General features: G+C 38.8%; 1 protein-coding gene across 2 annotated transcripts; it reads left to right on the top strand.

Annotated features, from left to right (window-relative positions):
* Window positions 1-38258: 38258 nt before the first annotated feature.
* Window positions 38259-48219, top strand: oser1 (oxidative stress responsive serine-rich 1). Of its 2 annotated transcripts, XM_079841633.1 has the most exons (5): window positions 38262-38589; window positions 39468-39573; window positions 39667-39777; window positions 47089-47782; window positions 47909-48219. In XM_079841633.1, exons 2-4 carry the CDS (start codon window positions 39488-39490, stop codon window positions 47774-47776), a joined length of 885 nt encoding a protein of 294 aa, XP_079697759.1. In that variant the 5' UTR covers window positions 38262-38589; window positions 39468-39487; the 3' UTR covers window positions 47777-47782; window positions 47909-48219. The 2 variants fall into 2 exon arrangements, with proteins under 2 accessions (XP_079697758.1, XP_079697759.1); XM_079841632.1 differs by having other exon boundaries at window positions 38259-38589; window positions 47089-48219.
* Window positions 48220-60207: the final 11988 nt, after the last annotated feature.

Here is a 60207-nt window from a genome sequence, read left to right as displayed (position 1 = left end):
ATGCGCGAGAATATGACGCAGATCCGGCGTTCGGACAGATGACCCAGAAGTGATTTGTTTACGAGCAGAGGAAGACGCGCGTATTTCAGCTGTTGGATTCTACATTGATCGTGCTTTAGGTCTCGGCGTAGTTCTCAAAATGGAGCTTAAGTGTGCATTTCATGGATTCCCGAACGCTGGCGCTACGTCATATTCTCGCGCATGCGTCGTGGAGGCACACGCGGAAGGCAATAACAAGCTGGATAAAGGTGTTATTTTGATTTTTTTTTGCGCACAAAAACTATTGTCGTCGCATCGTAAGATTATTGTAGAGTCACTGTGGTGAGATGGACTTTGTAATGACATTTTAAGTGCCGTTTATCGGTCTTGGGAGTATAAGTGTACTGAATGCCAATGGAGGTCTAACTGAAGCCTTTCTCCGCATCAGATTTCAACTAAAATATCTTCATTTGTGTTCCGAATATGAACGGAGGTCTGACGGGTCTCGAACGACATAAGGGTGAGTAATTAATGACAGAATTTTCATTTTTGGGTGAACTAACCCTTTAAGGAGTTTATTACACAATAGTGTGTGCTGTATGAAGAAAGCTGTACGCTGGGTATATTATTGTGTCTTCTAAAATAATCTGACTGTTATTTTTATAAAATGACTCCCTTTTATTATTATGAACTTGTAAAATACTGTTCAAACATTTGGGGTCCTGTACTGACGTCTTTCCGCAGTTGAAACAACATTTATTTTAGTGTTCATTCATGTTTATTTCGTGCTTATCAGTCAACTAGAAGGAAGAGATGATCGGTTCACCAGCAGCTTTAACTGAGGCGCTACAGCGATCACGACACAAAGCGGTATTTATTTTTAAAATTTCTTAAAAAAATCACAATTTCAAAGTTGAGACTTTGTTTCATATCAAAAGTAACCTGCTCTGTCCTGTCTGTCGGCGTGTTGTCAGTGTCCTCTTTACTCCGCGATGTATTTTCTCTACGTGAGAATGTGTGTGTGGTGTGAGAGCGCCATGGCTTGTCGGACATAGCAACAGTAACTAAAGGGGGCGGGTCTTTGTAAACGGTCAATGATACTCTAATGTTGAAGGTCTATCATTAAAGGGTTAGTTCACCCAAAAATGAAAATTCTGTCATTAATTACTCACCCTCATGTCGTTCGACAGCCGTCAGACCTCCGTTCATCTTCAGACACAAATGAAGATATTTTAGTGTAAATCTGATGGCTCTGAAAGGCCTCATTGGCTCAATGCACGGTTCACTATCAAGACCCTTAAAAGGTACTAAAGACGTCGTTACAAAGTCCATCTCACTACAGTGGTTCTACAATAACTTTATGAATCGGCGAGAATAGTTTTTGTGCGCAAAAAAACCCCTAAATAACGACTTATATAGTAATGACGATTTCAAAACACGGCCTCATGAAGCTTCGAAGCGTTATGAATCAGTGAGTCGATTCAGAAGTTTGACACGCGATCCGAATCATGAATCAACTCACTGATTCATAACGCTTCGAAGCTTCATGAGACCGTGTTTTGAAATCGTCATCACTATATAAGTCGTTATTTAGGGGTTTTTTGCGCACAAAAACTATTCTCGCCGATTTATAAAGTTATTGTAGAACCACTGTAGTGAGATGGACTTTGTAACGACGTCTTTAGTGTCTTTTAAGGGTCTTGAGAGTGAACCGTGCCATTGTGCCAATGAGGCCTTTCAGAGCCATCAGATTTCAACTAAAATATCTTCATTTGTGTCTGAAGATGAACAGAGGTCTGACGGGTGTCGAACGACATGAGGGTAAGTCATTAATAACAGAATTTTCATTTTTGGGTGAACTAACCCTTTAATGTTTCAGTGATACTGGCCTTCATTCATAAATATGTCATTACAACAAATATGTAAAATATACGTCTTTAAGTTGTTTCTACATTAATTTGGAGATTAACTGTGAAATTATTACAATATAAAAAACATGAAAAACTCCTTTTTAATGTTTTAATTGCGATTAATTAATTAGTTACATTTTTTGACAGCACTAATATTTTCATAATACAGGACATATAGGCCTAGAAATTGTAACAATATTACTGTTTTACTGTTTGTTTGATCAAATACAAGCAGCTTTAGTGAGCAGAAGAGACGTCTTTCAAAAACATCTTACCGACCCAAACTTTGTGACAATAAATGTAATTTGCCCCACTTGATTTGTGGCATGATACCGAAAAATTATGCAGATTTTAGTATCCATTTGTCCATTGTTTATTTCTAAACAAACACGACAATGTATAAAATGCTCCATTACCTTGTATCTGACACATTACCTTGCTTAGTTGGGGACACTTAATATTCAACAATATTATTGATCTGCCTGCATTGACACTATTGGATGAGAATTGAACTGAGCTGGACGAACACTGCTTTCTCCAGAGCTACTTTATAGTTAAAATGAACTCTTTTTATAATTGATGAACATTACACAGTTAATGAACTCCCTGTAAAGCTGCTTTGAAACAGACTTTACTGTATAAAGCGTTATATTTTTAACGGTGACTTGACTTTTGCAAAATGAAATTATTTAGTGTTAAAGAGAGTGAAAGAGAGTTTTTGTGTGTGAAAGAGAATGATGTTTTTCTTTTAATAATATACAGTAAATATAATTATTTTGTGGTTTAAAAAATTACAGTGTATTTGTTTATTGTTAATACATGTTTATATTAAAGTGTATTTGTTAATTTATAATAAAAAATCCTTAAAGCTACACTGTGTAACTTTTTTAGTTTATTCTTAGCTAAAAACACTTAGTTCTTTCAAAAATATATGTGCGCATTAATGTATATTTCTTTCTTTCAAGTAATAAAGTATTCTCGTAAGTTTATAATATGCCATTGAAAATACATACGGGTGAGGTTTCGAATGCGGGTCGCCATGTTGCCCCTCCATCTTGAAAGTACATTAGCCAAAGAGGGACATACCCGTAAACACTCGATGGCACCGTGTCCAATGTGGACGAGGCCGAACTGGAAGCCATGTTAATCTTGGACTAAATCGGCCACCGTAGGAGTTAAAACGAAAACAGAGAGGAACAGAAACTAATATTCACTGGATGGTCATATACCTTTTAACCGCTAGATGGGGGAAAATATCACACAGTGGTAGCTTTAATGTTTTTAAATGGTTGAATTTGTGTTTCACTGCCAGTTTCTGACCTGGGCCACATTAAACAATACATGTCGTTTTACAGTGTGTGGGCCAGTTTTGGGCCGGGGACCCAGCCAGAACTGGGCCAGAACTGAAGCAAGGGTGAGGCCCAGAGCTGGGCCAGACACATTTTGCCATGTGGGGTCTCTACCAGATTCGGTGATTCAGATTTCATTACATCACCGGACTAATTTGCCTAATCTTCGCGGTACTTCAGACCGCAGTGGAAACGCAGACAGTAGCAGATCTGGTGGAAAAAAAGTTCCTGTTAAAAAAGTTCCTGGTACAAATTGTTCGGGGTAATCTCGGTGGAAACAGGACTTCAGATCAGTGTTAATTTTGACAGCATATTTTGATTTAGTTTTAGTCATAGTCTTTTGACTAAAATGCCATTTAGTTTTAGTCATATTTTAGTCACCTGAATTGTTTTTAGTTTTAGTCTAGTTTTAGTCAACTAAATATCGACTAAATCTACAGTAGTTTTAGTCTCCTAAAATCTAATGAGTTTAGTTAAATTGTAATACATTAAGTATTTAAGCATTACATAACCTGTCACTTGAACTGACATTGACATCATTTTGTTTATTACATTAAAAATACACGAAAGAGCTCAATTCACTTTTTAAAAAAAACATCTATTTAGTTTTTATAACTTTGTATTTCTGTTTTAGTTAGTATATCATGTTAAGCTAAAGCTTCAAATAATTATTTATTTTTTTAATGTCAGTTAACATTTATTTAATTTCAAGTAACAGATTTTTTTTAATGGTTTTAGTTAACTATTATAACCCTGATACTACTACTGAATACGCGTCAAATACTGGTATTTCCTCCTGACTATGGATTAAATGGGAATGAAATTAAATAAAGTTTATTGTGTAAGCAAAAACGAACATATAATGTGTGACTTTTAATTATAAACCAGCTGGAAATACACCGGGACTCTTATTTTGAAATCTCGCCTTACTATTGCAGTTGCAGGAGCTCATTCAAAGTTCAGATGAGGGAGATAAAATATGCGTTGTTACAACCGTCTAAAACATATTACTATATAAACATCATAAAGTAAACATTGTCATTATTTATCAGCATTATAAACAATTGCCTGGCATAAATGTGTGTTATTGATAGATTGAGCCGCTCTGGAGCTGGATTGGGTGTGTGTGAGCCTGTAGGCCGTGTGTTTTCCAGCGGTTAGATCAGTTCAGATCAAATGTGCGCATCTGTTACACAGGACATCAGTTCTGACCCGATCTCTTCCCTAATCGACCCTCCCTAACATTTTCGTCTCGTTTTTATTTGTTGACGAAAATGACAGTTGATTTTCGTTATAGTTTTTGTCATCCAACTCTAGTTTTTATTTAGTTATCGTCTCGTTTTCATCAGTGAAAAAAGGTCGTTGACGAAAATTATGACGAAAATTATTCGTCAACGAAATTAACACTGCTTCAGATGCATGTGCACGGGCGAGAAAGCAATCACCTAGCAACAACCCACAATGCCCTAACAACCTCCCAGCAACACCATAGCAACCACCAAGACACACCCTAGCAACCACACAAAACGTCACTCATGTGTTCTTCAAAACAAAAGAAATAGTGTTGCAGTGCTTTGAAGCATCAGACACATTGAGTTCAATGAGGGATTTAAATTGTACATATGCATGTGTGTGTTTCAGGGTGTGGAGTTTGGATGAATAGAGTCATACTACTCCAAATTTTACTGGAAGATTATCCGCAACTTGCCTTTGTTAGGCAAAACCTCTGACATGGATCATTTTACCGTTCCAGAGTGTTTATATGCCCAGGAGACAATATAGACACTTAACACGTCTCTCTGCTGTTTCACCTGCCCGCCGCGTTTCTGCCCTCGGCCAGGTGTGACATTTCAATCTACAATGAGCGTTTCTATTTTACAAGCCACATGATGCTGATGAGGACACAATACAATTCTCTGTGTACGCTCCATTATTACAACGAATCTGGGTTTTTTTGGCATAAGGTCAGCACGTAACCGAGTCTGTTTCTCTTCTGCTTTTTGGTACTGAGCAGGTGCTCTCTGTGGTCTCATGATGCTGTGCTCTATTTATATTTCTCTATCGCTAATATAGTTTCTTGCTTTCGTTAATGTTCCCGTTTAACTCATAATCGAATGCTTGTGCTGCAGATATATGAAATACCTCATGTGTTCATATTTTAGAAATGTTGCTTTGGCAGCTAACTGAAATAAAATAAGTTTAAAGTCCCCATGATATCACAATTAAACCAACACACTTGTTTGAATATGTGAGCCTTACTGTTATCTATAAGCAAAACAATGACAAAATTCTCATTTGGAAGATTTAAGGGCTCAGAATTTCTCACTTCCGCTGATGTTCTCACTCTGCACAGTCTCATCAGGTTTTCTGTCCAATCAAATGCTCTCTAGAATCTGAAGCCCCGCCCCCTAAAATATAAATACACACTGAAGCTGCGGCTGAAATCAGACACTTCTTCAAACATTCACTGTTTTCTACATGGTGAATGGCACATAGTGCACTATAAAGGGGATAGGGAACAATCAGACAGTGCACTATATAGGGGATAGGGGATGATCAGACAGTGCACTATATGGGGATAGGGGATTATCAGACAGTGCACTATATAGGGGATAGGGGATGATCAGACAGTGCACTATATGGGGATAGGGGATGATCAGACAGTGCACTATATAGGGGAAAGGGGATGATCAGACAGTGCACTATATAGGGGATAGGGGATGATCAGACAGTGCACTATATGGGGATAGGGGATGATCAGACGGTGCACTATATGGGGATAGGGGATGATCAGACGGTGCACTATATGGGGATAGGGGATTATCAGACAGTGCACTATATAGGGGATAGGGGATGATCAGACAGTGCACTATATGGGGATAGGGGATGATCAGACAGTGCACTATATGGGGATAGGGGATTATCAGACAGTGCACTATATAGGGGATAGGGGATGATCAGACAGTGCACTATATAGGGGAAAGGGGATGATCAGACAGTGCACTATATAGGGGATAGGGGATGATCAGACAGTGCACTATATGGGGATAGGGGATGATCAGACGGTGCACTATATGGGGATAGGGGATTATCAGACGGTGCACTATATGGGGATAGGGGATTATCAGACAGTGCACTATATAGGGGATAGGGGATGATCAGACAGTGCACTATATGGGGATAGGGGATGATCAGACAGTGCACTATATGGGGATAGGGGATTATCAGACAGTGCACTATATAGGGGATAGGGGATGATCAGACAGTGCACTATATGGGGATAGGGGATGATCAGACAGTGCACTATATGGGGATAGGGGATGATCAGACAGTGCACTATATGGGGATAGGGGATTATCAGACAGTGCACTATATAGGGGATAGGGGATTATCAGACAGTGCACTATATGGGGATAGGGGATGATCAGACAGTGCACTATATGGGGGATAGGGGATTATCAGACAGTGCACTATATAGGGGATAGGGGATTATCAGACAGTGCACTATATGGGGATAGGGGATTATCATACAGTGCACTATTTAGGGATAGGGGATGATCAGACAGTGCACTATATGGGGATAGGGGATGATCAGACAGTGCACTATATGGGGATAGGGGATGATCAGACAGTGCACTATATAGGGGATAGGGGATGATCAGACAGTGCACTATATAGGGGATAGGGGATGATCAGACTGCACTATATAGGGGATAGGGGATGATCAGACAGTGCACTATATGGGGATAGGGGATGATCAGACAGTGCACTATATGGGGATAGGGGATGATCAGACTGCACTATATAGGGGATAGGGGATGATCAGACTGCACTATATGGGGATAGGGGATGATCAGACAGTGCACTATATGGGGATAGGGGATGATCAGACAGTGCACTATATGGGGATAGGGGATGATCAGACAGTGCACTATATGGGGATAGGGGACGATCAGACAGTGCACTATATAGGGGATAGGGGATGATCAGACTGCACTATATAGGGGATAGGGAACGATCAGACAGTGCACTATATAGGGGATAGGGAACGATCAGACAGTGCACTATATAGGGTATAGGGGATGATCAGACAGTGCACTATATAGGGGATAGGGGATGATCAGACTGCACTATATAGGGGATAGGGGATGATCAAACAGTGCACTATATGGGGATAGGGGATGATCAGACAGTGCACTATATGGGGATAGGGGATGATCAGACAGTGCACTATATAGGGGATAGGGGATGATCAGACAGTTCACTATATGGGGATAGGGGATGATCAGACAGTGCACTATATAGGGGATAGGGGATGATCAGACGGTGCACTATATGGGGATAGGGGATGATCAGACAGTGCACTATATGGGGATAGGGGATTATCAGACTGTGCACTATATAGGGGATAGGGGATTATCAGACAGTGCACTATATGGGGATAGGGGATTATCAGACAGTGCACTATATGGGGATAGGGGATTATCAGACAGTGCACTATATGGGGATAAGGGATGATCAGACAGTGCACTATATGGGGATAGGGGATTACCAGACAGTGCACTATATAGGGGATAGGGGATTATCAGACAGTGCACTATATGGGGATAGGGGATTATCAGACAGTGCACTATATGGGGATAGGGGATTATCAGACAGTGCACTATATGGGGATAGGGGATGATCAGACAGTGCACTATATGGGGATAGGGGATTATCAGACAGTGCACTATATGGGGATAGGGGATGATCAGACAGTGCACTATATGGGGATAGGGGATTACCAGACAGTGCACTATATAGGGGATAGGGGATTATCAGACAGTGCACTATATGGGGATAGGGGATGATCAGACAGTGCACTATATGGGGATAGGGGATTATCAGACAGTGCACTATATGGGGATAGGGGATGATCAGACAGTGCACTATATGGGGATAGGGGATTACCAGACAGTGCACTATATAGGGGATAGGGGATTATCAGACAGTGCACTATATGGGGATAGGGGATTATCAGACAGTGCACTATATGGGGATAGGGGATTATCAGACAGTGCACTATATGGGGATAGGGGATGATCAGACAGTGCACTATATGGGGATAGGGGATTATCAGACAGTGCACTATATGGGGATAGGGGATGATCAGACAGTGCACTATATGGGGATAGGGGATGATCAGACAGTGCACTATATGGGGATAGGGGATGATCAGACAGTGCACTCTATGGGGATAGGGGATGATCAGACAGTGCACTATATGGGGATAGGGGATGATCAGACAGTGCACTATATGGGGATAGGGGATTATCAGACAGTGCACTATATAGGGGATAGGGGATTATCAGACAGTGCACTATATGGGGATAGGGGATGATCAGACAGTGCACTATATGGGGATAGGGGATGATCAGACAGTGCACTATATAGGGGCTAGGGGATGATCAGACAGTGCACTATATAGGGGATAGGGGATGATCAGACTGCACTATATAGGGGATAGGGGATGATCAGACAGTGCACTATATAGGGGATAGGGAACGATCAGACAGTGCACTATATAGGGTATAGGGGATGATCAGACAGTGCACTATATAGGGGATAGGGGATGATCAGACTACACTATATGGGGATAGGGGACGATCAGACAGTGAACTATATGGGGATAGGGGATGATCAGACTGCACTATATAGGGGATAGGGTATGATGAGACAGTGCACTATATAGGGGATAGGGGATGATCAGACTGCACTATATAGGGGATAGGGCATGATCAGACAGTGCACTATATAGGGGATAGGGAACGATCAGACAGTGCACTATAGGGGATAGAGAACGATCAGACAGTGCACTATATGGGGATAGGGGATGATCAGACAGTGCACTATATGGGGATAGGGGATGATCAGACAGTGCACTATATGGGGATAGGGGACGATCAGACAGTGCACTATATAGGGGATAGGGGATGATCAGACTGCACTATATAGGGGATAGGGAACGATCAGACAGTGCACTATATAGGGGATAGGGAACGATCAGACAGTGCACTATATAGGGTATAGGGGATGATCAGACAGTGCACTATATAGGGGATAGGGGATGATCAGACTGCACTATATAGGGGATAGGGGATGATCAAACAGTGCACTATATGGGGATAGGGGATGATCAGACAGTGCACTATATGGGGATAGGGGATGATCAGACAGTGCACTATATAGGGGATAGGGGATGATCAGACAGTTCACTATATGGGGATAGGGGATGATCAGACAGTGCACTATATAGGGGATAGGGGATGATCAGACGGTGCACTATATGGGGATAGGGGATGATCAGACAGTGCACTATATGGGGATAGGGGATTATCAGACTGTGCACTATATAGGGGATAGGGGATTATCAGACAGTGCACTATATGGGGATAGGGGATTATCAGACAGTGCACTATATGGGGATAGGGGATTATCAGACAGTGCACTATATGGGGATAAGGGATGATCAGACAGTGCACTATATGGGGATAGGGGATTACCAGACAGTGCACTATATAGGGGATAGGGGATTATCAGACAGTGCACTATATGGGGATAGGGGATTATCAGACAGTGCACTATATGGGGATAGGGGATTATCAGACAGTGCACTATATGGGGATAGGGGATGATCAGACAGTGCACTATATGGGGATAGGGGATTATCAGACAGTGCACTATATGGGGATAGGGGATGATCAGACAGTGCACTATATGGGGATAGGGGATTACCAGACAGTGCACTATATAGGGGATAGGGGATTATCAGACAGTGCACTATATGGGGATAGGGGATGATCAGACAGTGCACTATATGGGGATAGGGGATTATCAGACAGTGCACTATATGGGGATAGGGGATGATCAGACAGTGCACTATATGGGGATAGGGGATTACCAGACAGTGCACTATATAGGGGATAGGGGATTATCAGACAGTGCACTATATGGGGATAGGGGATTATCAGACAGTGCACTATATGGGGATAGGGGATTATCAGACAGTGCACTATATGGGGATAGGGGATGATCAGACAGTGCACTATATAGGGGATAGGGGATTACCAGACAGTGCACTATATAGGGGATAGGGGATGATCAGACAGTGCACTATATGGGGATAGGGGATTATCAGACAGTGCACTATATGGGGATAGGGGATGATCAGACAGTGCACTATATGGGGATAGGGGATGATCAGACAGTGCACTATATGGGGATAGGGGATGATCAGACAGTGCACTCTATGGGGATAGGGGATGATCAGACAGTGCACTATATGGGGATAGGGGATGATCAGACAGTGCACTATATGGGGATAGGGGATTATCAGACAGTGCACTATATAGGGGATAGGGGATTATCAGACAGTGCACTATATGGGGATAGGGGATGATCAGACAGTGCACTATATGGGGATAGGGGATGATCAGACAGTGCACTATATAGGGGCTAGGGGATGATCAGACAGTGCACTATATAGGGGATAGGGGATGATCAGACTGCACTATATAGGGGATAGGGGATGATCAGACAGTGCACTATATAGGGGATAGGGAACGATCAGACAGTGCACTATATAGGGTATAGGGGATGATCAGACAGTGCACTATATAGGGGATAGGGGATGATCAGACTACACTATATGGGGATAGGGGACGATCAGACAGTGAACTATATGGGGATAGGGGATGATCAGACTGCACTATATAGGGGATAGGGTATGATCAGACAGTGCACTATATAGGGGATAGGGGATGATCAGACTGCACTATATAGGGGATAGGGGATGATCAGACAGTGCACTATATAGGGGATAGGGAACGATCAGACAGTGCACTATAGGGGATAGAGAACGATCAGACAGTGCACTATATAGGGGATAGGGGATGATCAGACAGTGCACTATATAGGGGATAGGGAACGATTAGACAGTGCACTATAGGGGATAGAGAACGATCAGACAGTGCACTATATTGGGTGATAGGGGATGATCAGACAGTGCTCTATATAGGGGATAGGGGATGATCAGACTGCACTATATAGGGGATAGGGGATGATCAGACAGTGCACTATATGGGGATAGGGGATGATCAGACTGCACTATATAGGGGATAGGGGATGATCAGACAGTGCACTATATGGGGATAGGGGATGATCAGACAGTGCACTATATGGGGATAGGGGATGATCAGACTGCACTATATAGGGGATAGGGGATGATCAGACAGTGCACTATATAGGGGATAGGGGATGATTAGACAGTGCACTATATAGGGGATAGGGAACGATCAGACAGTGCACTATAGGGGATAGAGAACGATCAGACAGTGCACTATATAGGGGATAGGGGATGATCAGACAGTGCACTATATATGGGATAGGGAACGATCATACAGTGCACTATATAGGGGATAGGGAACAATCAGACAGTGCACTATATAGGGGATAGGGAACGATCAGACAGTGCATTATATAGGGGATGGGGAACAATCAGACAGTGCACTATATAGGGGATAGGGAACGATCAGACAGTGCACTACAGGGAGTGCAGAATTATTAGGCACGTTGATTTTCTGATCATATTTTTTTTCCAGGCACATTTGACCAATTCCAAACCACAGCAATCCTAATAACTACTATTGATTTAGTATTTAATAATGTATAAGTGATATATAATTGTTCATGAAGGCTGGAAATGAAAATCACCTTATATTCAGGTGTGCAGAATTATTAGGCATGTTTTCTTTTACAGACAAATTGAGCCAAAAAAGAGATTTAACTCAGACTGAAAAGTCAAAAAGTATTAAATGCCCATGAGAAGGATGCAATACTAATGCAATACTAGACATTCTAGTTAAGGCATGACCATTGGACAGTGAAATGCTCGTTGGGTCAGCAGGATCTGACAAAAACAGGTGGTGAAGAAAAGACACCTGTTAACTGCAAAAGAATTAAGAATTAAGGTGAAGAATTAAGGGTGAAACCATCAGGAACCCTTTAGTCTCCAGCGCCACCATTTTCCAGAGCTTCAACCTACCTGGAGTCTCCAGAAGTGCAAGGTGTCAGGATCTCAGAGACTTCAGTTAGGTAAAAAATCCTAAAAAATGACCCCCACTAGATAAGAATCACAAGCTGAAGTGTTGTAAAATACATGAAGAAGGTTTTTTTATAGGCTTTATAGGTTTTATAGGTTGAGAGTGACTCTTGAAGGACCAGCACCACATCCTCTAGTACCACTGTTTGAAGAATTCATCTTCCAGAATCTGGCAGTACGTTTTGGGAGTTCATTTTTAGTCCATCTCTGCAAAACGGACTTCAGGATGGACTAAAAATTAACTCCCAAAACGTACTGCCAGATTCTGGAAGATGAATTCTTCAAACAGTGGTACTAGAGGATGTGGTGCTGGTCCTTCAAGAGTCACTCTCAACCTATAAAACCTATAAAGCCTATAAAAAAACCTTCTTCATGTATTTTACAACACTTCAGCTTGTGATTCTTATCTAGTGGGGGTCATTTTTTAGGATTCTAAACGAGCATTTCACTGTCCAATGGTCATGCCTTAACTAGAATGTCTAGTATTGCATTAGTATTGCATCCTTCTCATGGGCATTTAATACTTTTTGACTTTTCAGTCTGAGTTAAATCTCTTTTTTGGCTCAATTTATCTGTAAAAGAAAACATGCCTAATAATTCTGCACACCTGAATATAAGGTGATTTTCATTTCCAGCCTTCATGAACAATTATATATCACTTATACATTATTAAATACTAAATCAATAGTAGTTATTAGGATTACTGTGGTTTGGAATTGGTCAAATGTGCCTGGAAAAAAAATATGATCAGAAAATCAACGTGCCTAATAATTCTGCACTCCCTGTATATAGGGGAGAGGGAACAATCAGACAGTGCACTATATAGGGGATAGGGAACGATCAGACAGTGCACTATATAGGGGATGGGGAACGATCAGACAGTGCACTATATAGGGGATAGGGGATGATCAGACAGTGCACTATAGGGGATAGAGAACGATCAGACAGTGCACTATATAGGGGATAGGGAACAATCAGACAGTGCACTATATAGGGGATAGGGACTCCATGTGTACCAGATGTGCGCCGACATTATGTTGCTGTCTGGGTAGGGCGTTTGAATCTGAGCCTGTGATAATGTGAGGTACATCTGGGGTAGGCTAATATAAAATATTTCTGTTTGAAATCAATAAAATATAACTAACTGAGAGAAATGCACTCCTATAAAACTCCAGAGCTATAAAATGATTCGATGAGAAATGTTTGTTGACATTGAAAACTTGTCTGTGCCTCAAGCGCTTCTGACCTTGATAAAGTTGATACTGATGTTTTGGTCAGCCGGGCAGAACTGGAATAGATAAGCGATGATGAGACACTTAAAAGCGAGCCAGCATTGAGCTTGCCCATGATCATGATTAAGTGCTTGATGCGATCAATGTCCTGCTGAGCATCACTGCATTGAACGCCTCACCTCATCCGTCAGTGAACACAGAGATTTGTGTTGACTTTACACGTTTCCTCTCGCATTACACAGCTCATTAGAAGGTAGTTTAGAAAGTCATCAGAACGACTTTCTCTTTGATCATACGCCAGATGAACGGCAGCACTCTCATTTGCAACTGATTTGCTGTTAATTAGGACAGAATATGTCGATTTACCTTTATTAGATTTGAGATCAAAGTCAACGAGTGCTTTCATCAGTATTTCATATGCTTATGAAGTCTGTAATGGAGTCTTATACATCTAATTCATATAGGAACATAATGCATTTGTAAATTTTTTTAATGTTTTTAAAGATGCTCAAATGAATGCAATTTTAAAGGACAAACATAGATTTTAATGGTTATGTTATTTTAAGGCAAAGTAAATAAGTGATTGATTTATGTTACATAAAATGACTATTTTAACCACCTTAATTTGTCTGCTATAACTAAATTGGAAATATGAACAAATATACACTCTGGGTTCAGCCAGCTGGGTCATTTTGTGCGCAAAAAGACCCTAAATAACGACTTATATTGTAATGACGATTTCAAAACACGGCATCATGAAGCTTCGAAGCGTTATGAATCAGTGAGTCGATTCAGCGGTTTGAATCGCCAAAGTTCAGCAAATTGGCGGTTTGACACGCGATCCGAATCATGATTCGACTCACTGATTCATAACGCTTCGAAGCTTCATGAGGCCGTGTTTTGAAATCGTCATCACTATATAAGTCGTTATTTAGGGTTTTTTTGCGCACAAAAACTATTCTCGTCGCTTCATAAAGTTATTGTAGAACCACTGTAGTGAGATGGACTTTGTAATGACGTCTTTAGTAGCTTTTAAGGGTCTTGAGAGTGTAAAGTTTGAGCCAATGGAGGCCTTTCAGAGCCATCAGATTTCAACTAAAATATCTTCATTTGTGTTCCGAAGATGAACGGAGGTCTTATGGGTGTCAAACGACATGAGGGATTTTCATTTTTGGGTGAACTAACCCTTTAACTCCTACACCTACCCCAACCCTAAACCTACCCTTACAATAATGCAAATACAGTAACTAAAAGACGCAATGTTGATGTGCGCATGCCCAGTGGCCATAAAGGCCTGGGTATACTTCGGCCGCACCCCCCGTCCGAGTGCAACAGCGCATGCGCCAGCAGTACAGAAGAGTCCACCAGGTGGCAATACGCACAGTATTGAGCACAGTGTTCAGCCGTCGAAGAAGAGTGTGAAAAGACCGGTTTAAAAACAACACGCTTGGAAAAAAAAGAGAACATTTTTGATTCTTCAGTGTTTCTTCCAAACTATGTTGCAATGGTGGATGCACTACAGTTATTCTCGGATCATGTCCAGCGAATGTCCCGTTGATGACAGGACTCTGTGCTGCCCTCCGATGTCTGGTAGAGCATAGAAAAAAAATCTACTGCGCATGTGTCGAACGCGATCATCCGCGTGCATCCGTGGTGTAGATTAGTTTGAAAGACGCGCGGACAGGGCAGCGCTGCGCGTGACGCGTCCGGGCGCGGAAAGTGAAGGATACCCAGGGCTTAACTGTGTCCCTTCTAGTCTTAACCGCGTGAGACGTGGTGTGATGACATCACCGTTTCACAAAATATACGGATTGGCTGTACACACGAAAATGCAAGGGTGTCGTTTTCAGATTTATCCACTCTGGGACCCGGTTTCAAAGAAATATCGGTTTCATGCTCCCAAAACGCCGGATCCGTCCGTCCGGACGAAACGCTGAAATGGTACAACATTTGCGAGACCTGGCAAAGGTTAATGTTGATTGAATAGCTTGTGACATCTACTGGACATTTCGTCGCCTTTGTTTCCTTGTATGTGATTGGTTGAAGCCTTTTCTGTCGCTGCAAGAGTTTAAAAAAATCGACATTGAAGCGAAAAAAATAAAAGTTTTTTTCGCTGCAGCACATTCGCGTTCGGTGTGGAAGCACTCAATTACACAAACAGCAGATCAAAAAATAAAACCACCGGGCGAATTATTCACGCGTCAAAATCACTTTAGTCGTTCCTCCATGTTGAATGAGTCCCTGCACATCACTTCACCACGTGACAGCAGCATGCAGGCTCCTGATTGGTTAACAGACGCCAAAGTTCAGATTTTTCAACTCTGGCGTTAGACGCGAATTCGCTTCAAATGCGTGAATGCACAAAAAGCACCAAATAAAATCACTCGCGCAAGACACTGGACGAGCGAATGAGGCGAAATTGCATCCAACCCGTCGCGCTAAACGGGTCTATCGCGCCGCAGGACCTCCAGACGCGCGTCAACCAAGCGGCAACCTCACGCTGTTTCTCTTGAAGCCAATACGGAAGTGAGTTAAACTGCAGTTCATGGACTGGCCACTAGAGACAGACTCCAGAAGGAGCAGAATCTCATTGAGCTCATGTTAAAATGCCCAACTTTACAGCAGAAGAACACATGTTTACAGTCTGGGACACATTGTGCTTTTGGTCTATACGGCTAATTTTGCACTTCATGACGACTGTGAGGGGGGTGAATTTTTTTATAACTCATCCGTTTACATTATATAAAGCCTTAAAGTTCTGCATAATTAAGGGCGTAGCCACTTTGAGTGACAGGTGGATTGCTGTTTGTCTGCTGTCTGTTAGTCGTCACCTCAGCTCCGCCCATGTCCCGCCTCTTTGCCCATTTTCTGTTATCCGGGTGTGATGTGCGATGACAAGATGGCGACGGCCAGCTCGACCCGACTTTACGCTTCAAAACGGCTCTTCAGAATCCTATGGGTGACGTCACGGACACTACGTCCATATTTTTTTTACGGCCTATGGCGTCAACACATTTTTACATTGACTTAACATGGAGAAAAAAAAGAGACTTTTTTCAGTACTCAAATTGTGTTAATTGCTTTAATCAGTGATAATTAAGTCTGTCGTTTTCATCAAAAGGTCTATTTTAAACATTATGAGGTCAAAATAAGATCTATCATGCAACGCATGCATTTACAAAATAGATGTGAATTTTCATTTCATACCAACTTTAATGCAAATGACGTTATTTTAGGTCTACACAACATTATGTGATTTGTTGATGATATTAAACACATGCCAGGGTAGGGTGTTTTATACACATAGAATAATGTGTGAATTATCCTGCAAATAAAATGAATTTGAGCATTTGAAGCATAAAAAAGGAGAACGATGAAACGAGTTTGAACCCTTCAAAAACACATACAGACTCATCAGAGCGATCTAGAAGGGTTGAGATCTGGATCTTTCCAGTCTCACTCAACTCTGCTGACCTTTGACCCCCAGTTGCTAGGATCATGCCCCGATGAGGGTGGCTGTGGGTTGAGTGGCGACAGGACCGCGCTGGAGCTGTGCCGTCCTAAACACTTCCATATGAGCGTTCATCCTACACCATGGGAAAAAGTAGCTTGGGTCAAAAAGTCCATCTAAACATTGTAAAATGTCTCTTTATATTATTAGTAGGTCTTGCTAAGCAAAGCATCACGGTTACTAGTGCTTATACAGTTCATTCAAAACCCCTAACCCTAAGTTGGATAATCTTTTCCACACGGACACATGCTTTCCCGCCACACTTCAATCAAACGTTTCCATATTCTCCCCTGCGTGTGTTAGAAGACACCCAGCCCTGGTTTATCACTCATCATTGGTTCACATCTCATCATCAGGCAATCTGTCCAGCCACCTTTAAAAAAGAGCATATTATATTACATGAAAAAGTCTCCCAAGGGGGACGCGACCCCACCAGGATGAACAATGGCGTCCCCTCTCCTGAGCCTGTGATTGAGAGCGCAGAGGATTCAAGTACAAACATTCCAGCGTACAAAAGGAGCAAAGCCGGACGGGAATGAGCTGGGGTGAGGGGTAACGCAGGTGAGGCGACAAGTCTGAACAAAACCAGCACAGGAACCAGTCGGGGCACAAACTTTAGGAGTGACAGCAGCACTTTTAACCCTATATATAAACAGAAATATCAGATTTGATACGCATATAGGGCCTTGAAATGATCAACACGATCAAAACTTTGCTGAAAACCTGTTGCACACGATCTAAAACATGCTTCGGACTGACAGTTCTTACTTTTTAGCAAGTAAAAGGCCTTTTAGTATGGACAAATTTGCTTGTCGACATGATGGTTACGTCATTTGCAATGGAGTGGAGGAAAATGGGCCAAATCCACACGGAATAAGAGAAAGAAATCTGTACCAAATTGCATATTTTTGCTCATTAAAACTGGGGTGTTTGAGCTCCATATTCTTACTACACTCAAAACCAATCTAATTTTGGTTGGACCTTATTGAGATTTTATTTTAAAAAATGTAATCTTGAGATGTACTTGGTATCCTTATATATATACTGGTTTGGTCACAGTTTTTTATTTTTGTTACATTATTTATTTACTTATTTATCTTTTTTTTAAGTCTTAAATCTTGGGCTTTGTTGTAAACAGTTACACATTTAAAATGTTTAATAAATATATAATTTTAAAAAGTTTATGATACTAATATATAATACTAATACTAAATTAACACTAGACATCACAATTGTATGAAAGCAGTTTGACAATAAAATAAAAAAAAAAATAAAAAAAATAAAAAATAAAAAAATAAATAAAATAAAATAAAATACAATAAATAAATAAAATAAAATAAAATAAAATAAAATAAAATAAAATAAAATAAAATAAAATAAAATAAAATAAAATAAAATAAAATAAAATAAAATAAAATAAAATAAAATAAATAAAATCAAATCAAATCAAATAAAATAAAATAAAATAAAATAAATAAATAAAGTAAATAAAATAAAAAATATATAATGAAAAAATTTAATTAAATATTTAAAAAAATATAAAAATGTTTGCATATGTTTTTTGTTGAGCATAATATTTGATACACCAGGCTTTTGTGGCTCATATACACTCAAAAAACAATGTAAGCCTTTTTTCTAGATTTATGCATTTGAATTAAAAGTCCACCAAATTGAATTGAATCATTTTATGAATTAAGAATTTAAATGAGTAAAAAAATGAACTCTAGTTTAATTACGCTCATCCTGGTGGGGTCGCGTCCCCCTCGGGATACTTTTTTCATGTAATATGCTATTTTTTAAAGGTGGCTGCACAGATTGCCTGATGATGAGAAAATATGAGAAGAAAAAAAATATCATCAATAATATCTGTACCAAATTGCATATTTTTGCTCAGTAAAACTTTTTGAGCTCCATATTCTTACTACACTAAAAAAAATACATTTTGGTTAGAACTTATTGAGAATTTATTTAAAAAATGTAATCTTGAGATGTACTTGGTATCCCTCTGTTTTTTTTTTGTCATATTATTAATTTACTTATTTATTTATTTATTTATTTATTTTTTAAGTCTTATGATTGTGGGTGGAACTTGGGATTTGTTGTAAATAGTTACAAATTAAAATGTGTATAATACTTATATATTAATATAATACTAATATATAATAATAATACTAAAATAACACTGGACTTCACAATTGTATGAAAGCAGTTTGACCTCATTTACAAAAGTGTTCCACATCTGGTTGTCTAATAAACATGCATCGTATAAAATAAATTTAAGAAAAAAAAATAATAATAAATTAATTAAATTAAATTAAATAAATTAAAATTAAATATTTTTTTAATTAAATAAAGAATATAACAAATAAATTAAATTAAATATTTAAAAAATATTAAAAATGTTTGCATATGCGTTTTTTGTTGAGCATAATATTTGATACATCAGGCGTTTATGGCTCATATACCCTCAAAAAACAATGTAAGCCTTTTTTCTAGATTTATGCATTTGAATTAAAAGTCCATCAAATTGAATTGAATAATCCTTACATATTATTCATTTTATGAGTTAAGAATTTGAAATGAGTAAAAAATTTTACTCTAGTTTAATAAAACATTTTGTATTAATATTAATGGAACAAGGGAATGGACCATTTAGTCTATGTGGATTGTATTCATAAACAAAATATGAAAATATGTTTAAATGTATTTATTTATTTATTTATTAATTTCTGACTGGCAGGAGTTTGTTGTTGTAGTTTTGTTGTAAAAATGCTTTGTAAAAATTCTATAAAGATATAAAAAAGTTTTAAAGATGTATACATTTTATGGAATTGAACTATTAATTGAAATGTGTAAATATAGAAAAAAGGCGAGTGTATATGAGCCATAAAAGCCTGATGTATCAAATATAACGCTTAACAAAAAAACACATATGCAACGTTTTTTTCCTGTATATATTTTTGTCTAAAGGTTCAATAAACAAGACTATTATTTCATGTCAGACTTTGCATAAAACATGCATAACTGAAATACACGATGTGTGAACCAGAAAGGTCCACCAACAAACCACAGAAAAGGAGGAATAAGAAATGAAATATCACTTCAGACTTGTTTTTTCTAGACAGTGACGAGATTAAATGGAGAGCATATATAGAAATCTTTGTTAAGGCCACCCCATTTTAAGATGTTTTCCTGAGAAAATGACCTTAACATGACAATAATTGTGAAAATGGTCAAGAAATCACAGTAACATTTCTCATGAAATTCTCCCAGATCTTCTCATCCGCATTCATTTTATAGCTCTGTGCTCTAACAAGTGTTTAATGTCTCTATTTTTATTCCTCTTTAAGCATTTTAATAGAAACATCGGAGACAAAGTTGATGAGCTCTGAATGAGAAACCTCAGACAAACAAACAACACGAGCAGCGGCACATGTTCTCCCAGCACAACTCCCTGTGTTTTCTCAATCTGCTTGACAAAAGGCTTGATTATTAGGCAAACTGGTTAGCTGGCCAGCTTTTGTTGACTGGCAACATCCAACAGACTCTTTTGTGTGTTTCCATAGCTTTTCTTGGTATGCTTTGATGAGGTTCCCCTTTTGTAAAAATCCATACAACCTTACAAGTCATTCTCACTGGAGCAGAGAGACCGAACTCAAATCAGTAAACCAGAAAGAAATCAAACACGATTTAGACTGGCATCTAAATACAAAGCAAGCCTTCCAGATAAGTGATATATGACTTATGCCATGACGTTTAACACATGGGAGTCTCTGTGACGTGTTTGGAAACACAAGGTATGCCTCACTGGAATGCCCTTTAGGGCGTCTGGCTCACCCACTGACAGGAACAGTCACCTGACCGGTCCATGTGCGCCGAGCTATAGGGAAGGTAAACACGGGAAAAGTCAGGTCAACATCTATTTACGCTCGCTTCTACGCTTTCTGTTTGTTTACAAGATTGCGCAAATCTGAGTTGGTGACCCCATAGGGGAGAGTGGGGTAAGATGAGCCAGAGGGTAAGTTGACCCACCCCCTGTATCTTACACTTTTATTGTCATGTGACCATATATTTTGGAATCCTCCATAATTTCTGCCAGACTGTGAAAAGGAGAAGCACATGGGAGGAGTGGAAGGCGGCCATTTCCTTTCAAAACTTATTTTTTTTTTAGCATAACAGACGTACCAGCAACTTTGTCCAGGTCTAAACTATTTATGATCCAAATTGGTGATGGATCAACCATGCAAATCATTTAGCATATTAGCCTGAATTGGCAAGCTAGCTTGTTTAATCCAAAATGGCAGCTATGGGGCAAAGTGAGCCGAAAGTTGTAGGGTAAATTGAGCCGGCGTTTTAACATACCGTACCATAAGGCACTGTTGTTAAGTTAAGTATAAACTGGTATAATTTCAATGTCATGTTACACAACTGGTTTAGTTGATCATTTTCTTTATAAAAAAAATTAGTTTGAGTTTATTTGATAGGAACAAAGTAGCATTTTAAGGACAAAACCTGACAAATGTCTCATCTGAACATTGTTTTGAGGTGTGGTAGCCGTAGTATAATCTGAATAATTGACTCCGGGCCGTTGAATTATGGAAAAATAACGGCCGGCCGCATTACCACCTCGGCTCAGCGGTGCATCATTTTATCTAATAATTCAACGGCCCGTCGTCAATTATTCTTTACATATTAGTGATTTGACTGCACTGATATTGGATGAGAACTGAACTGGGATGGATGATGACATCACTGTGTTTCTGCAGAACTGCTTGATTTGAAATGTTTAATAATTGATGATCTTTACAATGGAACTGAATCACTGACTTCAGTTTTCTTGTACAGCTGCTGTACAGTGGAAATTAATCACTGAATCATTTTCCTGTTATCACTGTAACTGCTTTGAAACAATTTGTATATGCATTAGGTGACTTGACTGTAATGGAGGTTTGAATGGTTGAATCTTAGATTATAATAACCTTAGGTCTGCCCATCTTTGAGTATGGTCACATCCAAACTTGAGGAATCCTGTCAGTGCAAAAACCAGGATGACCTAAAATAGAGAAAATGCTCAATTTATTGTTTCGAGACCTAGACGAAAACCACATTTATGTGGTCTCGATCAAGACTCACTCTACAATATAAGAAAATAGAAACAAAATGTGATGTTCTGCATTTGTGTGATGTTTGAAAGGTCTTAATGTGGTGGTTAAGTGAGATCTCCATGAACCATTTTGAGTCAAAACAAAATGAGCAACAATCAGCTACTGATGGACATTTTATATTAGGTATATATTAATATGCACGACACTGTTTGCTCTAGTGGCTCACAACTATTTTGTTTACCAAGTTAAAACAGGCAGATCCTCTGTGAAAGTGAATGAATGGTCCAGTGTTTCCCTCTAGTGTCCATTACAGGAACATGACTAAATTACGTCAGAAAATTACGAAATGCTTTTGAGGATTACACAATCATCGAGTAGGCCTACGTGTTAAATGTTGGACTCTTCCTAACAACTACCTGTTGGTAAATAAGGTCAAAGAGATTTATTTTAGGCGTATTCATACCCTGTCAAAACTCCCATATGGTGTCAAATTTAAATAAAGTAGGGACGGTTGCAACATGGCTTATTCGGCAAAAAATACTTTTTTAAGTAAAAATTCATGCTCATACTTTTTTGTTATACTGTCTAACTGTTTGAGTGAAGCATTATACAGTTATATCGTTTTAATCAGCGGTTTCTTCGCTTCTAAAAGACATACGCGTCAAGGCTAGTGTCAAGCTAGCATAGCAAGTTTTATCATGCTGTTGTCCCCTATGGCAACAATCAATGTAAGCTATAACCACTATTGTGTAAGTTACTCTAAAGAGTAATTAATTACTACTGATTACATCTTTCAATAGCCAGCAGGTATAGCCTATCCCTCTTTTTAAGTAAATACTGGCAGACTAGGCCACAGGTAATTAACCAAAACATGGTTTTTAATAGTCCATATTAAACATCGTTTAATAGTTTTTAATACCAACCGTCCCGGGGTCAGTTGCAACATTTGACTTTCTATTCAAGTATACATTTTATGTACACTACCGGTCAAAAGTTTGAGAACAGTAGTCTACGATTTTTTAAAATGTTTTTAATGAAGTCTCTTCTGCTCACCAAGGCTGCATTTGTTATTAAAAATAAAATAAAAAAACTGTAATATTGTGAAATATTATTAAAATGTAAAAGAACAGCTTTCTATTGTAATATATAGTAAAATAGAATTTATTCCTGTGATCAAAGCTGTATTTTCAGCATCATTACTCCAGTCTTCAGTGTCACATGATCCTTCAGAGCTTTGCTGCTCAAGAAACATTTATGATTATTATCAATGTTGAAAGCGGTTGTGTAAAATATATATTTTTTTAGGATTCTTTGATGAATAGAAAGCTCAAAAGAACAGCATTTATCTGAAATAGAAAGCTTTTGCAACATTATACTACCGTTCAAAATTTTTTGGTTGGTAAGAATCTTTTGTTTGTTTTGGGAAAGAACTTAAAGAAATGAATACATTTATTCAGCATTAAATTGATCAAGTGACTGTAAAGACATTTATAATGTTGCAAAAGCTTTATATTTCAGACAAATACTGTTCTTTTGAACTTTCTATTCATTAAATAATCCTAAACAAAAATGGTTCCCAACACTGATAATAATCATAAATGTTTCTTGAGCATCAAATCCTCAAAGAATGATTTGACGTGACACTGAAGACTGGATTTTAAAATACATTGAAATAGAAAAAAGTTACATTGTAAAAATATTTTACAATGATACTGTTTGCTGTATTTTGTATTTAAATTTTACCGTTCTCAAACTTTTGACCGTGTATATGACCAGAGCTGTCAACTTAATAGAATAAATAGAATAAAGGATCCCGAACCGGACCAACCGGTCCAGCAGCCGCCAGAGACAGAGGATGAAGCTGCACTCGGAGCTTCACACACTTGTTATGAGAAACGGAGGAGGCTGGCTGGATGTGTTGTTAGCAATGCCCTTTATTTAGGGTGACCACCCGTCCCGCTTTGCGTTGTACCGCACAGCATTTTCACCCCTTGTCCCGCACATCGCATATTGAGAAAATGTCCAGCATTTTCATCAGTCTGTTGGTTTTTAATTATCATATTAAGAAAACATGCATGCGTTCTTTTGCCTTTTTAAGAAAGCATTTCATTTATTCTTTTTGCGGCTTCGTTTTTCACATAGACATATTTAACAGCGCTTCATCAGAAGTAACCGCCGCCTTTCAAAAATACAACAGCCGTTTTTAAAATCCTGTCCAATGGTTGAAAAGAAAGGAGTAAACACGGTCACTAGTAGGTTGTGGCGGCTGTCAATCAAAATGTGGAGCGGTGATTCGTTCCATGTAGAAAACGTATGGATAATTCGGTAAATTGGTTATATTCTTAATATATAATATATAAGACTGTCAATGAACTAATTTCATGTTGCTTTATATTTTATTTGTTTATTATTGGACTTGGTCAGATCTGATGCCAGCTGCCTTTGGGCTTAGTGATGTTGAATTTAAAAGACATGTAAAATGTTACATTGTGATGGAATGGTGTTTTCTGGAAGGGACTAAAGAACAAAGTATTTTTATCATCTGAAAGGCAGAATACAAATGTTTTTATTAAGTTAGATAGACATTGTGTAACAGTTTCAGGTTATGTTTTAGTGTCGGTAACATGTCCCACATTGTCCCACACAAACTTAGTAATTGTCCCACATTTGGTTTGTTTGATGGTGGTCACCCTACCTTTATTGCTTTACCTGTCTTATATTTCAAAGTGTCGATACTGACGTTTTGTGGACAACAACGGGGGTAAGAGACCTCAAATATCTGACTGAACAATGCAAGCGTCATGACACTACTGAGATGACTGACTTTAATCAGAGAGTCATTGAGAAATTTGCTGGCCAGAAAGAAAGGAGAGCAAAATGTATGTTCAAGTAGTCAACATGCTAGTCTGTTGTTGCTGTTTTCTTTTGTTTTTCCTTTCCTCATTCAATTATATGTGGGAAATGAATGTGTAAAAAGATAAAAGTGAAGACACTGTTTTCTCTTTAATGCTTGAATTTAGTCAACATGCATCTTGATACTGCCCCCCCCCCCCCAAAAAAAAATTTAATCACCAGCTGCTACTGTCTATTACTTACGCATCTTTGCACTATTTATAATAGCCTAGATGAAATTTTAAAATAGTATTATAATATTTAAACATAAATATGAAACAAAATACATTGTTTAGTAGCAGAGGTGTCAAGTAACGAAGTACAAATACTTCGTTACCTTACTTAAGTAGAAATTTTGAGTATCTATACTTTACTGGAGTAATTATTTTTCAGCCTACTTTTTACTTCTACTCCTTACATTTTCAAGCAATTATCTGTACTTTCTACTCCTTACATTTTAAAAATAGCCTCGTTACTCCTATTCCATTTCGGCATGTTTTCATTCCGGCTTGTCATAAAATAAAAAAAACTATCCAGATAAATCGCGCCATCCGGACAGAGTGAATTTGATTGTGGTTGGATGAGAAGGATGAACACAAACCATTCCGACACCCTATTGGGTTGTAGGCGATCAATCACGCCTGCACCTGCACAAATCACACACCATGTTGCCAGATAGGGCGGGTTCTCGCCGACGAGCACGCACTTTCAGCCAATCAGCGATCAGCAGGCAGACGTGCTCAGCCTCATTCATGACTTTAGCCGGGTTTTTAGCGCGATGACTCGTATATTCCAGTGAATCAGTGATCGCTATGCCAGTGGCATAAATACACAGTAAGTTGTATCTACAGTAAAGAGTGGGAGAGTGACTCAACTCTCAAACGTGAATTACACCTGTGACTCGAAGACTCTTTATAAATATAACCGTGACTCCTGTCCATCATCATACACACACTTAGGACATCTGCAACTAGCAACCCCGACAGCTGCTGAAAGATGTTAAAATCAACGACTAATCCGTTTTGACTGTGCTAAATGTGCATGTGCCATGTACTTCACGAAAGACATACTGTAGTTTTGTCAAAGCAAAGTGCAACACAAGGGTAAGCGCATTGTTGTTATTGTGACCGAGCGTTCGTGCAGGGTTCGCCTAAAATACTTTAGGAATAAGAAAACAATCAACGACAGTCGTCCGAACTTTGCTTCACTTTATTCTCTGTCACATGTGTAAAATTCAGCTTCAAAAACCCGCGACACTCCAGTACCAAAAAGTGCGCATGCACCAACCTATATACGGCAAGCCCCGAGGGGAAAAATACATTGCACACACATATACACAACGAGCGCCAGAACGTACTAAATCAATACATCATGACAGGATCAAATAAAGTCTGTTACATACGTCCCCCCCTCACAAAATAAACGTCCCCGTTTATGTATCAGAATAACAACATTCACAGTCATAAACAATAAACAGCTGTGTACAATGAAACGGAGAACAAAGTACTTTTGTCTTTTCCCTTTGTTTTTTTTTTTCTCATATTGCAACAAACACAATTTTTTTCTCAGCAATAACATGCTCAGCAATAGAACAAATTCTCATTCCCAGAGAAATTCAGGTCCCTCAATACAAAACAAAATCATTTAAATGACTAGGAGGTTTACGAACCCTCCCAGTTCTACTCATGTCTGGTACAGACCGCCTAAATGAACACGGTGGGTCAGACAAAACACTCAGATCCTCCTGGGGAGGAACACACACCTCTCTACCAGAAACTCCCGACTCCAAGGAAAGAGACTCAGGCTGTGAGTCCTGAGGATTAGAAAGTGTCTGGTTCTGTGACAAAGGAGACACAGGCAATGTGTAAGGCCGCAACCTATTATAGTGTACTACCTGTGCCCTCTCACCAGAGTCAAAAGGATTTTCAATCCTGTAGGTCAGTCCCTGTTCCCCACATGAGTCCATGACCTGTGCAATTTTATAAGGTCCCTTCCAGTGGGGTGCCAGCTTCATGCGGCTCTCCACTGGGTTGTGGAGCCACACCATAGCACCTACATCATAAGGTTGGTGACGTAAGCCAACATCATGGTACAGTTTTTGACGATCGTGAGCTGCATCACCGTGCATCCGTGCACTGCTAAAGGCAGAGTTCAGTTTTGTCAGCAATGAGGAAACAAATTCAGCATGTGATGCTGACATCTGAGAGTCAAGAGCACGGGTGGGCAACAGTACATCAGCAGGGACCCGTGCTTCCCGACCGTGGGTTAAGAAGAAAGGTGTGAAACGAGTGGTGGAATGAGTCGTTGTGTTGTAAGCAAAAGCCACATGCTTCACGTAATCATCCCATTCGCCTTCATAGGTCAAAAGAGTCTTAGCTAGTTGATCAATCAAAGTCCGATTAAAGCGCTCAACCATACCATCCGACTTCGGATGGTAGGAAGTGGTGCGTGTCTTTTTAATGTTCAGCAGATGACAGAGATTCTGAACGACCTCCGCCTCAAACTGACGACCCTGGTCCGAATGCAAAGTCTCTGGAACGCCGTGAATCAAAACATAGTCCTCAAACAGACAACGAGCCACTGTCTGTGCCGACTGATTGAGCAAAGCATACAAATTGACAAATTTTGTGAAATAGTCCTCGACAACCAGCACATACCGGTTTCCTTTCGAAGTCACAGGCAGCTCTAATATGTCCATAGCCACTCTTTCAAATGGCCGCACTGACTGGGACCCACCCATAGGTGCACAGTGGGCTGGAGTCGGACCGCGTCGTGTTTGACATGCTTTGCACTGCTCACACCATGTTTTGATGTCCCTGTGCATGGACGGCCAGTAACAAAATTGTCTCGCCCGTTCCCACACACGCTCAGAAGAGAAATGGGCAGAAGCTGGGGCACCATGCAACTGCAAAAGAATGTCAGATATTAAAGCAGAGGGAACAACCATCTGGATTACAGGGCTGCTTGTGAGGGGACAGAAAACTGTGCGGCATAACAGTCCATCAATGATAGAAAGACGGTTAAATTCAGTCCAAAACTTCCGTAAACATTGAGAAGCCCCTTGCAGTTTTTTCCTGGATGGTCTTTGGGATTGTGTCACCCAACTCAACACAGTCTCAATATCGGGGTCAGCCCGCTGCATTGCCCTAATATCTGATAAGCTGTGAGACAAAACATTCATGGAAGACATACTGTCTGAATTGTCAAGCGAGTTCGCAGCAGTCGCATCTCCTGCAGAATCAGTGACTTCAGATGAACATTGAATGTAGTCTTTTTGATTAGAACTCACCACATTCACTTCCATTACCTCCTCCACACTGGCCTCTGCTTCACCAGGGCTAGGTGTATCAGGGCGGCGAGAAAGTGCATCAGCATTCTTGTGCTGTTTTCCGTCTTTGTGCACAATGACCCAATTCAATGGATCAAGCTCCAGAATCCATCTCCCTCTTCTTCCTGTTGGATCATTATCAATGGACAAACGCCGAAGCGCCATGAGTGGTCGATGGTCTGTGATAATGGTAAATGAGGCAAGTCCGATGTAATGCTTGAACTCCCTTACTGCCCACACAATAGCCCACAATTCACGATCAAAGGTGGACCAACGCTTCTGTGTGGAATTCAATGCCCGGCTGGCGTACGCAACCACATGCTCTAGTCCATCTCTGTCCTGGGCAAGGACTGCACCAACAGCCAAGTTGGACGCATCAGTGTAAATTTTAAAAGCCACACTGAAGTCAGGCAATATTACCACAGGATCAGATGACAACACACTCTTCAAAAGGTCAAATGATTTGTCGCACTCAGCAGTCCACACAAAGGGCACGTTTTTCCCAACAAGTTGATTTAGTGGAGCAGCAAGTTTAGAAAAGTCCTTAACGAAACGTCTGTAATAGGAACACAGTCCCACAAAGGCTCTCACCTCAGAAGGAGAACGGGGAATTGGCCAGTTTAAGACTTTCTCTGTGTTCTTTGGATCAGGCTGAAGACCTTTTTTAGAAACGACATGGCCCAAAAAGACCACGTGATCTCTGGCAAAGTGACATTTGCTTGGATTCAGTCTTAAACCAGCAGATTGGATTCTCAAAAACACCTCTTTCAGACTTGACAGGTGCTCTTCAAAGGTTTTGCTATAAATCAAAATGTCGTCGAGATATACCATGCAGATGTGCCACGGGAGCCCCCTGAGGACCAGCTCCATCAAACGTTGAAATGTGGCGGGGGCGTTGGATAGCCCCATCGGCATGGACCGCCACTGATAGAGGCCCTGTCCTGTCGTAAAGGCTGTCTTTTCTCGGTCCTCCTCAGCAACTTCCACCTGCCAGTAACCGTTAGAGAAATCTAGTGTGCTGAACCACACTGCGCCTGCTAACGCGTCCAGTGTATCATCCACACGGGGTAGAGGATGAGAGTCTTTAATAGTCACACTGTTTAAGCGTCTGTAGTCTACACAAAAGCGCCATGTGCCACACTTCTTTTTCACCAAAACAACTGGTGACGCCCAGGGACTACAGCTCTCCTCAATGACGCCATCCGCTAACAGGCCAGCCACCTGTTTCTCTATCTCGGCACGTTTTTCAGGGGATGCACGATATGCACGCTGTTTGATGGGAGTCTGCTCACCAGTTCTAATGTGATGTTTCACTAGTGTACATTTACCAGAGTTCCGTTTGGAGGAGCTGAAGATGTCATTGTATTCCAGTAGCAATGCTGAAAGCGCAGCTCTCTCGGATTCAGAAATAGGCGACTCATCCAGCGACACAGGAGGCGCAACACTGGACACTGTTGTTGTAGTTATATCAGCTGGATCATGAAACAGCTGAACATCAGAGTCATCAACTGAGTAAAACTCACCCAGGTGCATACCTTGTTTCAATGAAATGTCCTGTCCAGTAGGATTCAAAATCCGAGCTTTTGTCAGTCCATTGTGAACCGTGGCCACCGTGTGAGCAACCACTAGACCGGAAGAATCCGCCACATTGGGTTCCAGATAGCCAACAAAGTCACTTGCCAAATGGGCTGCATTGGGTGAACACACTTTAACTGCCACAACTGACTCACTGAGGGGTGGTAAGTTCATAGCGGTGGCCAGCGACACGTTGCAGCACATCGGAACAAAATCTTTGCTGGTAAGGAGAGGAACTGAAATGTCCCAGAGTTGTAGCTTAGCATGGCTGAGATCCATCAAAGCATGATTTTTCAAAAGAAAGTCCCAGCCCAGCAACACAGTCTGTGTGGTTTCTCTTAGCACATGAAAGACATGCTGCCACGACTCAGTACCCAGCTGAAATGTTATTGTGATGGTGCCGAGTGTATCTAGCAATTGTCCATTCACAGCACGGGCTGACACATAGTCCTTTTTCAATGGACGATTACGAAGTGTTGGAACTGACATACGGAAGTCTGCACTCATGAGAGATACACTGGAACCGGAGTCGACTAGCATTTGAACCTCCACACCTTCAATCACCCCTCTCACATACGACACTAGCCCATCCCGACCAGTGTCCGCAATCACATTAACGTCTTTTGAAATGGAGTCACTATCATCAACATTGTCTATATTAAGGCCCGCAGGCAGCATAGCTGGTGTTTGGGCCGCAACATCAGCTAAAATCCGTTTCCCGGCCCACTGCGGCGCTCTGATCCGCCAGGAGACATGAAACGCACACCCCGCTTTCTGGAGTCATTCTCATAGCTGTTCCATCTGCGAGGACTGGGGCTAGGGCTGCGTTTAGCAGGGGACCGAGCAGAGTATGAGTCTTTATAACCACGATCATCCATACCTGATGTGTGCCCATCATGCTGTTGGAACGGTTTTCTCTCAGGCGAACGACCCCTCCGTGCGGCAAAGACACGTGACTGGCATCCACGACCCCCGCAGACACACTGGCACATTCCACTAGACTGAGAGCGATCTCCACTCCACTCATCCATTGCTCTAGGACTCGCTCTGGCTTTCAGTCTTTGGTTCTCGTCACCCAAGCGCATCAGTTCCATTCTCATGTCTCTCATTTCTTCTGTTAATCTATCCACTGCCCTATATAGCCCTCCATTATCAGTCACAGAGTGAACAGCAGCCACTGCTCCTCCCTCATTATTACCGTAGGCAGCATTAACAGACATGTAATCAGTCTTTATTGAGTCTCTAGCATTTTCGCACCGACCTGCGATAATTACGGCCTCCTCCAAATCTGTTGCTCCTTGTTCATGACATTTAGCTCTGAGCACAGGATCCAGACCAGCCAAGAAACGTCGAAACTTTTCTTCTCTTTGGGCCTTGTCACCATACTCAGGAAAAGCCTCGTCCACTAATCTGCTGATCTCTGCCGCATACACTTCCAGACTTTCGCGCGGGGCACGAGGGCGGGCTGATAAACTGGCTCGAAAGCGATCCATAAACTGTCTCTGCCCGAAAGCCTCTTTTAGTCTTTCCTTCACAGTCTTATAGTCAGCCTGAACGGTAGCAGGAAGACTGTCCCACAGAAGAAACGCCGCGCCGGCCAAACGTGTCGGCAGAATCCTCACCAGCTCATAATTAACTGACGCAGCGCCGTCTCCCTCTGTGATCGCTCTGACGGCAACCTCGAACTGCCGCGTCCAGCATAGAAAGCTCTGCTTCTCATCACCGGAGAACGGCGGAGGCAGCTCGATTTTCACGTGTCTGTTGACCTTTTCGCGGTCCCGTCTCGAATAAAAATCATCCTCGTCTTTGTACCACATGATGGCCGTCAATGTTGAACCCGCGCGTGCTAACTTGGCTTAGAACTTTTAACTGCAAACTAACTAGTTAAACACACGCCGTAACACTGAGCCACGTAAAGCAAACTAAACAAAACAAAACCGCTGCCACCAATGTGACCGAGCGTTCGTGCAGGGTTCGCCTAAAATACTTTAGGAATAAGAAAACAATCAACGACAGTCGTCCGAACTTTGCTTCACTTTATTCTCTGTCACATGTGTAAAATTCAGCTTCAAAAACCCGCGACACTCCAGTACCAAAAAGTGCGCATGCACCAACCTATATACGGCAAGCCCCGAGGGGAAAAATACATTGCACACACATATACACAACGAGCGCCAGAACGTACTAAATCAATACATCATGACAGGATCAAATAAAGTCTGTTACATTATGTATTTGTTGACGGATTATTTTACAGTATCAATGACTTATGCATTTTGACATTGGTGTGTGCATTAACGTGTGAAATGCCTGTTCATTACATTGCTTTTTCCAATCTCTATATTGGGCACTTTTTGCACGTAAATTGGCTTCTTACTGTTGACATTGAAAATCTTGTGTTTTTCTGAGGGATTGCGGTTTTGACAGTTTCTACCTGGACATATAGTCATATTTGAACCGTTTAACTGGGATTTTTTTTTTTTTTTAATCATCAATGTTAAGCTTTAAGGAGATAAAATGGTAACTTACTTATCAACATTGATTGGTATGGCAATACAATAATATCACATTATTTTGGCAGTTAAAGTTTTGGGTTTTTTTCTTGGAGTGACTAGTTGCCTATAAGTATTGTAAGAGGTGCAAACTTGTTATCAATAACCAGGCATGTTATCAATAACCATTTTTTAAAAAAAATATAAATGTACATTTGGTGAGGTTTTTGGGCTGGAAATTGTTGACCCAATCTGGCCACACTGATCACACATTCAAAAAATGGTTATTGATAACATGCCTCTGAATTTTGACTTTTTGCACCTTTACAATATTTATAGGCAACTAGTCATCAAATCTTCCGCTCCATGAAACACGCTAATGCTCATTAGTACACAATATGGTTCTTTAATGTATTTGCATTGTCCTAAAATGCGTTCAATTTCAATGGGAATATATGCGGCTGAAACGCGTTGCCAAGTGCATCTTAAAATTTTCAACATTAACTTTTTAATATAACATTATAGTCATTATGGCCTTCAGAAAAATGTTTTTTTGAGGAGGTGGGGTATGCACTGTGGCGCGGCCTAATCTTTTGTCCTTAAAGGGATACTTCACCCAAAAATGAAAATTCTGTCATCATTTACTCACCCTCAAGTTGTTCCAAACCTGTATGAGTTTTTGTTCTGAAGATATTTTGAAGAATGTTTGTAACCAAGCAGATAGAGCAACCATTGACTGCCATAGTAGGGGGAAAATGCTATGGCAGTCAATGGTTGCATATAATCTGCTTGTTACAAAAATTCTTCAATCTTCAGAACAAAGAAACTCATACAGGTTTGGAACAATTTGAGTAAATTATGACAGAATTTTCATTTTTGGGTGAACTACCCCTTTAATGGCATTTTTTCCCCTTACATTACTTTTACTTTTATACTTTAAGTAGTTTTGAAACCAGTTACTTTTACACTTTTACTTGAGTAAAAAGCTTGAGTTGATACTTCAACTTCTACAGAAGTCTTTTTAAACCCCAGTATCTATACTTCTACCTGAGTAATGAATGCGAATACTTTTGACACCTCTGGTGAAATCCTGCACACATCCGCCATTTAGCACACGTTGGGGTTTTAGGGCTTCCTATGGCTTTCTCCAAACATAAACTCATGCACATGTGTGGAAAAGAGTAAACAAGAGCTCACCAAACTTTTTCCATTCCTCAGGGATCTGTCTTTAATGTGCTTTGCATCTGGTTATGTTTTTCTACAGTAGGACAGGACAGGTGGTTCTTCCAAAGGCAGCCATGCTATAAATTCCAGCTTTATGACACATTTTGTGTCTAGCTTCTTTACAACTCAAGGCTTCCTGTTTTCAACTGCATAGGGCGCACATGGAGACCCGAGACAATTCACTCCATCACCACAAGAGGACACCAGTCAGCTTCGCTTATGTGAATAGTTCACCGCAGATGATTTGGGTTATAGAAACACAATAATGGCAAAGAAAGCAGTGTAGAAAATGCTCATTATTTAGTGGTCAGGTATATCTTTAAATAATAATACCAGAAACAAATTACATGTATACCAGAAATTGTATTATATATATATATATTGCATCCTTTAAAGGGATAGTTCACCCAAAAATGATATACTCACCCTCAAGTCATCCTAGGTGTAAATGACGAATACAATCAGAGTTATATTAAAGACGAATACAATCAGAGTTATATTAAAAAAATGTCCCCTTTTTCAAGCTTTATAATGGCAGTGACTTGTTGCCTTGTTTTTTAAATCCATAAAAGTGCATCTATCCATCATAAAAGTGCATCTATCCTGCATCATAAAAGAGCATCTATCCATCATAAAAGTGCATCTATCCATCATAAAAGAGCATCTATCCATCATAAACGTGCATCTATCCATCATAAAAGAGCATCTATTCATCATAAAAGTGCATCTATCCATCATAAAAGTGCATCTATCCATCATAAAAGAGCATCTATCCATCATAAAAGTGCATCTATCCATCATAAAAGTGCATCTATCCATCATAAAAGAGCATCTATCCATCATAAACGTGCATCTATCCATCATAAAAGAGCATCTATTCATCATAAAAGTGCATCTATCCATCATAAAAGTGCATCTATCCATCATAAAAGAGCATCTATCCATCATAAAAGTGCATCTATCCATCATAAAAGAGCATCTATCATCATAAAAGTGCATCTATCATCATAAAAGAGCAAAGCGTGCATCTATCCATCATAAAAGTGCATCTATCCATCATAAAAGAGCATCTATCATCATAAAAGTGCATGTATCCATCATAAAAGAGCAAAGCGTGCATCTATCCATCATATAACTGCTCCACACGGTTCCGGGGGTTAATAAAGGTCTTCTGAAGCAAAGTGAAATTACCCGGAAGGCAGGATTAAGATAAAAAAAGATTTGAGTAAAATCAATGAAATATATTTTTATTCAATAATATTTTTTCTTTTCTTTTTTGGTGTTTTGAGATAATTTTATGATTAATAATTCATATTTATGCAATAATTATGACCCATTTTTTCCCCATTGAATATAATAAAAAATGTATATATATATATATTTTTTTTTTTAATTATTTTTTATTAAAGCTGTATTTCATTTTAGAGTCAAGCCTAGGCCTCATGAAAGCAATTTTTTTTAATGAGATCGGTGCCATCCGGTGGACACATTGAGCATTTTTATCACACAATAGCACATTTTTACCACTATTGTGGATCTTGCGTTTTATTAAAAAAAAAAAAAAAAATCGTAGCTTCATCGGAATGGTCCGAAACTTGGTGACTTTATTGGTACCTGGTATATGAACACCCAAAAAAATTGGGGACAGGATTTGAAAAGTCTAAGTGGTCGTAAAAAAAGGTCAAAAATTACCCCCATAGGAAATGAATGGGAAATTAGTTTTTTTGTGCATACAATCTACAAATCAGCCAGGATGCAGAAAAAAAGGACTCAACAGTGAATCTCTAAAACATCAAGAGTGCAAAACAAAAAAACTCACACACACACACACACACACACACTTATACACACAAAAACACACGAATACACAAATTAACGCGTGCCATTCTAAAAGCTAATTGTGTTTAAAAGCTAATTGGGTTGCCAATTTCCCATTCATTTCCTATGGGGGTCATTTTTGACCCGAAGGTCCTGAGTGTGACTATTTTTTTTTACGACCACTTAGACTTTTCAAATCCTGTCCCCAATTTTGTGTGTGTTCATATACCAAGTACCCAGGGCCGGATTAACATAAGGGCTAGGTGGGGCTGAAGCCCCAGGGCCCGAGCACGGAGGGGGCCCGTGATTGGCCGAGAAAATGATTGACAATCGATCGGGAGCACCTAAAGTTTTCCTGTTGGGCCGCTCGCAAAACCACACCACGCCCCCACAAATTAAGCGCTGTTATTTAGGCTACTGGAGTGCTGCGAGTGCATGGGAAAATCAAAAGCCAGGTGCAGGTGAAGAAACGGCGCTACCTGAATAAACCGCACGCGCATCCAGCAGTGGCAGCGCGAGAGCAGCTGGGTCGTCGCTGACAAACTCGTTCGGCGCTTTCGCCGCTCCATTGAAGTCATAACGAGCGCCAGGCAGTCGTTTTATCCATTTGAATTTGATACAAGCTCAACATCATGTGTACAGTAAAGGCTCTGTGGCGAAATTGGCTGAACCAGACTGAAAAGCTCCGACCATGTCTGTATTGTTGAGGTAAATATAGACTACACGATGGCCGTAGCCAGCTATGAGGTCTCCGAGGTCCGGACCGCTGTATTTTTCCGAGGTGTAGGCTACATAGCTAATAAATGTTGTGAAATAATTGACCACCAATAGAGTGCTTTATGTACACATAAGCTGCTGCGCGAGTCACGCGACGCTTCAGTAAACGGTGTGAGATGTAAGTAGCCTATACATTATAGCCAAACTAAACATTTCATATTTCAAACAACGTTCAATGTTAAACAACGAACAGACTATCAGCCAGAGCTCAGCTTTAGGAGGGGAAGAGACAGGGCAAGAGAAGGAAACTGAGAGAAAAAGAATGAGAGAGTGATGAAATGAGGAGAGAGCAGGTATGACCAGTGTTGCCAACTCTGGCAAGACAAATAAGCAACCACAGCTTCAAAAACAAGCCCAATATTATTATATTATTTATTATCATCAATATAATTTATTATCAGTTATTTTGTTATCAATAAATGAGCCTGCAACATTTTAAACTGAAACCTCTCTGAATTTGAAAAGCAAAAACAGATGTGATTTTACAAAAAATCATCAAATTGCAATAAAGGGCATGAAATATCCTCCAATCAGCAGTGAACAGAAGAGGTTTGGAGATGGAAAAAGTGACGTGAAGGCCAATTTAGTCGGAGTTAGTGCACACATATTAGGTGCAGAGTAGTTAACACGCACTACAAACTGTGAAAAAGACAAGCCCTGCATCTCAATCTGATACTATCTGCCCTAAATAGTATTGAAAATTACTAATGTCACATGCTATTTAGAATTGGATAGTATGCACATTGGGATGTATGCAAGCACTAAGGGAGTGCTGCAATATAGCCACATATTTATTATAAAATAATTGGGAACCATACCTACTGTTAGTATACTAGTTTTTATTTTTATTATAGCCTGTAATGATAAATATGTTATACAAATATTTTTTAAAATTAAATGAGGTGCCTGTCCTCCCTGTTTCCTCTCCATCTCTGTTCATCTCTGCTGGTGGCATTGTTTGTGGAAATGTATACGTCTATTTACGTCTACTAACTATCATTACGTGCATTTATAATGTCACATTGAATACAATTTTTCTTCAATGAGGGGGAGAAGGAGGCGGGATGTGAGAACGAATTACTACAGCATTTGTATCATAGCACTGATTGGCTATTAGCTTTGAGAAGACAGTGTCAGTCAATGTATTGGACAAAACAGCGACCATAAATGTAAAGAAATGAAGTTGCTTGTCATATTTCCCTAACAAGCAAACACATTTTGGGTACAACTATGGGTATTGGGTACAACTATGGGTATGACAATCTACTGCCCACCTGCATGGTTTTGAAAGCTTATTATTAAAAAAAATTTAGCCTTCAAACATCTTAAAATGCACATATAACGATCAGAGAAATCAAAATTTTCTTGGGGGACCATGCCCCCCAACCCCCCAAAATACCTCAAATTTGGGACCTCACAGGTTTTAAAACTCCTTAAGGCAGTTGTATATACTCAAAAGTTGTTGCTTTTTCTGGAAACCGGTTTGCTTTGACCTCATATCTGGAGTTAATGCATTTATGCATTTAAGGCCTACTGAATATTAAAATGGAAAATTCAGACAGTATATACTCATTGTATCTCTGTGCTTTGAAGATTTAGTTTTTAAAAGATACTAATTATTTCTGTGGTAGAAAACGTTGTGGCACTAAGATCGGCTACTATGGGGGCCCTTGGGTTTGTCATAGCCCCAGGGCCCTACATGTTCTTAATCCGGGCCTGCAAGTACCAATAAAGTCACAAAGTTTCGGACCATTCCGATGAAGCTACGATTTTTTAACATTTAAAAAAAAAAATAATGATCGTGTCAGAAATGACCGAAGACCCCCAGAGGGTTAAAGGCATAAACCGGGCACAACACGAGAAGCTTCCATGGAAGCTTCTATGAGCATTTTCGTAATATGGTGACGTTTATGCGTACGCGTACTACGTCATCGAGATCTGCGTTGTTGCAGAGTCACTCCTCAGTGATTGAGTGTAAACAAGAGACTAGCGGGCAAAGAATCTAGAATATTGTGTATGTTTTATTGATTACTTCCAATAGTTGTGAGTAGCTACTACATATGCGTAGTATCTGGCTCACGTTATGCCCGACGACAGGCTGTTATCGGGCGATTTAAAGCGAGTTTTCTCACAGATATCGTTTCTGCTCGCTGACTGGCTAACGTTAGCTTGTTAGCTTGGTGAGCACACAGACTCTCATAACAGGAGAAACAAGCTCCTATATGTCTAGGCTTTGCACGGGGTTGGGTCCTTTGGCCGTGAGTATATTTCTCTTATGGTTCATTATTTTTGTTGATGTATTTTGGTCAAGCAAAGTTGACGGAATGCAGCATCGTCCTTGCTGGACTCAATGCTAAGTAAGCTAAGCTTCATTATGCGAATTGTGATGTGATCAGCGTTTCATAACATGAGGGAGACACACCTTGTCAACTACTGGAGTGTGATAAAAATATGACTTTTAGATGTTAGTTTGTATTTGAAAAAAAACATTTAATGAAGTCAATGTTTTATAATAACCTGTATAATTGATTCAGGGCAAATTACACTATGTGACCCTGGACCACAAAAACAAGTCATAAGACAGTGTTTTGTTTAAATTGAGATGTATACATCATCTGAAAGCTGAATAAATAAGCTTTCCATTGATGTATGGTTTGTTAAGATAGGACAATATTTTTGAAAATCTGGAATCTGAGGGTGCAAAAAAAATCTAAATATTGAGAAAATCACCTTTAAAGTTGTCCAAATGAAGTCCTTAACAAAGCATATTACTAGTAATAATACATTTTTGATACATTTATGGTAGGAAATTTACCAAATATCTTCATAGAACATTATCTTAATATCCTGAGGATATTTGTCATTAAAGAAAAATTGATAATTTTGACCCATACAATGTATTTTTGAGACTTATGACTGGTTTTGTGCTCCAGATTCACATGTCTATGTTGTTTTGAAAGTTTCAGCCACTGCAGTCGTTCTTCTGTTTATTTGAAACCTTTGCTAATGGTTAAAAGTAACATTGTGTTAAAATAGGATGTAAAAGTTATTGAGATCTATAGTTGGTAACTTTCTCTATATATTTGGGTTGGTCATATCTGCTCACTTGTATTATTCTCTATGGTTTTGGTTTCAGTTTTAAGGCTGTCTAACATAATGGCTGCTGTGGAGGAAGTAGAAAAGGAGTGCGAGGAGGAGACACTACAGACCGCTTTTAAGAAACTGCGTGTGGATGCTGAAAGGTTTGTCTTTTCATTTGTTTCAGCTCAAGCGCTCACTATTTTGGCAGAGAGGGTTTTTGTACTCTCCGGGTAATTGCATGTATTTCTTTCCAGTTCCACAAACACAGTCCGCGTCTCTGAGTCTTTGGCTTCCAGATTGGTTGTTCGAGGCAGTCCGGAGGGAGCCAAACCCAAGATGACCTCCTCGAAAGATAACTGGCTTGGGTAGGGACCACTTTAAGATTCTCTAGTTAATCCTGAAAAGCCTGATATATGAAATAATCAGTCAGATTATTTATTAAATCTTTAGATGAGATATATATATATATATATATATATATTATATATTAGTGCTGGGCATCGATTAAAAAAAATTAACTAATTAATCACACTTTTTTCTGAAATTAATCGCGATTAATCGCAAGTTTTTAATATTTTACGTTTTTAATATTTTGATATTGTAATAATTTCAGTTACTCTCCAAATTAATGTAGAAACAATTTAAAGACAGCATATTTTAAATATGTGTTGTATTGTCATATTTTTATGAATGAAGGCCAGTATCACTGATACTAAAGTGTCTATGAAACATTAATAACGTTACATTACAGTATAACTGAAAGCTCCCAATTTCAACATTTATTAGGCTTTAAAAAAACAACTTTTAATTTAAGTGAACTTAAAACAATCTTTACATAAACCCAAAATAATAAATGTTATATTTACCCATGGCCTTCCCTGTTATACATATACAGAAATGTAATAGTTATCTTTCTTAACTGCATAAATAATACATTAAATATGGATTAATCATCATTAAAGCTCTGTTCCCGTTGTTCTTTGATGAACATTAATGACAGGCATCATCAGTGCTACTGTCACTTTAAGAACAGCCGCGCATCTCACGCGCTGTCCCGCGCATCTCATTTCCTCACAACTCTTTTAGTTCATTTAAGACGTTATTTAACTAATTTAAGACTCCTAATATGAGAATACTCAAAATCCTCTGTGTTATTGTTTGTTCAAGAGCAAAAGAGAACTCGATGTGAGCAGGAAACTGACGCGAGTCTATCTATGCGTCAAGTGTGTGTGTGTGTGTCCCTTGATTAGCTGACATGAGACGCATCCACACAGACAGGACACTGACACACACACACACACACACACACACAGGACATTGGCATACAGCGCGTTCGTTTGTGTCTTGTCACGCTTGGAAGCATTTACATGAATAAGAGCGTGATGATCATGTAACGCTAAGCAAAAATGGATATAAAAACGGACGCTGCGTTATTTGCGTTAAATATTTTTAATGCGTTAAGCTGAAAAAATTAATCGCCCGCGTTAACGCGTTAATTTGCCCAGCCCTAATATATATATATATATATATATATATATATATATATATATATATATATATATATATATATATATATATATATATATATATATATATATATATATATATATATATATATATATATATATATATATATATATATATATATATATATATATAAATTAAATTTACATACATTTAAATCTTAAGAAAAAGGTTAGCTTATGTATGGCTCATTTAGTATGAAATGGTGAGAATATGGAGCTCACATTCGAGGAAGATAAAAAAAAAGACCATACAAATGCAGTGATGCAGATGTTATTTATATGGCCAAAAAGTAAGATGCAATTCTGATAGCTTGTAATGTAAATCAATGAGATGTTTTGATAACTGTATAACTAACTACTTGCATAAAAAGCATGCAAATATCCACTCTCTCTATATCTCCCCATAATATAAGGGCGTATTCACACATGAAAGTCCAAACCAGGTCTGAACCGAAGTTCATGTTTTGATACATTTTATACATTTGGTTAGTTTTGGTTTGGTTTCACATTGCAGTTATGTGAGCGCACTAAAGATCTGTACATGAGACACTTGCGTCCTGTCTTCATCTATGTGGGCGGCATCTGGACATTGATTGGTTTGTAAACAGACGTGCGTCTGACGTCAGCGTATTTGACAAGAATGAATGAACAGACACATTGTTGCCACTAGTGAACAGTGCACATTGCTTGACTATTTCTTTTCGTTTGGAATTGTTTCGTTTAAAAGTGGACATTTCAAGCTTTCTATACACATATTTCTCATGTTTGTGAGGCTGAGTTTGGGTTTATTTATGAGATGTTCAAGAGCAATGCAAGCGATCGCTCCGGCACCTTCATGTCACGATTATTGTCTGCTATAGACTATTTGCTTCTTATTTATTAAATCCAGGCAATTGGCTGATGAAACATTGATTCAAATTAAAATTCAATTTATACAAAACTAAATTCACTTTAACGAAAGGCTTTCTACAAAACAAAACTTAATGAAGTGGTCAAAATCATTTCTGACCTTCTGTCTTCTGACATATTGCGCATCTTTTCACTTTTCATAATCAATATAGCCGAGAGAAAATTTAAAAATAACATTATAATATTTAAACATAACCAGGAACTTCCTGTAAATGGTCTGAAAGTACGAACCATACAGAAAATGCTTTCACACTAGAAACGAGCCGAACCTTTGTTCAGTTTGATCCGGAGTGAGACTACCTTTTTTCGTCGGACCAAATTTCGTCTGTATGGAGGTTTCACTCCTGTAATTTTGAATCGGACCAAACTGAAAAGTCAAGAAATCCGGACCAAACAAGGGAGGTGTGTAAGGGCCCATAGTATGGTATTTAAATCTTAGTTTTATTATCAAAGTTCTGTAGTTTTAATCGTGAGAGGCAATGCAGTTTATTGAGAGATGAACAAATAAACATTCCTCAAAAGCCTGATGCGTCATGTTTGATACATTTTAAAATGATTTAAAAATAAAAATATGGATGGATGATTAAGTAAATCTAAGTTGCGTCAGTCCAGTAAGTGTTCATCTTGAATCTTGATATTAACTACAAAAATCAGTAAAGATTTTAAAGCAGAAACACGACCTGAAAGGGGATGTTTTAACTATTATACTAAGAGTGTGTTCACACTCGTTTGGTTTGATTAAAACAAACCCTGGTGTGATTGCTCTGTTAGTGCGGTTCATTTGATTAAGTGTGAACGCTGATGTCTGAACCAAACAAGCGGGCAGAGACGCTGAAAAGACGCTTCTAAATGAACTCCTGTTGGACTTAAATATGAACACAACGCAGATCAAAGACATGTAAACAAACCAAAAACACGACATGACTTCACAACGTGAGACCCTATAAAGGACAGAATGCTCAAGCACACCTGTTTTTTCTGGTCATAGTTGTGATGTTGCCCATCACAGTTTGGTTCAGGCGTCAGAACCGCGTCTCCTCGTAGCAGATCTGGGTGTGTGTGTGACGGAGGGATTCCTGACGCTGTTTTGACTCCTTTACACATTTAAAAAGCTCTTCATGAGTTCTCAGCTGATCAGAACACCCTCATATGTGGCTACGCACACACAATGAGCGCATTTATCTCTGAACACAGCATTGATTTAGATGTTCAGTAAGTTCTGTTGCAAAATATACATCATAAAAGCAGAACAATCAGGTTGGGAACGTATCACTATACCTTTAGGTTCAGTGTTAAAATGCCAATGTGAACGCAATTGGACCAGCACTAAATGTTGTTGTTTTTTGGGGTCCGAACCAAATGAACTGAACTAAGTGTGAACACACCCTAAAAGGCCATATATATATAAATAAATAAATACACACATAAATGTATATATTTAAGAAATATTTGCATGTATATATCATTTATTATATATATTTAAATATATTTTTGTATAAAAAAATATTAAAGTTTTCTTTTATATATGTATGTATGTATGTATGTATGTATTTATATATACATAATAATTATACACAGTACACACACATACATTATGTAAACACAAACTTTTATTTTGGATGCAATTAATCACGATTAATTATATATATATGTTTCGGTCCTTGATTCTGATTGGTCAATAGCTGTGTTTTATTCATGCTTCACCCAACGGTACTTCACACTGGTACTGTGGATCATTACACAACACCCTTAATAACCACTCTTAGCAATGTGTGTGTGTGTGTTAATGGGCTAGTCAAAGCATTTTTCAGTTGCGTCTTGTTCCGTGTTCAAGTTTCAGTCCTTTTAAACCTCTGGGCCCGTATTCATAAAGATTCTAAGAGTCCTCTCAGAAAACTCCTAATTTAGCTTAAAACCTTTTACGTTGGAGTCTTAGCTTAAGAGCTATTTTGGACCGATCTGAGAGCAACTCTGAGCAAGGAAAATACAAAAACTTTTATCTTAGTGAAGAGGCGGGGCTGATCCTGTTGCTACGTATGACACAGTCTTTTGAAGACTGTGATTGGTTGGTTGTCCAAAAAGGAGCGCTTTTAAGTATAGAGTCTATTCTAAGCCTTCACTTTGAAATTACAAGCGCAAATTGTCCTATTTTACCGTTCTCTCTCACTCACACACACACATTATATATATATATATATATATATATATATATATATATATATATAGTGTATACAAACGATATGTATCGTGAAAAGCACTATACAAAAAAATTTGAATTGAATATAAATCCTTTTATTATTTACCATGCTGTTAATTTCCTATGGTATTTGATTGGCTTAGAATTATAAACATTGTTCCACTCTTTCCAATTACACTGATTGCTGGCATGTCTATTTAACTGGTGGTTTGAAAGTTGGGTTTAATGCAACAAACATGATCCCTGCACAATCTAATCTATAACGTCTTATTAAGTCACTGTCCTCCATTGTCTGCAACACATTTCTTCTCCCCCTTCGTCTTTCTGCCATTTTCTCCGCTGCTAAAGAAACTCTTAAGCCTCTTAAAAGTCCTCGTCCGTGCTCCTAACAAATTTGATCTTAAGACCTCTTTTAAGGGTTAAGATCCTTTCTGAATTACTTTTTTCTTTACTAGGATTTTTTAGTTGATTTTAAGAGTAAACGCCCACATTTCTAAGAATTTTCTTAGAATTTTGTCACTAGGAGCTACTCTTTGCATTAAGATTCTTTATGAATACCGGCCCAGGTGCTCATTTCTGACCGGAAAATGAAATTGAAACATTTTGAAATGTTAAAAATCACAGCTTCATCAGAATGATATGAAACTTGGTGACTTTTCTAGCATTAGGTATGTAAACACACAAAAAATTGAGGGCATGATTCGAGCATGCTAAGTGGTCGTAAAAAAAATACTCCTACCTGTGCTTTTCGGTCAAAAATGATACCATAGGAAATGAATGGGAAATCGGCAAAAACACAAAAATTCACAGAATTTGTGTGTGTACAATCTACAAATCGGCCACAATGCTGAAAAAAGTACACAGCAGTAAAGGGGTGACACTCTAAAACATCAAGAGTGTGATATTGACACATCCACACACACACGCACACTTCTACACACACACACCTATGAAAAACTGAGCCTATGACACACATTTTGATTTTTTTTTAAATCACAGCTTCATCAGAATGATATGAAACTTGGTGACTTTTCTAGCATTAGGTATGTAAACACACACAAAAAAATTGAGGGCATGATTCGAGCATGCTAAATGGTCGTAAAAAAAATACTCCCACTTGTGCTCTTCGGTCAAAAATGACACCATAGGAAATGAATGGGAAATCTGCAAAAACACGTTCACAGAAAAAAATCCATATTTCTAACAAATAAAAAAAATATCAAAAACTTTATAATAAATAGTCTGAGATTTTTTAAATATATATTCAAATCCATCAACAAAAAAATCATTAACTGTGTCCAAAACAGAACTAGGGAATTCTCAAGCCTCTCCAGAGACTTCTAGTGAACACACCCATGGTTGCATGATTTCTTAAATAATTCCAAAAGAGGGCGCTAATCTGCCTTCAAAAAAATTTCATTTTGAAGGCCTAGTCTCTTTTTTAACCTGAAATACTGCAAATTTTTTTTTTTTTTTTTATGGCAAAATAGACCATAATTATTGCATAAATATAAAAAAATACCATCAAATCATCTCAAAATACAAAATTAAAAAGAAAAAATATTATTGAAGAAAAATAAATTGCATTGGTTTTACAGGGGTGGAGGAAGTAAAATTTTTAGGTATCCGGTCACTTATGACCGGGAAGACAACCAATGCAACCTCTAAACGAAGAGCACCAGAGCGTTAAATATAAAATGAATGTTTACATAATATATGTCTAATACTGTAACTTCTATTGCTGTTTAAATTCAGGGTCTATTTCTTCCAGCTTTTAGTGATTTTACTTGCATTGATCCATATTTTTTGGCTTTTAAAATATAAAGTATTCTGTGGGAACCATTTTACAAACGCTTCACGTCGTGCCTATCCAGGGTTCTTCCTGCATTGAAAATTTTTTGGCGGCTGCCAAAACTAATTTTTGTATCGCCACAGCCTAATTTGATGAGTTATTGTGATTTATGAATGATGTAGAATAGATGCTACGCTTGTGATTGAGTGACAGAGAGACCGATCAGAGAGCTCCTCTCCCGCGCACACTCTCTGGGTCTTCAAAATAATCACTGTGTTAGCTGTTAGCTCTCTCATATTTCACATATTAATCCAAATCAAAAGGTCGGAAGACCGAAACCATGTTGCACGTGGCACATTCGGACAATTTTTTCCTAGAATTACCGCTGGGTGTGAATTGCGCTCAGAAAACGTTTACTCTTCTCTGACCAGCTGACAAAGCATACTTTCAATAAATGGGAAACAAATTATATCCAGTTATGAAGTGTTTTCTGTGTGTTGACATCTTTCGCGATGTTCTAACAGAAGGGATTCGCACACAACACGTCTGCTAATGTCCGATTCGTGACCTAATGACTCTTTTGAGCCGAATCATTTTAACGACTGGTTAGAACAAGAACTGTCCAACACTGAACTCACGAATCAGTTTAATCATTTACTCAGAACACCTCTGAAATGAGAACACATGTGTGCTTACCCAATTTAGCAAGAGTGGATAGTAAGAATAATTTTTAATTATCAACAGTATTTCAGCTTATTTCTGTTGACAATGTGTAGTAAAATAAAAAGCCTACAATCATTCAGACTGGAGTGAGGCGAAACCAGAACAAAGTTGTTATTAGCTAGCTGATAATTTCAATTAAATTGCATATGGCAGAAAATTAGGCTATTTGTTCATTTTTAATGCTACTTTTTAATATTGATATGATTATATACCAAAACAATTATCTGTGAATGGTGTGAAAAATAAGGAACAAAAGAAACAAACATCGATGTAAGAGATCATACATAATGAGATGTCAAAATAAGATGATCAAAATTACTAGCATTTTTAAAATGTATTGTCAGTATTGCGCTCGCAGATCACGTGGGTAGGATGTGTGTGTGTGTGTGTGTGTCAACCACCACTGAAGACCATTTTTGACCCAGGAAAAACCCTGCTATCAACCTTTCAGCCGTGACTTATTCACGATACAGCACAGCTCATATACGCACATGCTTACATACGTTTTCACCTTTGTTTTCTACCATAGATGTACGAGAAAGTCATCCCGAGGAGTTGTGAGAAGCCAGCGACGACGGCGATCAAAATCTCCCATCCTTCATCCTCCGAAGTTTACATACTGCAGCAAAATGTCTCCCCCTCCTGGCCACCTGAAACACAAAACCCCGCCAGAGCCCGACGACACCGGCCTCAAGAAAGAAGTCCCGTTCTCTGCTCCGTGCTCCACTGCATTCGGCGTCGTTGGGTATGAAACCCATCTCCCTTATCCAAAGGGCCAGGAATCGCCCCTCAGTCCGAGATTGCCCTCGGATGACGAGAGCGCGCCGGAAAACCGGCCCGCTTTAGGATCTCAGGAGGCGGGCGAAGGTAATGCAGTTCCGTCTGACTTTCAAACTCTGTCCAAGTTGCAGGAAGCCGGTCAGTGCCCGTGTGGGCAGCGAGAATGCCAGTGTCCTGGTTGGCAGGGGGTCGAGGTTTACTCCTTCACCGGCCTTCGAGATGTGATCTCCGAATGCGAGCGAACGCTGCCCAGTTCGCCCAACAGCAGAACTTCCGTTGGGAGTAATAGCGGGACTTCCAGCTCCCCTCGTTCCTGCTCCGAACAGGCCCGCGCCTACGTGGATGACATCACAATAGAGGACCTTTCCGGATACATGGAATATTACCTTTACATCCCCAAGAAGATGTCGCACATGGCCGAGATGATGTACACCTGAAAAAATGTAATTTAAAGATGGGTACTTTAAAGGAACAAAAATGATTGATTTATTTAAAAGGTAGTAACGAAGATGTTATCTAAAAGCAGCTCTGCTTGTATTGAGGATTTGTGATGTTTGTTCTTTCTCCAGAACATCCGGACAACACGTGCTGACTAGGAATCATGGGAGCATGGCTCATTCTGTGATTTTTACTGCTAACTTTCCTTTGATTTTTTTTTTTCTAGATAACTGTCATGTTTGGTTTACAGTTGCCAAAGGTCTGTCCCAGAGACTGCAGGTTTGATTTCACTGATATATGCAAACTTCCACAATGCCAAGTAATAATTCTCTTCACCATGACCAAGGATGTGATGTCATCTTGATTCTCAATAAAACGGCATTTCGGGGATTGTTCGTGACGTTTTTTGTCTTGGACGTCTTGCTTTTTGCATCTTATTTTGTGACTGAGTTACCAAAAGGAATAATCCATTTTTGCTGTATGTTTTTTAAGTTATAAATTGCTAGAGTACACAACTCTTAACTCTATTATTTGAGCAAAAGTAAAAGTACTACTAGTCAAATATTACTCCGTTACAAGTGAAAGTTGTAAAAACAGATTTTTACTTAAGTAAAAGTACAGAAGTATTTGTATCAAAAGTACATTTCATTTTTATCTCAATGCATTATTTTATTATTGTTGTATAAATGCACATTAAGCCAGTCAGTGATGCTTCATCCGACATGCTAGCATATGACTACCTTAAACTCATTTTAATACTTTTATAAAAGTTACAAAGCTGCTGTCACTTTTAGGCCAAATGCACGGATCCAGTACACTGATACACATCTGATGTTCTCCCAACTGTTTACTCTTCTCTTTCCAGACATTTACATTTTTGAAAATTTTATGAGACCTGCATCAAGTGTATGCCAACTAAACTAATCTTTAATCTTTTCAGAAAACTGAAACACACTTTCTAAGTATGGCCATGGGTGCACACACTGCGTCATGAACCACCTTCTTCCATTTTGCTATAAACTGATCAGTGTTCAAAAAATGTGGGGAAACTTCACATGACCCTATACAAGAGTGATTACTGATAGGCTGTCTGCAACAACAACAACAAAACACCTTTTAAAGAAGAAAAAAATAATCCACGGACTTTCAAAGCTGCTACAGAATCGGCTTTCGACTTTGAGGACCTTGATAGAAATGTAGTGGAGTAAAAAGTACGATATTTGTCTTTCAAATGTAGTGAAGTTAAAGTTTCCCGAAAAAATAATACTCAAGTAAAGTGTGCTTAAGTACAGTAATCAAGTAAATGTACATAGTTACTGTCCACCTCTGGTCAAAATTAGCAGAAACTTTGCTGTCTTCACCCATACATGGCTTGAATTAAAGTTAAGCATAAACATAACATGATGCATTATAACAATTGTACAAGTAGCTATACTTGCACGTGTTCATTATGCAAATAACCTGCGGCTTTTAGTTTTACTACATAAAGAGAACAACACATTTGTTCTGAATCTCCAGTAAACTGGAAAGAAACGACCTGCCACTCCAGTGTTTAACTAGTACTTTATTGCAAGAAAAGAAAGCACTGCATTGAAATACAATAACATGAAAGGAAAAGGGAGGACAAAAACAACAATAGCACCTCAATCAGTAAGAAAAATATGATTAAACATGTACTTACAGAATACAAAAGTGAAGAATCATGAGCCCAAAGAAAGAGTCAGGGGTGGCCAAAATTTACATTTGAATTCAGAGTTAAAAAATAAACCTAAATAAATGAGGAATAATCAGTTAAACAGATCACATAAACATAACAATCATCCCAACAAATCATACAATAATATTATTAAATAAAATACAAAAAGTGAGCATTTATTCAGTTTAGTAGCCGTTTTGTTACAGGAGGTGGATAAGGGTTTAATATCTTCTGGAAAGTGAGATAAGTTGGGGGTAACTTTCATAGTTTTACATTTCTGGATAAAATCTTTTGCAAGCGAAATAATTAAGTTGCAAAGAAAATAAAACATTTTCATATTGCTTCTTAAATGAAATGAAAACCCCGCAAAAACATCCTTGAAATGAAGCTCAACGTCTTGTGTATATATAGGGTAAATACAGTTAAGCTATATAATTTCTATATTTACATATATATTGTATATGCTTCCATTAATAAAAACCAACACTGAGCTTTTCATACGCAAGTATGTGATAAAAAAATATATATATATTACCATATTCAACAACCTTGCAGTGAATCGGGATGTTAAGTAAAAAGACAGCATTCTGAGGTGAATAATGTTAAGGTTATAAAAATAAAAAAAACGCATGGATCGTTTGTAATTGTTATATATTTTGTTATGGGATGTAATGGTGAATCAAAAAAATAAATAATCACATTTAATATTAATCATCTAGGTTTTTTTTTAATGCGATTTTGACACTGTCCCAGTTTGCCAATAGCGTATTGTTAAACTGGGACAGCCATTTAAATCATTCTAATGGGGAAATTTAGTTCCCTTTTTATATACCCCTAATAAATTTAGTTAGCTAGCTAGATATTTCAACAAAGACTGATTCAACTTACATATTCTTTCACATTCAACATTTCATAAATTGCCTTAAAAAACAAAGACAAAAAACAAACAAGAAAGATGTAGGGTACAAGCTCGGATGGCCAGGACATTTGCATTGTAAAGCCAAATTTGGTGATGAAAATGATCCCAAGAAGACAGAGGATTGGATCATGTGCATTATTTGTGAGGACTGGATTAATGAGACGTGTGGCGAGGAGAATGGCATCATTGAAGACGGGGAGGCTTCACTTGCACTGGCTGTATTGACGTGTAGCCGTACAAAAAGCAGAAATGAAATGTAGCCTGTGTGAAATGAATTAGCCTATAAGAAGATATGTTCATGAAGGTTCCTCTTTTTTAAATGTACATTTATATTAAATAAATTAAACCCAATGCAAAATATTGTGGGCAGGCGAGAGGGAGGGAGGGGGTGAAACTGCTGTCCCTAAAAAAAGTGATGTTTATATTGTTATAGTGTATTTAATTCTTTAGGCCTACACTTGAATAATAATGTAATGTGTTTGACTTGAGTGTCCCAGTTTGACAGTTATGCCTGGAAAAATGTGGTTTGGGGTCAATGTGTGTTTTAGGAAGAGTCACCCATCCTGTGTTTAATGTTCCTTTTTTATTCTGTATAGTATAGTAGAGATCTTAAGCTATTTAAAATAGTATCATCTGAGGGACTTAAGACATTTGGATCATAATAAAAAATTATGCAGAAGGTAAATTATCAGAAAGTGATGCAAGATGCAAGTCTCTGGTTGTGAATCACAAAAAGTACAATTCACATCTATGAGTGGGGCGGTTGCAACACTTTTAGCCTTTTCTTCAGTTTCTCAGAGACTGTTTTTATTGGAAAGCCAAAATTGTAACACATTAAACCCAAATCTGTCAGCTACCCACCCACACCACTGTAACATGCGTATGATCATATCAGCGCTGTCAACTCTCACGCATTGGTCTTGAGACACACGCATTTGATTGGTTTCACACCCCCGAGTTCTCACACTGAAGTGTGAACCCATTCGGTCAAATGCTCGGAAAGATGAGTTTATCTATAGCTCTACCTGTTGAGCCACTCGTGATCGACTGGTTATGCTTTCGGTGAGGTAAATGTGCAAATAAATACGGTGTAGTTTTGACGAGATCGAGCCTGTGATGAGTGTGTGACGCTCAGCTCAATAATCCGCTCTATGCAGGCTCAGACATGGCATCTGTAGCCTACTTGTTGTAGCTACTAAACAGAGGTGTCAAAAGTATTCGCATTCATTACTCAGGTAGAAGTATAGATACTGGGGTTTAAAAAGACTTCTGTAGAAGTTGAAGTATCAACTCAAGCTTTTTACTCAAGTAAAAGTGTAAAAGTAACTGGTTTCAAAACTACTTAAAGTATAAAAGTAAAAGTAATGTAAGGGGAAAAAATGCCATTAAAGGGGTAGTTCACCCAAAAATGAAAATTCTGTCATAATTTACTCAAATTGTTCCAAACCTGTATGAGTTTCTTTGTTCTGAAGATTGAAGAATTTTTGTAACAAGCAGATTATATGCAACCATTGACTGCCATAGCATTTTCCCCCTACTATGGCAGTCAATGGTTGCTCTATCTGCTTGGTTACAAACATTCTTCAAAATATCTTCAGAACAAAAACTCATACAGGTTTGGAACAACTTGAGGGTGAGTAAATGATGACAGAATTTTCATTTTTGGGTGAAGTATCCCTTTAAGGACAAAAGATTAGGCCGCGCCACAGTGCATACCCCACCTCCTCAAAAAAACATTTTTCTGAAGGCCATAATGACTATAATGTTATATTAAAAAGTTAATGTTGAAAATTTTAAGATGCACTTGGCAACGCGTTTCAGCCGCATATATTCCCATTGAAATTGAACGCATTTTAGGACAATGCAAATACATTAAAGAACCATATTGTGTACTAATGAGCATTAGCGTGTTTCATGGAGCGGAAGATTTGATGACTAGTTGCCTATAAATATTGTAAAGGTGCAAAAAGTCAAAATTCAGAGGCATGTTATCAATAACCATTTTTTGAATGTGTGATCAGTGTGGCCAGATTGGGTCAACAATTTCCAGCCCAAAAACCTCACCAAATGTACATTTATATTTTTTTTAAAAAATGGTTATTGATAACATGCCTGGTTATTGATAACAAGTTTGCACCTCTTACAATACTTATAGGCAACTAGTCACTCCAAGAAAAAAAACCAAAACTTTAACTGCCAAAATAATGTGATATTATTGTATTGCCATACCAATCAATGTTGATAAGTAAGTTACCATTTTATCTCCTTAAAGCTTAACATTGATGATTAAAAAAAAAAAAAAATCCCAGTTAAACGGTTCAAATATGACTATATGTCCAGGTAGAAACTGTCAAAACCGCAATCCCTCAGAAAAACACAAGATTTTCAATGTCAACAGTAAGAAGCCAATTTACGTGCAAAAAGTGCCCAATATAGAGATTGGAAAAAGCAATGTAATGAACAGGCATTTCACACGTTAATGCACACACCAATGTCAAAATGCATAAGTCATTGATACTGTAAAATAATCCGTCAACAAATACATAACAACAATGCGCTTACCCTTGTGTTGCACTTTGCTTTGACAAAACTACAGTATGTCTTTCGTGAAGTACATGGCACATGCACATTTAGCACAGTCAAAACGGATTAGTCGTTGATTTTAACATCTTTCAGCAGCTGTCGGGGTTGCTAGTTGCAGATGTCCTAAGTGTGTGTATGATGATGGACAGGAGTCACGGTTATATTTATAAAGAGTCTTCGAGTCACAGGTGTAATTCACGTTTGAGAGTTGAGTCACTCTCCCACTCTTTACTGTAGATACAACTTACTGTGTATTTATGCCACTGGCATAGCGATCACTGATTCACTGGAATATACGAGTCATCGCGCTAAAAACCCGGCTAAAGTCATGAATGAGGCTGAGCACGTCTGCCTGCTGATCGCTGATTGGCTGAAAGTGCGTGCTCGTCGGCGAGAACCCGCCCTATCTGGCAACATGGTGTGTGATTTGTGCAGGTGCAGGCGTGATTGATCGCCTACAACCCAATAGGGTGTCGGAATGGTTTGTGTTCATCCTTCTCATCCAACCACAATCAAATTCACTCTGTCCGGATGGCGCGATTTATCTGGATAGTTTTTTTTATTTTATGACAAGCCGGAATGAAAACATGCCGAAATGGAATAGGAGTAACGAGGCTATTTTTAAAATGTAAGGAGTAGAAAGTACAGATAATTGCTTGAAAATGTAAGGAGTAGAAGTAAAAAGTAGGCTGAAAAATAATTACTCCAGTAAAGTATAGATACTCAAAATTTCTACTTAAGTAAGGTAACGAAGTATTTGTACTTCGTTACTTGACACCTCTGGATTTCACATGCAGACCAAGTGTTGTGGCATTAAAAACATTTTATCGTCCACTTTCCTCATCCTTCTCTCCATGCTGGGGTTTGATCTTGCAGAAAACATCATAATGTCTGAAGGGAAATGAGCCGTGTAATTCTACACGTTTAAATTGCAATGCTGGCAAATACCAAGACTTTTAGGCCTGGTTTCACAGACGGGGTTTAGATTAAGCCATGATTAGGCCTTAGTTCAATAAGGACATTTAAGTAGTTTTTATAAATGTGCTTTAGAAAAAAAAAAACTTTACTGGTGCTCATCTTGAGACCAAACAATGGCACTGATATATTTTTAGATTGTTGGTTTCTGGTGAAACGGCTCAAACTAGATTAAGCCTCGTCTGAAACCCAGGGGTTAAAGTCCTTTATAAATAAAAACACTGCACACACACACAGACAGACAGACAGACAGACAGACAGACAGACACACACACACACTTTCCCATTTACCAGAAAATACACAGTGTGACAGAAATGTAAGAAAAGTGTAATATCATTGGTAAAACCTTTAATTAATTAAACTTTAATTTTATTTATATATTTATTTCTTATCCATTATTTTTTTTGCATGTATTTATTTATTTATATCCAATATAAATTACAGTTTTTTACAATCACTTAGTTACTATTTTCAGAACCTTGATGCCATTTTTCACAACTCTAGACACAAAACTCAAAACGGTTATCACTTGTAACACAGGCTATCTAATGTTCAAAACATTACATTGTGCATTCACATCTTTAAAGAAATCTTGCACTTGCACAATCATTGGTTCAAAAAACAAATTTACTGTGAAATACCATTGAAACATAACTATAGATCACCCACACAGAAGCAACTGATAGTTTCACTGTGTTATTGTTCGTGCGATCATTAAATATTGTAGAACAAAATAAGTGATACAGGTTTCATTATGGTACTACATGTACAGTAAATCTCTGTAAAAGTACTGCAGTAGTAGAGAGAATACTACAGACACAGTGGAATCATTGAACAAAGTTTTTAATATATTGATGCAAAACTACAGTACAATCACAACATAGGTTTATTTCTAAAACTAATCATCAAAAATAATTATCTATGAAATAGAAAAGACAGTACTGTAAAACATCAAATGTAGTGTTCTTGCTTGCTTGTACTAGAAACAAAACATGAGTGATTACTGTACTTCTGCATTGTCATCAACTCTGTGTTGTGGATTTGGCCACAGGTTCTCATCTACATCACAATGGATGTTTTCATTAGCCAAACATCTTGGGAAAAACCTTCGGGCATGGCGAATCCAGGCCTGACACTGGTCTGCTGTAATGTCATTGCAGGCTTCATCCATGGCCTGGAGAAGAGTGACTTGTTCATGAGGGTGCCTATCATGAACCTTCCATCTCCATGCGGAGAAAAATTTCTCAATCGGGTTAAGGAAGGGAGAGTATGGGGGTAAATACAGGGTGGTAAATTGTGCATGGGCCTGAAACCATGCTTGCACCACATGAGCATGATGGAACCTGACATTGTCCCACACAATGACATAGGTCACACCTTCAGCTCTACAAACCTGATCGAGCTCATCAAGAAAGGTGACAAGGAGAGCTGCATTATATGGTCCAATATGAGGTCTGCGTCCCACCACACCATCTTCTGATATAGCCGCACACATGGTGATGTTGGCCCCACGTTGTCCAGGTACTTGGATGGTTGCCCGCTGGCCAATGAAATTCCGACCTCTCCTCCTTGTCTTGGCCAGATTAAAACCTGCCTCATCCAAATATATGAATTTGTGATGGTCGTCATCAGCATCCAGCTCTATCACCCTCTAAAAATACATTTTGGAAAGAGATTTAGAGATACTGTACAATGTAGAATTTTGGGGAATGTTTTTACAACAGCCATCTTGAAACTGAACTCACCTGAACATACTCAGTCCTCATTTGCTTCACTCTGTCTGCATTTCTTTCGAAAGGCACATGATATAGTTGTTTTATAGATACCTGGTGCCTTTTCAGTATGCGTGCAATAGTCGGCAAACTTATGGATCCCACATTGTTGAACATGTCTTCATTGTCCAAGATATGCTGGCGAATTTCTGTAAGGCGAATATCATTTCTGGCCCGAACCAAATCGACCACAGCCTGCTGCTGTTGGTCAGTTAGAATTTTGCCTCTGCCTCCACTATTTGGCCTGGTCTCAATTCTACAGGGAAAATTAGAGTAAGAAGACACTTGGTCACATCACCTATTCTGTGATACACGTTGGTATGCAGTCATTTGACAATTGAGAGTAGCATAATGTTTAGTGCATGCTGATAACTTACCGGTTCTCATTGCGGAATGTTCTGATTATTGAGGCCACGGTTGACCTTCTGAGGTTTGGTTGAATCATTGCAGCCGCCTCAGTCATTGTCATGCCATGATTTATGACATGGTCTACAACTATTGCCTGAATTTCATTGGACACTCTATGCTGTTGCTGCCGCTGTCTTGGTCCGTGGTCTTGTCCTCTACCACGTTCCCCCACACCTCTCAAACGAGGCCCACGACCACCTCTCAAAAGGGGTGCGTGTCCCCTGCCATTCCTTTGACCAACACGTCTTCCTCGTCTTCCTCCCACCACTGCTTGACCTCCATTGTGACCTGGATCACCTGCTGGCTCCATGTTACATATCACTACGCTCTTGCAATTGGATCCCAATCAACTCTTTATATACTCATTCCACAAAGTGCACTCAATCATTAGTAACGAGTTGGCGGAATTGGACAAGCAATTACAAGGGCCTGAATACAGTGCAGTGCTGTCAATACTGTAAATAGTCTGAAAAGGTGTAACAGTATTTGGGACCATAGACACAGTGTCTGATGAAGCATTATGATACAGTAAAATATTACTGTAGGCTACATCCATGGGTATTGTAGTCTAATTGGTTCATGCTTCACACTTATTAGTGACAAGGAATCTTGTTATCTTGAAACTTTCATGATTGAACAAACATTGAATAAACTGTTCATGATTTACTGTAAACATGGAAGATTGTTTGTCTGTTTCCATACAACTATGCATTAAGAGTAATGCAACAGTTACTTATCATTTTGAGCAGTTGTATCAATTGATAGTTAGATCATTGTAAGGAAATGAATAGACACTCATTTGAAATGTAATGTGTGAATTGCCTTTTGAAATAGTAGTAATTTGATGTTAAGTTGTGTCATATTGAACAGGTGATTTTTGTTGAATGAACAAATGATCTAAGTTTTATGTGTATTGTATCCAAGCAATTGAGAAAAGGGTTAGAGTTTTGAAAAATGTGCATTTTGATCATTGGTTGTGAGTTTTGTGTCTAGAGTTGTGAAAAATGGCATCAAGGTTCTGAAAATAGTAACTAAGTGATTGTAAAAAACTGTAATTAATTTATTTACTTATTTTAGCCATGATTTTATTTATTTACAAAAGTCTAAACCTATTTTGTTATGACAAACTTATTTTTTAGTTTTTATATTATTATTCACCTGCTGTATTTATAATGCTTCTAATGTGTTAAGATTGTCAAGCTAAAAAATAATGACTAAGTAACCTAACTGCTGTAATTTAATTACTTTTCTTTCGAAAAAGTAAAGGGATTAATCTCTTAATTTGTCTTGAATTTAATTACAGTTACTTCTGATGTAATTGCATTCATTACTGTATATAGGCTAGAACAATTCTATATAACACAATAGTGATTTAATGTTAAAGTGTATGTTTTTAATGTAACCATCTTTCTTTACAACACTTTGGTCAGTTCAAGTATAATTTATGCAATTGTATATTGTTTATTTGAAAGAATTTATAGTGCAGTTTCGTGTCTATCATTGTTTTGCTCAACTGGTCGAGGTTGGGATTTAGAAAGTAATGAAAAGCTTATGCAATACTTTTTAGAGAGAGAAATTACTACAGTAATCTAATTCCACTGTTGAAGATGTCGTTCTAGTAATTATTTACTTTTTTAGAGAAACCCAACATGTGGTTAATATTAGTGCTAGACTTTGGAAGACCTGGACTGATTGTAGATTGTAGAAACACAGGAGAAACTCAGCCCTTATTGATACAATTTGATTATATGCTTCCTTGTTGAGCCTGCCATTTATATAATGAACTTGTCCATTTAGATTTTGGACAATGTTGCAGTTCCTGTCTGTCGCCTGCAGAGGGCGCTGTAGTGTTTGTGCTTGTGAAGAGGAATGTTTAAATAAGGCAATCTGTCATCATGTGTTGAAAAGATTATCTGTTCTCTGCAGTAATCAGGAGTGAGGTTCCTCCCGCTCCAAAAAATTCCTCATCTTATTGAATTTTATCCCATGTATCCCATTACACTGTTAAACACAAACAGGAATCCTTCACAATTACAGCTGATGGAGGACAGTTGATCCGAGCTTGAAAGATTGAAGCCCAAACAGTAGCGCTGAAAGCACAGTGATGGGTAATGATGAAGTGTTTACAGGTTATCTGTTTAGTCATTTCCACAAGGCCGGGCAAAGACAAACGCTGCGTTGTTGAGCCCTTGAGGTTCTCGGAGCCTTCATTCTAGTCCAAACGCTTGTGAAAACAAACGTAAGCTTAATAAACCATCATTTCTCAATTTATAGAAATGTCAAAGCATGGTGCATATTACAGGCCTCTATTCATTAACACAATGGCAGCCTTTTCTTCCAGCGCTTTCACTCTGGCGCCCATGTGATGGGCTTGCGATGTAGGAGGGATTTTACTCAGCTTTCTCTAAAATCATCAGATTTCAGCTCTCTCATGAGGTTTTTATGGATGTTGAGGTTGTGTGCTGAACGTAAAGGCTTTCCTGCCCACATATGGATCTGGGATTGTTGTGCTGCTTAAAAACTTAAAGGGACAGCTCAACCAAAAATGAAAATAATGTAATTAATTCCTCTCCCTCATGTCGTTCCCAACCCGTAAGACTTTCGTTCATCTTAGGAACACAAATGAAGACTTATTTTAAATGAAATTTCTGTAAGTCCGTTGACAGTCTACGCAACTACTTCAAAAAGCTTCAAAAAGTTTATAAATAGAGGGTAAAACTAGTAGTCCAAATTATCATAAAATTATCTGAAGGGACTCGATTGCTTTATATGATGAACATATTGAATTTAGGCTTTTATTCACATATAAACATTCAGATAACAATTCAGATCAGAGAACATAAACAGAAGCTCTTGTTGAAGCTCAAACCTGCTGAGTAACACGAGAATGAACCTCATTGGTTCTTGAGAAGTTCAAACGTGCTGCGTAACACGAGAATGAATCTCATTGGTTCTTGAGAAGCTCAAACATTCTGAGTAACACGAGAATGAACCTCATTGGTTCTTGAGAAGCTCAAACATTCTGAGTAACACGAGAATGAACCTCATTGGTTCTCGAGAAGCTCAAACGTGCTGCGTAACACGAGAATGAACCTCATTGGTTCTCGAGAAGCTCAAACGTGCTGCGTAACACGAGAATGAACCTCATTGGTTCTTGAGAAGCTCAAACATTCTGAGTAACACGAGAATGAACCTCATTGGTTCTCGAGAAGCTCAAACGTGCTGCGTAACACGAGAATGAACCTCATTGGTTCTCGAGAAGCTCAAACGTGCTGCGTAACACGAGAATGAACCTCATTGGTTCTCGAGAAGCTCAAACGTGCTGCGTAACACGAGAATGAACCTCATTGGTTCTCGAGAAGCTCAAACGTGCTGCGTAACACGAGAATGAACCTCATTGGTTTTTGAGAAGCTCAAACATTCTGCGTAACACGAGAATGAACCTCATTGGTTTTTGAGAAGCTCAAACATTCTGCGTAACATGAGAATGAACCTCATTGGTTCTCGAGAAGCTCAAACGTGCTGCGTAACACGAGAATGAACCTCATTGGTTTTTGAGAAGCTCAAACGTGCTGCGTAACACGAGAATGAACCTCATTGGTTCTTGAGAAGCTCAAACATTCTGAGTAACACGAGAATGAACCTCATTGGTTCTTGAGAAGCTCAAACATTCTGAGTAACACGAGAATGAACCTCATTGGTTCTCGAGAAGCTCAAACGTGCTGCGTAACATGAGAATGAACCTCATTGGTTCTCGAGAAGCTCAAACGTGCTGCGTAACACGAGAATGAACCTCATTGGTTCTCGAGAAGCTCAAACGTGCTGCGTAACACGAGAATGAACCTCATTGGTTCTCGAGAAGCTCAAACGTGCTGCGTAACACGAGAATTAACCTCATTGGTTCTCGAGAAGCTCAAATGTGCTGCGTAACACGAGAATGAACCTCATTGGTTTTTGAGAAGCTCAAACGTGCTGCGTAACATGAGAATGAACCTCATTGGTTCTCGAGAAGCTCAAACGTGCTGCGTAACACGAGAATGAACCTCATTGGTTCTCGAGAAGCTCAAACGTGCTGC

Source organism: Gobio gobio (genome assembly GCF_949357685.1).
Source record: "Gobio gobio genome assembly, chromosome: 17".
Taxonomy (NCBI): domain Eukaryota; kingdom Metazoa; phylum Chordata; class Actinopteri; order Cypriniformes; family Gobionidae; genus Gobio; species Gobio gobio.
This window is presented reverse-complemented; position numbering and strand designations above follow the sequence as displayed.

Coding starts and splice junctions, on each gene's coding strand:
- oser1 (XM_079841632.1), top strand. CDS start 39,488: ATGGCTGCTGTGGAGGAAGTAGAAAAGGAGTGCGAGGAGGAGACACTA. Junction 39,574..39,666: donor CTGCGTGTGGATGCTGAAAG/GTTTGTCTTTTC, acceptor ATTTCTTTCCAG/TTCCACAAACACAGTCCGCG. Junction 39,778..47,088: donor TCGAAAGATAACTGGCTTGG/GTAGGGACCACT, acceptor TTTCTACCATAG/ATGTACGAGAAAGTCATCCC.